At 38.3% G+C, this 72,089-nt stretch overlaps 2 protein-coding genes across 5 annotated transcripts; one reads left to right on the top strand and one right to left on the bottom strand.

Moving 5' to 3' along the window:
* Nucleotides 1–26,340: 26,340 nt before the first annotated feature.
* Nucleotides 26,341–44,904, bottom strand: RPAP3 (RNA polymerase II associated protein 3). Its single transcript, XM_050324609.1, has 17 exons — nucleotides 44,850–44,904; nucleotides 43,381–43,549; nucleotides 42,726–42,866; nucleotides 42,115–42,237; nucleotides 40,816–40,943; nucleotides 40,111–40,232; nucleotides 39,695–39,765; nucleotides 38,622–38,750; nucleotides 37,107–37,234; nucleotides 35,360–35,481; nucleotides 33,847–33,917; nucleotides 33,631–33,747; nucleotides 31,435–31,649; nucleotides 30,084–30,279; nucleotides 29,462–29,559; nucleotides 27,930–28,030; nucleotides 26,341–26,839 (listed from the first exon to the last, which is right to left on the bottom strand). The coding sequence occupies exons 2-17, from the start codon at nucleotides 43,531–43,533 to the stop codon at nucleotides 26,748–26,750; spliced, it is 2,007 nt and encodes a 668-aa protein (XP_050180566.1). The 5' UTR covers nucleotides 43,534–43,549; nucleotides 44,850–44,904; the 3' UTR covers nucleotides 26,341–26,747.
* Nucleotides 44,905–45,018: 114 nt separating this feature from the next.
* On the top strand, nucleotides 45,019–52,147 carry ATP23 (ATP23 metallopeptidase and ATP synthase assembly factor homolog). Of its 4 annotated transcripts, none has more exons than XM_050324857.1 (6): nucleotides 45,019–45,286; nucleotides 46,553–46,598; nucleotides 46,706–46,787; nucleotides 47,408–47,545; nucleotides 50,550–50,633; nucleotides 51,584–52,147. In XM_050324857.1, exons 1-6 carry the CDS (start codon nucleotides 45,106–45,108, stop codon nucleotides 51,785–51,787), a joined length of 735 nt encoding a protein of 244 aa, XP_050180814.1. In that variant the 5' UTR covers nucleotides 45,019–45,105; the 3' UTR covers nucleotides 51,788–52,147. The 4 variants fall into 4 exon arrangements, with proteins under 4 accessions (XP_050180814.1, XP_050180815.1, XP_050180816.1 ...); XM_050324858.1 differs by having other exon boundaries at nucleotides 45,032–45,251; XM_050324859.1 differs by having other exon boundaries at nucleotides 45,127–45,258.
* Nucleotides 52,148–72,089: the final 19,942 nt, after the last annotated feature.

Consider the following 72,089-nt stretch of genomic DNA (forward strand, 5'->3'; position numbering starts at 1 on the left):
ACCCTGGTTACTTGACATTTTTCCCATCCTATTACCTAGTAAAATTCCCAGTAAGATTGGTTTCTGGAAGTAGGATTTATATTACCATGAGAAGAGTTTAAGGCCAGTCCAGTAGCTTGAATCAGTAGGATTAAATCTATAAATCTGCTTTAGTAAAATAACAGCAAGGAGGAGGTTTTGTTAGACAGTGCTCCTGGCATGGTTTTGGTGTGGACATGGTGACTTACTCTGTCCCAAGACAGCATCAAATGGAGCTGGCAATGGCAGCCTTTCTGTAGCTGGGCTACTATGGAGGAAGGGAATTTAGATGTCACATGCCAGTATCACCTGGTTGCATAATAAACAACAGTCTCCAGTCTATGCTATTTAGTAACATAACCATAACTTTCACCCCTGGCATGTGCCTGGAGTTTTAAACTGACAGGGTCTGCCCAGCTCCCATTCATGCTTCTGAATCTTACCCAATGTGAACTTTTCTTGCACTTCACCATTCCTCAGACACAGAAAAGTGAATTTTATTTTATTTTCCCCTGAAGAGGTATACAGTTCTCAAAGGACAAAACAAAAAACCCACAAAGGAAAAACAAAACAAAACAAAACAAAACAATCCACTTTGGAAATGCTGTACTTGATTACCCTCCCTGGGCAAGCAGGAGAGTAGATGCAAGGTATGTTGCTTTCCCTTGAGAACTCCCTACTGGAAGCTCTATCAACAAAAGTATTATTGAGAAACCAGCTCATATAACAACTGATATTTGTTATAGTCCAGAAAGTTAAAGAGAGAGTTTAGCCTTGTCTCTTTTCTTAAAAAGAGAAAAAAAAGGAAAAAAAAAGGAAATAATGTTAGTTTTGTACTGACTTGCATCTGTCAGCAAAGGGTAATTTCTCCTTGCTAGCTAATTTATTCTTTCAAAATTAAAACAGTAATGTAGCCGTCTAAGTTTTGGGTCTGTAAAGTTCACATTTAGTATTTCCTGGCTTTCTCTTCTCAGGCATGTTTCTTACATCAAAGAAGAAATGTATCATGTATCTTGTGGCTATGTAAATGTGTACTATTTCTTAGTCATATTTAGACTAGACACATAGTCACATATTTAAAGCTTAATTCTCCCAGCACTGGTGTAAACAAATGTAGGAAATGTATCTGGGTGATATAAGGAGGTATTCTCAATAGGATTATTCTCTTAAGAAGCCAATATATGTTACATGAGATGAAGGAGGGTGTATGAAATGACTCATTTTCAGAGTTTGAAGGTTTAAAAATAAAATTACCTGGTTATCCTCAGGCTTCATGAATAAAGACAAATAACTGACAAGGTAGCAAAGTTTCAGAAAAGTGACTCTGTTAATTTAAAGATTTCAGTGAAGTGCAATGAATTAACTTTCTTCACAGTACATAGAATTTGTAAGTTGTAACCTGACAAAGGCACTTATAAAAGAGGAAGATTTAAATATCAAATAATGTATATGTTACGGTATCTTAAATTGCATGAAAGTAATAACACAACCTTTACAGTTTTTTAGGTAATGACAGCTTGTTAGGGAAAAACTGCCATTTTTCTAATCACATCTTCACTTGCTGCAATAGTGTTAAGGAACTTGTTTAATATTGACACAAAGCAGTTAAAATAAATCACAGCAGAAGAGATGACCATATCCTTAGCTGGACAGGGCTTGGATTTTGCATGAAAACAGACCTTGCCCAGCTGATACGCATAGAGGGAGTACAAGAGTTAATAATCAAAATTTAAGGCAAAAAGTCTTCCATTATATCAATCCCTCTATTAAATAGTGGCTCTCTATTTCATTCTTCAGTGAGTTTATGTCATAACATATCAAAATAGATGCAATCAAGCCCGCATGCTGATTTAACTCACTGTGAAAGCAACCAGAAAGTTGCACAAAAGTGCCATCAGGTCTTGCATGGTGCTAAGCATTTCCTACCAGATGGGAAATAACTAAGGATCTCGTTTGAAAAAAGCTATTTTTCTTCTTCTTTTCTCCTTCATTCCCTGAGTGTGGGTGTTGATTTAGACACACACAAGCAGGTTAAAGCGAGATGGTTGCTCACTGTGCCTGTTTACTCACCAGCTTCTCTTACAGTCATACCACCTCTATGGCAACAAGTGAACTGTGTGTGTAGCTCCTGACTGTTAGCCCACACAATTAAATCAAAGCTTCTTATGGACTGTATGAACACGCCATTCTGTAGGCTGAAGAGTTTCAGAGGCTGCTTTGTGTACAATGAAATGTTTCTACTGAAAGACAACTTTGTCTAATAGCTTCTGGACAGATTGAAATCTCCCATCATTATCTGAAGTCCTTTCAAAATAAGTTCTCCATCCTATCAATATTGACACTCACAAGGATAATACGAATGTTGGCTGCAATTTTTAGCAGTTTTTTAGACTGTGGTCTAACTGGAAGAAGTTGAGTATCACATATAGAGTTTTCTGGTTTCATCTCTCACAATTTAGAAAAGCGATATCCAAATACGGTTTGTGATGGTACAGAAATACATTACTTGAAAGTAAACCTGCTCCCACTGGGACTACTAAAAATTCTACGGTGCGGGGAATAACTCAGGAATGACATTTGCTCCTTCAATAGTATGCTAAAGAAATTGCAATATGAGGGATAAAAACAACCTTCAAAAAGCCAAAGAAATTACTATAGAATTGCTTAGGTGTTTTTGGCCAACGTTGCAGATTCCCTGTGTAGAAGAAAATTCTGATTTTTTTAAAAAGCTAGCAGCTAATTTGAGGAAATAAGGCTTCAATTTTCACAGCACACTATTTCAGAATTATTTCTGTAAGGCTTCCTTCCCAATTTATTTTTGCAAGAATTAATTTTGACATGGAAATAATATAAAAAGGAGATGTCTCTCTGATATGTTTTGGGAGCTGTTTATTACACTGTGCAGTGCAAAAATTGTTCATGAAGTGATCTGATATCATCACATATAACAACAGTGCAAAAACACTTCAAATGGGTAAACTACATGTTGCTTGTGAAAGGTAAAGGTACAAATCAGATTTGGTGACAAATATGAGCCTGTTCTCTTGTTTTGTCATCTGGTTTATTTTTTTATTATTTATTGCTTGATCTGTGTCTGCTGTTCCAAAGTTATGTTATTTTAATTAAGCAGAACTGCTCAGCCTTTCTCACACACCTCAGACCTAAAATAATTGAGGATAACCTGATGACAGCAGAAGGTTTTTTTGAAAATACTCTCATGAATGGTTTTCCTTGAGTGAGATTTTTTGATCGTTACTATATTATAGCACTAGGCATATGGAGATGTGTCAGTGAGAAATTTGCTCTTGAACAAATATATTCAGTGTTCACGGATGGTCAGGGTGTAGTGAATCAATGAATCATCTGACTGGAGAAAAAGTCCAGCCAGGATGGGAATTATGCAAAGATGCAAATTTGCAAATAACAAAGATTTTTTGTTTGTTTGTTTGTTTTTTGTTTTTGTGTGTTTTTGTTGTTGCTGTGGTTTGTTTGTTTTTTGTTTTGTTTTGTTTTGTTTTGTTTGTTTGGGGGGTTTTGTTGGGTTTTTTTGTTAGTCCAATTGCTCTTCAGTGAGAGCAGTCACACAACACATGAAATCTCTCTCCCTGTTTTCTCTGTGGAAATTCAGCTTCCATATCTCATCTGATCACTGAACTATTAGCTACCCTGACAAACAGGGTAGAGAAAGAGGTTCCTAGTCTCTTTTTTTTAACTGGATCCCATTTTAACAGACTGACTGAACCTTATTAAATGAAAGAAAGAGAAAACAACTAGTTAGATAACAGCTAGGACATCGACCTGGGAAGTATGAGAGAGATTATTTTCAATCCCTGCCTCAGAGGCCAAAGGACAGATTTTAACTTTCTCTTCTTTTTAAGCTGCTCCAGCCACTAAAAGACTGTGTGTTTGTCTTTGGCATGTATTGTGGGAAAACTGCTATAGGTATCTGGGTCTGAGAGAAGCTCAGGGTGATGGACCAAAACCTTCAAATGGAGGAGAAGATTTCAGAAGGGAAAACTCTTCTTTCTGTGGTTCCTGAGGTTCCCTACCAACCCTGTCTATCCCATTTGCCCTTTTCTAGGCACTGAATGATAAGCCCTGAGTAGAAAAAGACTAGGTTTTTCTGATGCTAGCAGAGATACCAGTAAACTGCTGCCTTTTTCTCTGTCACTTGATGGCATCCGTATGTTGTTTAATTGAAACAGAATGTATGTGCTTTTTCAGCACTATTTTCAAAAAGAGAGACTGAAGACAAAATTTACCGTTTGTTATATTGCTTGTTTTATGGATAGGCAAAGTTAGGGTTATTAGACATGCTCCTGCAGCATGCCATTTTTGTGCCACACATAGTTAGTTTACAAAATAACAGGGAGACTGCCAAGGAGGAACAGAGATGTGTAAACACAATTTTGGCTTTTGTGGTGGTCCCAAGGAAGACACAGAAAGAAGCCAAACAAGTCACGGATGATAATGGATTTCTTGCAGCAACTTACACGTCCACTTGTCAAGAGTACTCCAAATCGAGCTCTTGACTGATCACAGCTGCTCCTTTTTGGACCACCTCCTGAACCCAGGAGTACCTCTTCAGGAACACCTCAGCCAGCCTTAGGGCAGATCAACACATACAAATCCATATGGCACTGTACAGTCAGAAAGATGTTAGTCAGAAAACTGTGTCCATGCCAGCTGACTGTTCTTGCCAGTGAAGATGATGCTCTGGGATGCAGAGTCAGTGCTACATGTTTGTGATGTTTGCCTGGTCTTCGCTAACATAGGACTTGTCCTGCCCTGCAACTTGGTGTGGCACCTGCCAGAGGGGGGTGCTGGGTGCTAACCCCACCTGAAGAAACACAGTGATGGTTCTTGGTGTGGGAGATAAGATCAACACGCAGCACAGATTAAAGGCACAATGTCCCATGATATATGTTAGCCCAAGCACTGCACTGATGTTCATGGAGTGGACAGAGAGAAGTATTTAAAAGGTAGGCTTTACACTAATCCTGAGGCTTTTAAGACTGGATGAAATTAAATATGCTTTAAACTTTACATCTTACTTTATTTCTCATCCTATGTTCTCATAGAGTTGACTCAATTATCTTAATGATCTTTTCCAACCTAAATGATTCTGTGATTCTATGTTCCCTGATAATTAAATCTATATGTTAAATATCAAAATATTGTCGTGGAAAAGATGTTGTACTGAAAGATACTATAGAATTCTGTCAAGCTCACCAAACTTGTCAAGGCAGTTTAAACATCAGCAATGAGCACTTTTGGGAGAACAAAATCAGAGGTCCTGAAGAGCTCACTAACCTACCAGAACAAAAACTAATAATGTCTAGAAGCTAAACTGTGACCCAGTTAAAACTTGGGTACTGCCCCTTTAAGTGGTGAACTGGAATTTAGAAACCACATTTAGAGCAGGCAGTTCTCCCTCTCCTGGCATCTCCAGATCACATCCAGATGCCTTACTGTGATCTGCTCTGTCTGAATACAATTATCAGTCTTGATTCAGGGACAGGAAATATAAATCAAGTTTCTTGTATAAGGGATGTCTCATGGGGCGATAGGAAAACCACCAGCACTCCTGAACCACACAGCTGCAGCTTCAGTGGCTTTGAGTGACTGGAGTGAGGTGCAACCTTGTGAGAAGACGTGAGAACCTGGCTCCAGCCATCCAGGTGTGATGATGGGCATGGTTATGTCACGGTGCACAACACAGAGGTAGATACTCAAACCAACAGTCAGCCTTGCTGAGGGAAAGTTGGCAGCTGCCTCTGACTCCCTGGGTCAGAGTGCCGCAGTTTAACACTCTTTCAGGGGACAAGGTAGTTCTTTTGGGCTGTGCTGCACTCATGTACTTGGTGACTGGCTTCTTTAGAAAGGTCTTCAAATTCCTGATACACTTTTAAAAAAATGAGTAAAAACTCAGCTTAAATTTATAGTGTATAATGTAAATAGAGACTGGTAAACCAATTCATGCAGCAATAAGTGAAAGTCCTCTGATTATTTTTCATATCGAGTTGGCAGACTAAATTTTACCCGCAACCTCATATGCATTTTCAGAGGTATGACAAGTAATGATGGGCAAGGGGAGAAAGAAATGGATGTTTTTGCTACTAATGTAACTCAGAACCATTTCCTCTCTGTGTTACAACCAGTGGAAGCACACAGAGCATGCATTTTAATTAGAAGAGGGACGTACTCTTGGATCAGTAAATTAATATCTGATTTTTTTCAATGCAAACTGTAGTGTATGCCTAAGAGATTAATCAAAAAGATGAAGTACTTATAACATCCATTTAGGAAATGCTACATTAATCACATATTTTTATTTACATTACAAAAAGAAATTGTCAGAGAGGCCTGACTTCAGGCATTCAATTGGAATTCCATATATTTGTTGCTAACAGTCCAATAAAAATATCAAAATTGGTTCTTTTGTTTTGCTGTTCTCCCACACCAGTCTATTTCTTCAAGGCACTACCTAGTTGATATACTTGATATTTTATATTTAAGCCAATATTTTTGGTTTTATTTAGCATTTGAAATCAAATATTCAGAGACTTGACCTATTCTTCTGGGCAAAATTACTGCTTCAGACTCCTCTATTAAAATATTAATGAAAATATAACATTTTTTTATAACTGTGACTTTAGTCTGCACTTTTGATTCTAATTAAAAACAGTAAATCTTCCAGAAAAATCTAATTGTATACTTTCAGAATCATCATAAAATGGGAACATTGCATACCTCAATATTGTTTTGTGGAAATACAGCTTTAAAATAGGAAAGAAAATTGTTTCAAATTACATCGCCATTAAGAATTTATGTTAGTGTCCTGTTCATAAGAGTTAATGGTAGCTTCTCATATTAAATCACCACTGGGTTTTATTTGAAATTTTTTTCCACTGTTTGTCCATCCAAGAGTCCAATGAATTGAGGTAAAGTGGAAAAAGCCAAATGTGTCCACAGTAGACCTACTCAGTGAGGTTTTAGATAGTATTTTCCACAAAACTTTAAGCCAACCAATACTTTTAAACAGCTTTTCCTACAATGTCTACAAGAGGAAGGATGCTAAGAGGGATTAAACATGGTAGTTGCTTCTCCTGCTGCCTTGTTTTGTATTCATATTGATTGCTGTGTTATGTATTTATTAACACCTTTACTTCCCAATTTTGTGGGACTCTGTCTGGGGAGCTGTCTCACAGCTGGAGGGGTAGGTGTGGGGTGTTAATTTCCAGAAACTTGATATGAAGTCATAGAAGAATGGAATTATTAAGCTTGGAAAAGAACACCACTGCCCTGGTCCTGCTGGCTGTACTATTTCTGATACAGGCCAGGATGTCATTGGCCTTCTTGGCCACCTGGGCACACTGCTGGCTCATGTTCAGATGGTTGTTGACCAGCACCACCAGGTCCTTTTCCACTGGGCAGCTTTCCTGCTACCCTTCCCCAGGCCTGTAGTGCTGCATGGGGTTGTTGTGGCTCAAGTGCAGGACCCAGCACTTCATCATATTGAACCTCATACAACTGGCTTAGGTTCATCAATCCAGCCTGTCCAGATTCCTCTGCAGAGCCTTCCTATCCTGCAGCAGATCAACATTCCCACCCAATGTGGTGTCATCCATGAAATTACTGAGGGCGCACTTGATCCCCTCATCCAGATCATTGATAAAGATATTAAACAGGATGATCATAATACTGAGCTTTGGGGAACCCCACAAGTGACAAGCCACCAGCTGGATGTGGTACCATTCATCATTACATGATGGTGATTTGTGGTTCATAGCTTAAAAACATTGTGATATTTGCTGAAAAAAATCTCTCCAGAAAAAGAAGAGCAAGCATTTTAAGATATCCCTATATATTTGGTAAGGTGGAGATTACTGTCAGTCACCCTCATACATACTCAAACCTTTCCCTACTAACTATTTGCAGAATCAACATCCACAGTTGCGATATTTTTATGGGCAGGAGACAATCGCTCAAAGGCTGGGAACAGGACTTATCTCTGATTATGTAGTGCTGGTATTAAACTCATGAGATTAAGGCATGGACCCTTCTGCCATCAGGTGTGGAAGCAGACACCAGGGCTCACCACCTCCCAGGAACTGCCTCTCAAGGAAAGTTTTGAAGATTACATTAAGACTCCAGGTTTTCTGTTGCCTACATTTTCTCTTGGGTTCTATGAATCATAAAATCATAGGAAAAAAATCAGGTTGTGAGGGAGCTCTGAAGGTCTCAAAGCCAGGCTAACTTTTAGGCTGGGTCAGATTACTTAAGGCTGTGTCTGACTTTGGTGTTTGAGCATCTTCATTGTGAACATATTTTTCAATACATGCAATTGAAGTTTCTCTTATTATAACTTGTGTACATTGCCTCTTACTCCATTAGAGAAGAGACCTTCTTTGGGGAGCTAGCAGAAGAGTATGGCTCTACCTTTTCTACAGCTACCTTTCTGGCAGACAAAGGCAGCAGTTAGGTGTCCCTGAAGCCACCTCTCCTCCAGGTTGAACCAGCCCAAGTCCCTCAGCCTCTTCTCAAAGGTCAGGTGCTCCAACCCCAACAAGTGTGGTGTCCTTCTGTCAAACTTGCTCCATATTTTTGTTGTTTCTTGCACTTTACAGTCCACAAATAAACCCAGAAGAACAGATGCAAACCCATAACTGCTAAATAGAGATGAAGAGTCATTCCCTTGATGCCCTGGCTACATTCTTGCTAATACCTTATGAAGTTGACCTTCTTCCCTACAAGGGCACACTGTTGACTCAAGGTTCCGTTTATTACCCATCAGGACAACAATTCACAGGTCCTTTTCTACAAAGTGATTTCTAGCCAGTCAATGGAGAGTCTGTGCTGTAGCATAGGCTTATTCCATTCAGGGGCTTTACATTTGCCATTTGCTGAACTTCATGAGGTTCCTGCCAGTCCATTCTTCCAGCCTGTTGACGTCTCTTCACATAACAGTTTTGTCCTTTGGTGTATCAACTGCTATCCCCATTTCATGCCATTCATGATCTTGTTGATTGTTCATTCCACTTCATTGTCCTGGTGAAAACACTGAATAGTACTGGTCCCAGTTTCAACCACTGAGAAACACCAGCCACTTGGTAGACTTCAAGTGATTTATTGCTACTTTTGAGGCATATTCACCTATTGTAGCCTCCCCATCCAGTCTATACCTCCTGAGTCTGGCTACAAGGAATTTTGCATTCTTCCACATCAGGAAGTCTGGCTTCAAGAGAAAGAATGGAAATAGCATCTTTCCTCCTTTAATTTCTCCTGTTTCATTCTGTCTTTAGTGCAGATCTCTTACTGTGGGTGATGTAGCCTCCTGGGTTTATATAAAAGGTGACTGGTGACATAGATTTTTGCGATAATTTTTGAATGAAAGAGACTGTAATTCTGTGCTGTTGCTGTGAATCCAGGGAGGTCCAAGTATGCTCATGGTAGTAAAGACATCTGCTTGCTGTGCTATATTTGAGCTGCAATGAGGCTTTCCCACACACTGAACACAGCTTTGATGCTCAGGCATTTTCTCTCTCAGATAATTTATGTCTGTGCATGGATTCCTGCTGTGCCTAAAAACACATTGGGTAACACATACTGTTGTCCCCAGCATGTTGTCAGTTTTTCATCAACCCTCTTCCTTCCTTTTTATCAGACATAAATATGGGAATGCACCCTGAAAATGTGGAGTTTGTGCTACAATGCAAGTGGAGACCTCAGTGATTTCCCAAAGAAAATTACTTAAAAGTTTTCCAGCACAGGAGCACCACAACTGGTAGTTTGGGATTTGACCATGCAGATTGGCAGCCTGCCTGGAAGCCACTGTGTGTTCATTTCCCCTCCAAATCTGGGTTTTATTTCCAAAGGAGGAAGTGTGCGATACACACCCAAGCCAGAAAACCAACATGCACACCAAGATCAGCTGCTACAGGTACAGTTAATATTGGGCAAGGGGATGTTCTGCGTATCGCATCATGTTTTGTTTTCCTGAGTTTTAGCATGGGACTTTACATATGATATATAGTCCACATGCTGGACTTTGCCACTCTAGGAATTAATCCAGCATTTTTGCAGTTATAAACTAGTTAATAAACTTGTTCTCAGCAGCTGGAGAGAGACCAAGTTTTGTATCTTTGTTTTCTACCATATTCTTCAACATTTTTTCAAAATAGAATAATGCAATGATCTAATTAGGCCATGCAAAGTTGAATTTTCAGAGGTATTTAGGACCCACTGCCCAGGATGTTCTAGGGCACTGGCTTGAGCTATAACGATGAAGAAAGGGATCTGAACCAGGATTTTCCATTTTGATGCTCATCCACTGTGATCTCAGGGAGGTGTAGGGGCATCAAGTTTTCCCTTGAGGTATGGTTAATCTTAAGGATCAAGCCCTATTGGTAGGGAAGATATACCCCCAAACTGCTTTCAGTATTCTATCCCTCCTAGGTTTTTGGGATCTGCATGTACCACTGTGAGGAACTTAAGTTGACTGGAAATTCAGTAGTAGAAATTGACCAGCTGAAGACATTTTGTCTCATAGGGTGGAAGAGGAGGATCTGATACAGTAATTTGGGTCCCAAATCCTCTTTGGCTTGTCAAACCTCCAAAAAGCCTCTGTTCCTATCATTGTTTGACATGGGGGAGCCAACAAGGCTGAAGACTGTTTATGTTTCTTCTGCCGCTGAGAGTTCACATAAATCATACCCTGCAAATCCCCAACATGCTGCTGCGCTTGCCGAATGTAGATTGCAATCATTTCAATAATTAAACCACAGAATTATTAAATGTCTTGAGAGACTCCAGCATGAGTAATTTTAATGTCTTAAGATAAAAAGCTCTCTTAAAAAAATATGTGAAATAGCAAGACTTGTGCTCAGAACTACAAGCTGTACAAGTCAAAGAGGGCTGAGTGTAGAACAGTTTGAAAAGGAAAAAGCTGGACTTTGTTTTTATCCTAATTTACTTTCAAAGTCTGGGCTTTTTGGGCACACTATACTGTATTCAGCCTGTTTTACCTTTATTTGTTTTGTTGATGTTTTCATGATGTCAGTTTTTCTGCTGGTGCCTTTTTTTTTCTTTAATAGCTTTTATATAACTCTTGAAGAAGATTTAGAAAAAAATTACAGGCCACAAATGTAATCATGAGGCTAGCAGTCAGATTACTGAGACTAGACATTCCTCCCTGTGTGTTTATTTTTCTAAACCAGGCTTAATGTTGGCTTTTGCAGCACAGTCTACTAATCAAATAGAAAGTCACAGTATGCTTTTTGGTGTAACCACACATGCTTAACCTCATCTTCCTTTTTCGCTTTGACATAAAGACCCCTTTGGAGGAAACTATTCTATAAAGTTATTTGTTGCTTTGCTTTTCTTTTATTTATGTTCACAGATAAAAGAGCATTATGAGGAAAAATCACTGTTGCTCTAACCTTGTTTTGCTTTGTGTCATGAACAAGACTGTATCATGATGTCCAAAGAAGCACAAAAGAATCATAAAAGATTCATATTTGCCATGTTTTCACAAGGTGGATTTAACTGAGGAAAAGTGATATTTAAGCTAGAAGGAAAATATGTGTGTTGTATATGCTATTGGAAACTCAGCTGGTGAGGGGAGTGTGTGACATACAGCTTTGGTTTTCATTCAAACACACCTTTGTAAGGAAAAATTGCTGGGATTTCAATAAGTAGTGGAGGGGTACAAAAAGTCAGACAGGTCTGACAGCTGAAGAGAGGGTCCTGATCCTCTTTTGTAACCCACCATCTCTTCCCTTCCTTCTTAGCTGCTGCATTGCACAACTGATGCTCTCCATACAAAAGAGCAAGTGCAGCCTGAGAGATGCTTTCTCGATTTCTTCCAGCCTCCATTCTGTGGGCAAAGTGGAATAAGCGCAGAAATTTAGGAAAGGTATTTTTCAGCCCCATGCAGCTTCATTCTTCCAGCTTTCCTTCAACCTATTCCTATTCTACATAACATTCATTCTTGCGGTATGTCTGGGCTAAAGGAGGTGTATAATTGATACTGGCAGACGCTTCTGTGGCGCTGGAGAAAACTCCTTCATGCAATAGAACTGCATTTGTGCCATTTGCCTTGAATGATAAGCAGGGACCTTTTCTTTTCTCTTTTCTCCAAATAAGTATTTTTGGCTTTTTGGTGTTTTGCCTTGTTTAAAGAGACTGAACTGCTAGTGATTAATGACTCAAACATTCAACCGCCTGTAATGATTACTCAGGTGCTGTAGGAGACTGTGCACACCCGACACATCAGGGTACAAGCTGAGTATTAAACAAGAAAACAAAAGAGGCAAACCCTGCAAGGTGGGATAGTGTTTCTTTTTCCTTACACAGATTACCCAGTTGTGATAACTCCCAGGAACATTCATACCCAGCCTGAAGGTTTTCATCTCTTGTTGATGAGCCATAATGGACTCAGCTGCAACATCTTAGAAGGTGTCAAAGATTCCCAAAGTATCCCATGATTTCACAGTATTACATCATCCAGTGTAAAACTCCATTCCAGGAGAGATACTGGAGGTGCTCCCACCTAAACTCTTGAGTTTTGGGGGTTCTGTCACCCACTTGGGGCTCCCACCACCACCTTGATGGATCTGGACTGTGACCACCACTTCGACCAACAAACACTGAAATTGCAACAACCAAGTCTTGTCGCTGGATCCAATGGGTGTCTTGCAGGTCCTTCCAGTCACCCAGGGGGGCCTGCAGGACTGCTCCAACTGCCTGTACCAGCACCCCAGCCTCCCTCCAGTGCCACACAAGCGTCTGCCAGTATCAAATCCCAGCTATCTGCTATGTCCTGCCAGTGCTGACTCTCCAACTGTTCCTGCCAGGTTTTCTGGGTGTGGGGGAGGTGAACCACATGGAAGTGTGGCCATCTTGTCTCTGTGCTGTGGCCATGTGTGGTTTTCTGGGTGTGGAAGGCCAGCCACCATCTCAATTTGGTCCAGTGGGTGGGGCTTGGGAAATTTCTCCTCATCGGTTGTTATAACTCAGATTTATCAGTATTGTCATTAGCATCCTTCTTGTTAAAGAGGATTTTTTCACTTATATCTGGGTGTATTTGGGCTCACTCTGGAGAAACTGGGGTATTGAATATGAGGGAGGAGACTTCTGTCTGAGGTCTCTCCCTCCAGATTGTCTCAAACCGAGACAAATATACTAAAAGATTTTAATTTCTCCAAATTCTCCATTTCTATTAGAAATTCTAATAGAAATAGAATTTCTCTTAGAAATTCCAATAGAAATTCTCCATTTCTATTATCTCCTTCCCATTATTTATGTTAAGACCATAAAGACAATTTGTGGGACCTTTCATCAAAAATGCATAAAAATAGGGAAATATTGTGAATTAGATGATTTCTTCCTATTGCTATTTTTGCCTATAATGTTGCAAACTGTAAAAGTTCTGAAAAGCTATTTTTTGTATCTGCCCACCAAGGAAGGGATGGAGACATAGATGCATCTCATTTTCTGTTAGTGTGCAGGCAGTAAATCAACCTATTTTTCCCATTTTGCCTTTTCAAAAAAAGAATTAATCCTTCCTCTCCATTTATAATCCCTTTCATCTAAAGGCACTCCCGTGTACCTCCAATTACAATAACTCCACATCTTCCTGCTGAGCTGGCTCTTTACTGCAGTATTTCCCTTTCACTCTGTCCTCAAATGATTTTGTTTTTTTCTTGAATGTGGTGAATTTTTAGGAAAGGTCAAAAGATAATGTTGCACAGCTTCAGCAGGAAGCCACTCTCCTCCTGGCACAGTCTCACCTGTGTGCTTGTAGCAAGGTATCCCCCCCTCATGGCTGCCATATCTGAGCACTGACACTCTTGCTGCTTCCAGACTTTCTTTTAATTGAACAGCATCAGCAATTCTCCAAAAGCCTCTTAAATAGGGCTGCTCTCTCCCTGACTGACATGCAATTTGGTGTGTTTGGGTCAGCAGGGAGTGGGGTTTTCCATGTCTTTTGAGGTACTTTCACAAAGCTCATGGTTTGTTCATTAGGACAGCATTATGGCTCATAGGCACAGTTAATTAACACTTATGAATAAAAGAAAAGTATGAAGAAAAATTAAAGAACAACAAAAATGAACTGAAAGAAAAACAGTGGAGGTCTATAGGAGCAAAATAATCAAAAATTAATAAAAGAAGATATTGATGTTGTAGGTTTTCATTCCTACTCTGCCTAACATGAAGCGAAGTGTGTGCATGTCTGTCAGACAGGTGTCTCTCTTGTTCCAAGCAGCTGGGAAACAGAGGAGTAATTCAATAGGGAGAATAGGGTAACTGAATGTGGGTGTCATTGATGCTATCATTAAACTTTTAAAACCAGCTGAAGAAGGGCCACTAGTTTCACTTTACTTTGTTCCCTGTGGCTGCAACTCCGTTAGATTTCTTTTGTACAACTGTATTATAATAAGTTTAAATGCATGAACTGTGCTGCTGACAGGCTGCCCTCTAAATACGGGCACAAAAAAATCTTCCTGGAAAAAGGCTACAGTCTTTCAAACAATCCACTCACTTTTGGAGAATAAATATATTTCAAGTGTGGCTTCTAGAAGGTAAGAAATTAGATGTAGCATATAATGAAATATTATACCATGGTATGAAAAATACACAGATGGGCTGAATAAAGCTAAGTATCTCTTTGGGCATTACTGACATTTTGAGCCTTTTGAGTGCTTGCAATTCTATTTGTATTCTTTTAAGAAGGAGCATTGTTTCCATGACTACGTACAAGCATAATCAGTAGGCTCAGTACAGCCAATGCATCCTATTTATCCATAAATCAATACACTTCATGTTGTCTAAGAGAATGACTCAGTGATCAGAAGAAATCCACATCAACTATTGTGGCATCTCAGCGTTTCTGGGATAAGTCAAGGCAGAAAGAACAAAGAGCTGTCACAAACTTTGCTCTTCCTGTCAGAGCTCTGTCCGCTGTGGCTTTCTTCTGACCTTTTTTATTTCCTTTGAATAGTGCCAGTGAGTAATTTCAGGGAAGAAAATCTTCCCTTGAGCCAACAGTAGGCCACTACTGTCCTTTTCAATTTGTTTATGCAGGTGTTCACACCCTCCTGACATGCCTAAGCCTCCTATGCTACTCTTTAATAGTAAGAGCCTTGTCCCAAGAGACATTTGCCTGGAAGATTAGGTCCCAAGACCTATTTCCAGATTGTGCCCTAGCTGTCAGGTGTGATTCTTTTCTCCTAATACTGGGCTTTAGGGCAGTTCTGTGAAGTTCAAAATTTCCTGTCACAGTAAGTCTTGTTGGTAGTCTGTTGGGTAAGGAGGGGAATCAAGATTCTTATTTTTAACATTGGGTAGAAGAGGAAAAATGCAACCAGAATCCTGTATGACAAGTCAGATGATCCAGGACTGGATGACAGGAAACAAACATCAGTCTGGGACTGAAATAATTGAAGAGTCAAAGGTATTCTTGCTAGAAGAAATAATTCTGTGAAGATACAGGCCTTGTGCTCTCTTTTCCTGACAGCATTTCTTTGCTCCCAAGCTGAGTCAGATTCAAAGCTTGTCAAATAAATTAAACAAATCAAATATAGTTCATAGCTTTTCCTTCACAAAATTCACTTCATAAATAGTCCATGTTTTTTCCTGAATCATTATGCCAGCTGTATAATTAGGAAAGAAAAAGGATATTTCATGCAAATTTCATCAAATACAATCTTTTTAGCTATAACATGAGCCCAGAAGTTGCTCTGAGGTTTTTCCTTCTAATTCTCAGTTTTCATCTGGCTCCTGCCAGAATCCTACCCCACTGAGAGGTTCAGTGCATCTCTCTCTGCCCTGACTCTCCCACAGACCTAGAGCTGCCTTTATCATCAGATGAAAACATTTTTACCTTCTCCTGCCAAAGAAGAAAATCTCATCTTTACACTTGGGCAACAGTCTTCCTAATTATCTCAGAAAATCTCAGATGTTCCACCTCCTATGTACAAAAAAACTTCAGCTCCACCACTGCACTGCAATTTCGTGTGACAATCTGTTTCTTAGGCAGCAGTGACAGCACATGAGTACAGGTATGGTGACAGGACAAAAGCTTTGTGGTTGCTTAACACCCTCCTGCAAGTCCTCACTTTGGGAACATTTTGATAATGTTTATCTTTTTGAGTACCAGCAGTGACAGACCTAGGGTAGGAACTTCATCTGCAGAAAGACTTAAATTTGGGCTTTTGAAAAAAACAAACATTGTGTCAAATTTGGCATATTTAAGAAAGTGTGGATGGTGAAAAATAAAAAAGATACTGGTAAGATGGTGAAAAGAGGCATCTTCCATCTATCACGTAAGTGCACACATGTGCCCAGCCTGGAAAACAATCTGGAGGGACAAGCACTCCACTGGGATCATGGGGTTGTGGCACCACTGAAGGACTACAAAGGTGCTGAGACCACCTGCACTTGTGGGCAACAACTCTTCAAGTAAGATAGGAAGTGAAAAAAATGAGAAATTCCCTCTATGGAAAGAAGTAGCTCAGAGGTGGAAAGCATTTCCATGGCACAGAAGATGGGCTGGGTGCAGGCTCATAGGTCTCAGTCAAAGGAGAGAGTGGTGAGGGTGGAATCACAGTGGGACCTGATCTTTAAACAGCTTAAGCCTCCGTATCACAGACCCTTGTTCTTTGGCGCATTTTTGCCTCCTTTCATTTGCTGGAAGGACACAGGTGATGAAGATTTCTGGTAGTGTCAGGGAGAACTTCTTGATACAGGCAGTGGGTGGGCCAAGCAGGGTAATGGTCTCCAGCATCTGTTATTCATCAAAACAGGAAGAGCCAGCTAGGGATGTGATAGCCAGTGATACCCACGGTTGTAGTGACAACACAGTAAGGGGGTCCAAGATTCTGTGACAGATAAGAAAGGAGTGAGAAAGGAGTGCAGCACAGAACACACCTTGGACTCCAGGCAAGCAAACTCTCTCTTGTTAGGTGGGATCCCATGGGGTAGGTGGGAGTAACAGGACCTGGCTTGGCTAAACAGGAGAATCATGGCAGAGCTCCAGGACAGAAGAGGAGGTGGAAGGAGAGACAGGCTAAAATACAAGACAGCAATAATAGGAAAGAGAGTATTTATTAAAAATATTCTCTTTTTTCAAGGGAGGAGGGTATTTATAAGAATCTGAGGGGGAAAAAACCACAAAGAAGTCACATACCAGTCTATCTTCAGGCATATTTCCTGAGGGAAATCAAGTTCTCCCTATATCTCTCAAGACATAGATGACATATGGAAGCCCCTCTAATAATTTTTGGCCTGAGACACTGATGTGGCAAATCCAGAATGCTTTCAATAGTAATTAAAAAAACCCACCAACAATCAACATTTGCATATTAGCTCTTTTAGAAAGGTTTTATAGTTAGCAGGGTGACACAGCCAATTTCTGTTTGGAAGAGAGACCTTCTGTGATGGCGTCTTTTCAATTTTCCATGACTTTCAAACTAATCAAGCCTGCTTTGCTCCTTCATGAACCTAAGAGAGGTGCAAAATCAGCACAGCCATATATTACCAATAAAGTTGAAAACAAACAAACAAAAAAATTCCAAATCTTGAACTTACAGGACAACTAATTTCAAAGTAGAACTTGCCTGAGGCACAGGGCTATGCAAAAAAAGTGGGGAAATTCTCAACACAGGGCAAGTCACTATAATCATGGAAGGTAATGATGGAGGGGCTTGGTCTTGTCACCCACTTCATCACCTCGTTTCCCTTCTTTTCCCAAGCACTGATTAGTCTAAGTTTCTCTATGGCCTGTAATAAAACTGTAGAAGTGGATGTAGCACTGCTCCCATAGGCTCTGTCATGTGGCTCTTTTTTCCTGAGATTTAGAGGCATACAGAAATCTAATTGGCACAACTTTGGCAATCTCCCAACAGATTATCAGTTTGGAAATATCAGTTTGGAAATATCCAACTTGCTAAGTTTTAAAATTTGTCAACATTCATTTCTGTACGTGGGGGAATTCTGTTCTCAGGGAGGTTGAATACATTGAGGCGCCTGAAAATGCTGCTTTGGTCTATTATTCTGATTTAATTCCACCCATTCAAAATGTCCCTCTTGCTCTGACAAACACATAGTCTGCATTCAGCCAGGAACTGGCAGTGACAAGGAAGACAGACAGGCTGAAGGATGGTAAGTATCATCATAGAGGGAATCATCAGGGGAAGGGAATGAAGATTAAAACAAGCTCTGTTTTATGCATTAGGTAACTGAGAATGATAAACAAACTTCCTTTATCAAACCCTAAAGTTTGAGAGTCTTAAAATGAAGATCCCTATATTGCTACCCCAGGTAGCTGAAGAGGAAGAAACAAGACCCCTAGCCAGCCTCTGAGCATAGCAGCTGGTCCCTATAATGTTATTTTGCATTGGCATTACTGTTGTTAGAGGAAGAAGCCTTACAAAATGACTTGAGACTGGAGTTCTGGCTGCGTGGTAGGAGTGGCTTCCTGTCTCTACCAGCACAAACTAGGTAGGAATGTGGCCAAAGCCTGCGTGTTCTATATGCAGCACGTAACCTTACCGAGCCAAACTTCTTTATCAGAATAACTCTGCTGGTTCAGGAGCAAACTCTGATAATGGGAACACTGTCCGCAGGCATCTGACCTCAGTACAGCTGGCTTCACACAAAACCAGTATGTGACAGGCAAAAGCATGAAAGGACAAAGACAAGGACAAAATGTAAGCTAGGGGAAGATACTAAAAAAGGGCTAGTGTTCATAGCTTCTCCAAATCTCACATGAAAAATATTAATCAATTTTTATATTTCACTGTAGAGAGAAATATTGAAAACACTGAAAACATACTGATTTTTAGTCATGTGAAAGGGAAATTCACTTCTTCACCCACCAGTCACTGAGTTAATGCATTACACTGGGAACAAGATGGCAATCTATACTGGTAAAACACACTATCTTCTGCATCCCAGATGATGTGATGTGTCAGACGATGGACCTGCTTCCATGACAGCTCAGCAAGTTCATCATCTTGCCCCTTCAGCTCAGGAGCTGTCTTTTCTGCTCCACTTCAGTGAAAATCAAGTTAGTTCAGATCACCCACTGAAAGGGTTTTACTGCAAAGAGGGTATTCTCTCCTCAGTCTCTCCAGCCATTCAGTCCCACATCTCTTAACAGTGAAGAAACTGTGCTATATGTTGTCTATTTAGATTGCAAATCCCTGGGAAATGCTTTGTGCTACCATAAGCCATTGACCACAAGCCACTGGTCTTACTCTCTGTACCAGATCCATAAAGACTCTGCATTTCAAATGACACAACACAGTTACAGTTTGAACAAGGCAGTTATTTAAGTTGAAAAGACTGTTTCATCCAGATGTCACATTTGAAATTTAGGACAGAAAGGAAGCAGAGGTTGCTCCTCAAAAAGGTTCCAGCCAAGTAAGACCCTCCTTGCTCTGGTCTGTACCTAATTTCAGGCAGCATCAAGCCACTCACAGCAGTGTTTCAAGTGCAACTTGAAGTGGGACACGGGCCCTCACAAGATCAGAAGATCAAACCCAAGCTTGACAGTTGCAAACCAGTGAAGCTGGTTTCTTCTCTTTTTAAAGTCTAAGAATGATAAAAATTTAAACAAAGATGATGTTCTCCTTAAACTCAAGTAATGCTTGTAGATTTTTGGTGAGAGATGCCAGCTTTACTAATGAATCAGACAAGCTCATCCACAGAAGAACAAAACATGAAGCAGAAAAAAATCTCAGAGATCTGGCAAATTCTTAAATATTTATTTCATGTCCTTTGTTATGGATTGTACAGAAAATAGTTCCTAAAATGTTTTTACCCATCTGTTGAAAAAAACACACGCGTTTTCACTTAATACTGCATTTAATAAAAGGTAACGCTGTAATAGCCTGAATCCACAACCACCAGAACCACCAGAATCCAAACACAAAATGCAAAGAAGTCTTAACACCAAGGACAGAATTGGAGTCTTCAAGGCTCGTGTGCTACACGGTGTTAAACACAGGCTCCCGCTACAGCAATATCTCACTATTTCTTAGTTCAAACATCTGAACTTAAGGCTACTTTAGAAAGAGGTGGCAGCTTTTCCACTTTCAAATGAAGACTCTGAAGTGCACTTTTCTGAGATCAGCAAAGTGTTCCTGATTTTCCTAAAAGTGAACAACAATTCATTATAAACCAAGCTCAAGCATCACTTGTCAAGCTCAGTACTCAGCCTGGTGTAGCCAGGAAGATACCAGGTTTCAACTTAAGAAGTCAAATACTATTGTGCCATCATAGCCGGGGAAGTCAACCATTTACTCCTTCTCTGCTTTTGGTGATGTTTGTACAGACTGCTGCCTGTTTTGGGAAGAAGTTGCTGCTGAGTACATGCCCCTGCAATCTGAAGTAAAAGCATTCCTGTAATACACATAAAAGCAAAAAAATCTATAGTGGTTTTTTTGCTTGTTTCTGTTTATTGGGGGTTGTTACGACTCACCCCTGAAGGCAAGGGATAACTGAGGTTCTTGTTAATATATTGCCCCTGGGGCAGATTAGAGTGAAATGACACTGAATGACTGGTGTTTATATATATATATATATGTATGGTTTATTTTAGAACAATTTGCAATGGAATTGCAAATTAGAACCAAGTGCAAGGAAAGTATGGATGTAACTGTTTTGGTTATTATCTGTAGAAATGCAAAAGCCTAAAGATATCACATAAGAAAATAAAGAAGGAAAGAGAAAGAAAGGGAACAGTAGATAGCAGAGAGGGAAGTTACCACCACCCATGGATCCAGTGATGAGACTTGACTGCTTCTTAGTCACACTCTTGAGCTGTGGGGGGTTCTCCCAGGGAGCAAAGTTCAGTGGGATAATATACATTCAGATTTAGGTAGGAACTACCAGGTACCTCCCCCAGAGGGGGAGTTTTACACTGTCTGTTGCAACACTGTGGATCATGCCCAGTTCTCTGATGGAAGGCCCCAGAAATGAACATGGGGGCACTCTGTGGTCTTTGATAGTTTATGACACCTTCTAAGACATGACAGCTGCCTCTCCTGTCAGTGCAGTTAAGCCAGTTATGCCCCATCAGAAGGGATAAATACCTTCAGGCCTGCATGTGAATGTTCCAATACTTCCCAGGGTGGGAAGATTTTATACCTGAGCCAGTTGTGTAAGGGAGGTCATTGGCATGATAAAAAGCAGTATCCTACCACCACAGGATTTGTTTCTTATTGGACTTTTTGCCTTATTTGGCTCAAAACCTAGCTTGTTGCTGAACAAAGGTTGGTTTGTCATGGTCATTCTCTGGTGATGAGTGCATACCCTCTGTCTTATGTGGATCACACCTTTTGCCCATACAAAAATTCTCCTCTTCCCCCCGTAGTTGGGGTGGCTGGTGTAAACCTGGCCTCAGCAAAGCACTTGCTGTTTTTGCAAATGTCCTTAACCATTAACATTTCAGTCTCTCACAGGGGTTTTTGTGCGTCTCCTCACTTAGACTCTGACCTGCTGCTCAGCACATTATGGAAGACCTGTTCAAGTAAGGGGCCAAAAACCAGGACTTCAATAGTTCCTATAGAACACTGATCTGTCTTATCAGGCATAAGGACAAGGACGACTTTTGTATATTCAGTTGTTGGCTAATCTAATGGTATTTATGCCCAATGGTACATTTCTTGCTTTAAAACCCAGTTAGACATACTTGGTATGAAAGGACAAGGAATCACGTTTATGTTTTATTTTGTCACCTTATGCAGCACCCGTCAGAAGAGAGATTGGAAAGCCTGAAGTTTGAAGATGAAGACTGGAAAACAAATATTACTTTCTGCTACTATTAAGAAAGCAAAAGATTTCAGAGCATCCAACCCCAACTGAAGTCAGCAATCATTTGTATAGAATATACAAAAATGGAGCCAGAAGAAGCAAGGTTATTAGAAGGAGCTTTTAGAAAGAAAAAGCTTTCGACAGAAATTTTTAAACATTAAGAGGCCTTCAGATGCCATTTTTAGAGACTGAATTGCTTGCAACTAATGACAAGAGAAGGAAGGCAGTAGAGAATACAACGTTTTGAACCTGATGGAAAACAGAAAGGGTACAGTGAAAATGAAGATTTAAATTCAGAAAGAGGGAATCAGCACATAGTGACAGATATAACAAGAAAGATCTGATGCAAATGGTTTATGTGAAATACTACCAAAAAAAAAAAAAAGAAGAGACCGCTGCAGAAAACCCACACAGCTTTATTGCTTCAATCAGTCTGAACTGCATGTTTAAGAGATGTGACCACAGTGAAAACTACAATTTCACCTTTTATTCTAAAACTTGTACCTTCCCTAAGCCTAACCAGCAAAGAAAATAAGGTCAGATAAATCACTACTGCAATTCCAGGTCATCTGGCAGACTTGCACCTGCCATGAAGACTAGATTCAAGCTTAGAACATGTTCCTGAGAACATGTTCCGCTCATTTCCTGCTTTCTCAAGGATAATCAGTAACATGGGATTTTGCAGGGTCATGCTGTCTTCTGAATAACACAACCCTTAGAAATAAACCTTAGGGAAGTTACAAAAGCATCATGAAAAAGCAGTAGTGATACAATGCAATTCAAAACACTATTTGCTCTCTTATGATCTGCGAAAGAAGAGTCTGATTGACAACTGCTACAAAAGAAACTTGCGGGGTTAATCTTATCTGGGGAGAAGTGGAAGTCAGTAAGTGTGCAGCCCTATGCTTTCTTAAAACCCTTACCGCTATTCCTAGAAAAGCACCAATTTACTGAAAACAAACAAATGAAAAAACCTACCAGCAGAAGAGACTGGCAGAGCCTCATGCCTTACAATTGCAACCAGCTGGGACATAGGTGAAGGAAAAGAGGATGTATATTTAATGCTTCACACTCTTAAGATTCTAATACTGACAGTAGAGCAACCTCAAGCTGCTTAGCCATCACAGCATCTAAATACAACTTTGAAAGCTTCATGCACTTTGTCTATTCTCTACTTCCTCTGTTGTAGTACTGCTCATTAAGGTTTCATGGTAAGAAAATATAAAGGCTGGAGAAGGTACAATAGAGTTGACAGTTACTAAATAAATGATAACAAGCTAACAAGCTCAAATTGTGGCAATAGAGAGAGGACAGCAAGGGTAAAAATGGACTAACCTGACCAAAGAGCTCTTCAGTGATCTCAAAAGAGAAAAGCGTGTAAGTAATGGAAATGAGGACAGATTGTTTAAGAATTATGAAGTAAGAGTGACAAGAAAACATAGAACCAAAGGAAGAAAACAAAATGAGCATCAGTTGACAGGAGTAAGAAGAAACTGCTCTGTCAGTGCACCAGCATTAAAAGAAAAAAAACAGGGGAAGTGTTAGTTATGCAAGATAAAAGAAAAACAACTGACAGCTGATGACATAAGTAATGAACTGTTCAATATCTGTTTCCACTTCAGTATTCCCTAGTGATGGCAACTACAAGCAACTGTATCCACATAACTGACAAAGAAAGATCTCTGCCTAGTAAGTTAGAACATAAGTTTCCTGAATTTTGATGTTCACAGGACCCCAAACACTTATAATCTATGTTAAAAATGGGTATGCTAACCTCATATTAATATTAAAATTATAAAATATATAAATATAAATTTATATTAATAAAATTATTTTAAAAGTAGCCTCAAAATCAGTTGTAGTAGTTGATGTGAGCATTGGCAAGCTGAATTGTCTATTTTCAAACAGAAGAACAGGGAAGAAGAGAATCAGCAAAAACGTCTTGAGCAGAGTCACAACCATTAATTTTTAATCCTGAAAGTTTTTTAACAAGTACTCAAACTATATTCATCTATGCTTTCCACAATAACTGACAAGTCTGCCAAGAACAAGTTACATTAAAATCCTTTCTTCATGGTAGTGTAAAAAAAAGCAGTAAATCAAGTATCTTATCTTGACATGTGACTGTCACAGGACGTTCTGATAAGCAAGACAAACACAGCTCAGATTAAACTATTACTTTATGAATGCAGAGCTAGAGTTATTGGAAAAGAAAAAAAGTCACAGTCTACTGTCAAAAGGGAACATCAAAAGGATGTTCTGTAGAAGTATGCCCTAGGATATGTTCCATCAATATTCTAACAACCTGGATTATGAAATCAATAGGACAATATGAGTCTGAGTGTCTCCTGGATCTACTGGAGGACAATATTCAAATTTAAAAAGTGCTCTTGACAAGTTAAAAGGTTGTCTAGAAAAACATAGCATTTAATACTGATAAGGAATCATTCAAAACTCAAGCCTGAATCCATCACTGCAGCAAACGACCTCAGATTTTTGATACCTTGAATGGTGCAAGATAGCAAAGGGTTATAAGTATTCTACTCTGTTTTAACTGCCTCACACTATTTGCATTACTTTTTTTTTCCTGACACAATAGCAATACAACCAGTGTAGAGCATGTTGGATTAAAAAAAAAAAAAAAAAAGAGAGGAAAAAAAAATCCACTTCTCTCCTTAAAAGGGATTCCTGACTTACTTCAAATCTATCAATCTTCTCCATGTTTCATTAAACTTTCCAATTCAGAGATCTGGCAATCTTTAACAATTTAGAAGGGAAAAACACTGCCATCTCCTGGAGCAGGTGAAGCTGGGAGTTCTCCAAATGCCTGCATTCTGCTCTCTGTCTTGCATTGCTTTTTATGTACTGAAAAGTAACTTTGGGGACTTAACAAGTCACCATCAGATGTCGCATTTAGAAATAAAAAGGAAAAGGCTACAGTAGCATATGACTTGCAAGATAAATCTTCTGGCCTAGGTTCAGTAGCAGGCCTATTCATCCACTCCACCAAATTCTACATGCTTGAACAGCTTCCTTTTCATCAGCCCTCCTCAACATGCACAAATCCTGAACAGAAATCTCTGTAAAAGTAGCAGTGGGACCAGAAACCAACCATGACAGCTTATTCTCATTAAAAGCATAGCGCATTGCATGAAGTGGAGTTCTAGGTGACTCATGGCCTACAGTTTTCAAATCTTTCTGCTTTTGTCTTGCTTTTACTTTTGAAGGTCCCTGTTCCAATCACTTGTTTTCATCCATCAGCCTTCAAAAAGCAGCTTTTGAGAATGTACCAAATGCTCTATTAGTATAACCTAGTCAGCTCTACACTGAACAACCTGTAACAGTGCATAGGAAGGTACACTCTATCTACAAAATCTATACTATAAAATTATCCTAAGTACTCCACTACCCCTCTTATTCCCTGGCATGGTGTCTGTTAGTTACAGTACTATCCCCGATACCTTCTTTAATGTGCTTTACAATAAGGGGAATAAATAGCCCGTTATCAGTAACTTGGGACACACCCAGAAATAACAATTCATATTGTAGGTAATCTGCAAGCAGTGTTATGTAAAGGCTCTTCCATTTCCCCAATAACACTGCCTATTCTCGTTCTCAGTTCCAGGACTAACTGGAAACTATCTTAAGGGCTGAGTGTCAGTACTGCTCCTGTCAATTGCTACCAAGCCCAAGGATTTAGCTCAGTTACATTTTTAAGTGGATTATATCTGAACTAGGACATAACACAGCTCTTATGTTTTAAAATTGAAATCTTTTTGAACTCAACTGTAGCTGTTTAATCATTTTTCTGAAAAACAGCACAACTACCAAAAAAGCATTAATATCAAAAAGCTTCCACAGTCAGAGAAGCATCAGTACAGCAAAAGGGCTGAATCAGGATGAAAGTAAACTGGCAGATATCTGCGGGACAGAAGAGCCTGCAGTTAAACCTAGAGACACAGGCAAATTTTTAGATACCACCACTTGGATACTAAAGTTAAATCTTACAGAATACTTGAAAAGTGCTATTATTTCCTCCTTCTGGTCATGTGAACAGTACAAACAGTTTATTACTGCTCTCTCTTATTTAGGAATTTCAGGTAATTTCATGCTTTTGCATTCTTCATAGTGGAGAGGTATTTTGCTTAGCCTTCTGAGTCATCTTAAGGGATTTACCTGGTTAGGAACAACTGACCCAAAAGGTAAACTTTAACAGATTATTTTAAAAGTACTCTTGAAAGAAGACAAGTGTTTTTCATTAAACTTTTAGTTTAATTCTACAATATTTGTCTTCCTTCTATTCTGCAATCACAGTTCAAGTTTCGAGGTTCTCAGCTGCCAATGCTAAAGCTCTACTTTTAGGTAAAATCAAGTAAAAATTTTGAAATTTTTTTGCCATCATAACTCAGGTTCATTTTCTGCAGTACAAGTTCTGATGTGATCTTTAGAGAAGAGTGATTTAGGCACCTTAATAAAAAAACTTCTTAGAAATGCAGTATCTTCAGTTCAACATTTTTTATTTTCTAAAATAAAAAAACATGCACATTTCTAATATACAACATTTGATTCTTACCAAAGACATGTTTATAATTTTTTTTCTTTTTAATAAAGATCTCTATCTACAGTCCAAATCCTGAATGCCAATTTGCTCAACTGTTTCTCAGGTAAAGAGATGCTGCTGAAGAAAACGTATATCTGTACTGTTTCAATTGTATTGTTTCAACTGTATTGTTGCAACTGTACCTGCAGAACTAAATAATTCTCTCTTCAGGCACTTACCATTTGGTTAAACCAAGTTTAAGAGTTTCATTTATAAAAAGCAACAAAATTCCAGTCTTTTTACATTTCTTAACTGATTTCCACATGAAAAAAGTGAAGAAATGGAAATTTACACGTCAGTCATCTTACTAAGAGAAAATGCCATATTTCTTCTTCAATTCTTCAACAGAAGCATCTTTTAATCCCATGTGGTTCACATGATTGAATAATACCTGTGTAACTGTAAAAGAAAATCCCAACATGAATGGTTATTTTTTTGATTCATGCTCTTAAAGTAAATTAGTCCAATTATTTCCCCAGTGAGAGAAAGTGGTCTATGGATTATACAGCTGAAGTATGAATACATTTTTAGAACTACTAAGGACGGAAAAAAGCAGTAAAAGGAAATTCTCACTTTGTTTTGACACCCAGGAGCTGCCTAACAACATTTCCTTAAACAGTGTATAATCCTGACAACAGAGAGCTTTTATTTTGTTTACTATCTTGACACTATGCCATTAAATGCAGAAGATAAAAGTTAATGCCAGATGGCAGATAAAGCTTACATAAGGTTAAAGGCGTGAAAGCAATTTGTAAGAGGAATTTACTTGCACTTAAATACGTTATTTTAACAAAATTCACAAATTAATATTTTGAAAGTATAATGGTTATTAGTGAAACTCAGCTATAGATAGTAAATTTAACATTACTTGGTCCCAGATAAATGTTTTGCTTTTAAGTATCTCACTATTACATAGTCTGTCTGGTGTGCTAAATAAATAAAAAGTGTGATATAAACCCCACTTTTATAAACCATAAATTCAAGCCAATGTCAACTTGAATTGCAAACTAAAATAACTGATGCCTCAAGAACAGGACCAAAAACCAGGTTGAGTGGTTTAGAGACATCTACATTCTTTTGCCAATAGAAAAGTCAGGATTTGTCAAGAAATAGTTGTAAATTGCGGAAACTGTGTAATCGGGATACCTGTTATCTCAGACACAAGATTTCATACAAATTCATAAATATTTTACATTACCAGCTAGAAACTGACATGCTAGTGAAGCTTATCAGAATAAAATGCAGTGGTATTACTGATTAAAATAACAGGATTTAGCTATAGTTTCCAAATCTAAATAATAAATATGGAATCAAAGGATTAAGAAAAGCTACATGACATTCATATTAACTTCTAGAATAATCAAAAAGCTAGACAACTAAACTGATTATTATATGGAATAAACAAGAATAGTATTAAATTTTACATATTTTTTGTTAGACTCTAGAGTATCACAAAATGAGTTTTAAAAAGCACTACCAGATTACTTACTTTTTTTCTCTGAGCCTGACATAAACATTACTGCCATGTCAAATCTTTTTAATTCAGAGAGCCTTTGGAGGATTTCAAGGATGAGTGATGGCTCCTCTTTCCTGAAGAAGATTATTAAAAATATAAAAATAGCTACTGTTGATCTGTTGATGAGAAAGATTAGTAACTGCAAGCAATATTAAAGAACTCAGGAAGAAGAAATTAGAGGACCAATAAAATAGAATTCCCTTCTCTGTTTCTCCTATTCTGTACCTTTCTTGTCTTTCCTATTCATTCTTCCATTCACAGTACAAAAAGTCAATATCCAGAAACCGTTATGTAAGTATGATTCTTCTACAGAGCGAAAGGGAAGCAATATAAAAACCTAGAGTGATGCAAACTGACTGCTGGTCCTGTACAAATTGCCTATTACATGATTTAGTGCTTACACCTGGCCATAACATCATCATTTCTGTACATACTGGGGTAGCGTGAAAGGAAGAAGCACCTGTGGCCACAAGAAACTCAGCAAAAAGCTGAGCCAACTACAGTTGCCTATATTTTTATCCATACAGAAAATTTCTAGATTGTGTTCATTTTACATTCTTCTGGTCAATAGTAAACAGACACTGTCTTTGTTACAGACACGAACAAACAGTATTTTTCTTCCATAACTTCACACTTCTTCAGAAGGGAGACAGAACTTTTACCTCACAGCAAACAATTTCAACTTCCTACCCTTTATATGTCATACCACCAAATGCAGGACAGTATGTCTGAAGACAGCATTTTTCATCCATATGACAGATATTTGACTTTTAAGGAAACCAAAGGAAAGGCAAACATTGATTTATGTTTGCTCTTCTACATAAAACAATGCCCTAAAAACATTTCTAGTGTGTGCTCTCAGAAAAACTAATTCAGAGAAGCAGCACACTGCCTCTGACAGGCAAAATGAACTTTAGCACTCAAATGGTAGTGTGGATAGAAATTTCAAAAATAATTTGTCAGGTCCTGTCTTATCAGAACTTCAGTCTCCAACACAGATTTACCACAGGCTACTGTAAAATGCTAGCACATAATTAGAAGTCTCAGTGCATCACAATAAGCATGGCATAAAACCAAACCTCTCTGAATTTCTCAGTTTTAGAAAGTTAAAATAGAAGACAATGTGCAATTATATGTGATAACAGAATACACACAGCAATAAAAGTTATTTCATGCAGTCTAATGCTACTTTCTCCTCCTCCTTAGAAGAATTTAACAGCCCACAGTAAAAAAATGTTTCTTCACTTCTTTTCTATCTGATTTTTCAAGATAAGTTTCATTTCTTATGAAGGAACAATTGAGTCATTCCAATTACTATATTATGTTCATGTAATGTTATGTCCTGGAAGTAATTTTGTATGCCTGAGGTTGGGACTAGAGAGAAAAAGACCACAAACAAGCACACAATAAAAAACCAACCTCCCTCCTGTCAAATAAAAAAATAAACCCCCAAACCCCTCAGAATAGCAATAAGGAATGTAAAACAAAGGAGGAGTTAAACTTACTCAATGTAGAAATCATGTAGAATTTTCAGTATCTGGTTAAACAAATCTGGATCTAAGGATTTCTGAAACAGCTTTGCATAAAGCGAGGGTTCTATTTGCTTAGGAAAAATTGAAAAAGTGTTATTTTTGGACAAAACAAATACAACTAAGTCATGAGAATCAGATGTCCATTTTAAGAATGTCTTGGACAATGCTGAAGTGCATGAAAACAAATGAACCCCACATGACACTATGTGACATTAAATATCAATTTTGGGGTTGTTTTTGGCTGTGTTTCAAGCATTTGTTCAGTTTAAAATTGTTGCTATGTCTAATTACCCTAGAAGCATTCACTTGAAAAATTACAATTTAAAATGGTTACTAATGTATTTAAGTCTTTAAAGAACAAGGGTGTATGATTGAAAAATAAAGATTATACACTCAAAGTGAGTGAAAAGTCAGGCACAAGTGAAGAAATACTCAGATGTAGACCAAACTGTTTGTGAAGGCAATTAAAAAAAAGGTGCTATTGTACACTGTTAACACATTCTAAACACAGCTCTCTCTTCCACCTAAGTGTGCTGTTTCTTCAGCATCAGTTGAAGAACTATTGATAGTTCTGTTGATACTCTACATTTCATACCTTCAGGTACAAGTACATGTTTTCTGGGCAGTCTTTCAACTTCCTGAAGTCAGACTCAAGCTGGAAAGAGTTTGCAGGAACAGCAGGAACTGGAGAAGCAGACATAAATGACCTTCTGATATCTTTTTCTCTCTGTTTGCTTGCAGGGGAAGCTGAATGCAATGTTGATGAAATTCCTTTCACGCTAACAGGAAGCCTGCAAAGGTATTTTGAAATACATAATCAAGAAAACTTTTAAGGAAATCCTACACTGAGACCTTACTGGAGATCTATTTATTAAAAGTTAAAATACTAACAATTATTTTAAAAATAATGTGTTTTAGCTTAAGCAGATATTTAAAAATCTCTTTAATCTATAAAAGTTTTATATTTGATTCACCTTTTCTAAAAAGAAATACTGCAAACACATCTGCAAATACTTAAATTTACTCAGCCTCTCCTTGTTTCTGGAAATACCTGCATTTTATGGTATGTTTCTCCAATACATAACTAAAAAAATAACATTTTGTGCAATTTCATAATGCAAAACAATAACCATGTCAAATGAACAAACTGGTTTCAACACTGATAGCAGTGGATCTATTTTTTGTCTTATAAGTTGTCACTTAAGTCCATTTATTTTTCAGACATTATAAAATAGCTAAGAATATACTTTTTTCTTCAACACTTCACAGTAAATCCATCTAACTGAGCTGGAAAAGGTGGGTGAAGAGGAAGTGTTTCTCATATAAATTCTTCAATCAGGGTTCCATAAAAAGTATTTACTATTAACAAAATGAGACAGTATCAATGCAGTGGACAACAAGTAGAGTTCCAACCCTCAGCAAAGAGAAACCTTCTATTCTTTAGTGTAGTTTCAGCAAGCCAGATTTGAGTTTGCCTAACTAACACAATGTAACTTAGAAGCTCTGAGTAAATCTGAAGTTATTAGCTGAATGCTCAGCAGAGGAAAGTGTGTTGACACTTATCTGCTCCTCTTCTCTCACACAACTGGTGTGCAAAGAATACTTGAACTTTGCCAAAAATCTATTCTAAACCACTACAAATAAAAATCACAGCTAGGGAAGATGGAGTGCACAAGCAAGAGAGAGTATGGTATGCAGGAAAACATTATGACTATTTTTATTTTCAGTGTGAGTTTTCCATCTGACACTAAATAGATCACACTTGACTCAACCACTGCACGATCAAAGAGGTAGATGTGCCAGAACTGCAGTTTCTTTCAACATTTTCTTTTTAATTCAGATTCTCCAAAATGTATTTGATACCTCACCACATGTAGACATCTGGAAATGAAGATTACCTTTCAACTACATTTTGCTTTTTAAAAGAGGATCATTATTATACTTACTTTAATGGTGATGTATCACTGATTTCTTCTATTTTCAGGTGCTTTGCTTTTGGAATATCTGTTGTAGCCAAGAGATCATCCTGATCTAGAGTCTCTGTTCTTTCAACACTCACTGAATTCCTCCAGTCATTGACTACAGAAGTAGTGCTGGGCAAGTCCCCATCTGGTGTATCATCATCATCAACTTCTTCAATTTCTATTCTTCGCAATGGCTTCTAAACAGAACGCATAGCACATATCATATGCAGACTCAACACAAGTGTTTATACAGGCCCCTGACACAGGTTAAATTTAATCATAATTTAAAATAATCTTATGATAATCAGTTACATCTGTAGTGGTGCACATAGAAGACACTTTCAATAAAGGTAAATGGCAAAAAAGGAAACTTGATTAAATTCTACATGAAGCCTGATATGATAATTTTATTGCTTTTCCCTCATAAACCAGTATATACTTACTCTAGAGGATCTCAGAATCTGCATTGTGTTTTCACAGTAATAATTAAAATAATAATAATTAAAAATCGACACCTTTTTTCCTGCTAAGGTTGAACAGGCAAGATCTATCATATGCTTTGACCAATGATGCAGTCACTTTGTATGTAATCTAGCAAGACAAGAAAATATCCAGCAATACAATCATTGACCCACAATTTAAAATGTTGACATAATAAATCTCTATAACTCAACTCTGTTGACTAACCAAGTTACATATATTGAAAGGTAATTAATTCCACCACTAGAGAACACAGTAACTAAAAGGTTTCAGCCTCTTCAATCTCTACATGATTATCATTATTTTTGGCCATCACCTAGCACCACCTTCACAGGTCTTGCATTAAAAAAAAACAAAACAAAACAAAACAAAAAAAACATCACTTTTTGCTTTGGAATTTCATTTTCTGAACATGCAAATAGCATGTATTGCTCTAGAAATACTGATGCAAATGCACATGATTAAACATACTCAACAACTGAGACTTTTAAGAAATGGCAGATTTCTGTGTCCAATGCTAACACGATCCCATTGTTAAGTCTTCACTGCAGTCTGCAGACTGCTTTAAATCATGTAAAAAAAGCCCCTTGTCATCTTGCTGTATTGACAGCCAATACCATCTCATCACTGTGGCTGACTAGCAGATACGAAATAAAATTTCAGTTCTCTCTGCAATCGTTGGGCAGTACTAAAAGCACAGATTTTCATCTATACTTCTACTTTAACAGAATAACAAGAGAAATACAACCAGTTTAGTATCTCCTGAACACTTAATATATATAATTGTCAGTAATACTTCAGGTACATCAGACCTTAAATAAATTAATTATGATTTATAGAAATATTGTATCTAATTATAGAGAGCACATAATAATCCCCCCTCCCAAAGGATCAAAATAACCACTTTCTACTAAAACTATCCATCTAAATTATATATTTCATGAAGGTAAGCAAATATTTTCAAATTATCAAAAGCAGAACATTACACAGAATAAGTACATACAAACAAAAGCATGAGTAAGTTTTGCACTTACATAACTCATTTCTTAATGTATAAAGATTAAATGCACTAAAAGAGGAAGCCTAATACATAAAGAATGCTGGTATTACTCTCTGTATTATCATATTTTTTCATATATAACTCATTAATCTATAACCACTGACAATTCATAGTCAAAAAATATTGCTTATTGAAAACCACTACCCTGCTGTTCTACAGTTTATGTGGATAAAAATGCAGGCTCAAAGCTCTTGCAGTAGCTCTGCGTGACAGCAGCATAGGCAAAATGTCTTATTACCACTATGGTGCTGCTGTAGAAACTGTAAACAGCAGAAGAAAAGAAGGAAAGTTTACCCAGGGCTTTGTCAAGCCTGCAATCAAACACAGAGACTCAATTGCCTCCCTTTTCCTCTGAACTGCAATGTTAGCTATAGACACGGGACAGGGCTGTGGGGTTGCCTCCCTATTTCACATTATAAAAGTATGCATACATCATGTTTTCTGAAGGTGGTACTGTAGGCTTGAATGCTTACACCACTGCTGCTGTTAACTTCAGCATTTCCATGTACATGTATGTTCTTGAAACATATCAAGAGCAATTTCTGGCTTTCCACAAGCCAAGAGTTAATCTACAAGAAGTAGATTTTTAAGCTCTACTTTACCCATCATTATAGAAAGCAACTCACAAAACAACTTACTGTTGTTTTAATCTGTAATGGGTCATCAATCAGTTTCACTATATTTTTTATTTCTGTTTCTTTTATCAATACCGCAGGATATTCTTGATGAGTTCGCTGTTCTTTCTCAGTTAATTCCTGAAAAAAAATTGGCACGTTATCCAAAAGATCAGAAGTTTGATGAACAATTACTCCCAAAGAAACAAAAAACCACCAAACTTGCATAAGCATACATACATTCCTTATTTTAGCAAGTTCGTTCATTGCTTGTTTATTTCCAGGTTCCAGCTTCAGAACAGCTTCAAAATCTGGGTGAAAAACAACATATAAGCTGTAGATTTTACAAGTTACAGTGTACTCATGGCAGATTCTTAAACCTTCTATTTTCCTTTCACAGCTCTAAAATTAATTAAAGGCACGTAAGTCACGGAATCACAGAATGGGCAAGGTTGGAAGGGACCACAGTGGGTCCTCTGGTTCAACTTCCCTGCTCAAGCAGGTTCATCCTAGAGCACAAGGCTCAGGATTGTGTCCAGATGGTTCCTGAAGTGAGGGAGACTCCACAACCTCCCTGGGGAATCTGTTCTAGTCACTCACACAGTAAAGAAGTTCTTCCTCATATTAAGGCGGAACTTCCTGTGCCTCAGTTTCTGTCCATTGCCTCTTGTCCTAATATTCAGCACCACCAAGAAGACTCTGGATCCATTCTCTTGACATCCTCCCTTCAGATACACTCACTGATGAGGTCCCCTCTCAGACATCTCTTTTCAAGGCTGAACAAGCCCAACTCCCTCAGCCTCTCCTCATAAGAGATGCTCCAGTCCCTTAATCATATTTGTCACCCTCCACTGCGCCTACTCCAGGAGCTCCATGTCTCTCTTATATTGAGGGGCCCAGAACTGTTCACAGTACTCCAGATGTGGCATCACTAGGGCTGAGAAGGATAGGATCAACTTCGTCAGCCTACTGGCAATGCTCTTACTAATGCACCCTGGGATACCACTGGTCTTTCTGGCCACAAGGGCACACTGCTGGTTCATGGACAGTTTGTTGTCCACCAAGACCCCCAGGTCTTTCTCTGCAGAGCTGCTTTCCAGCAGGTCAGACCCCAGACTACCCTGGTGCATGGGGTTATTCTTCCCCAGGTGCAGTACCCTGTATTTGACTTTGTTGAATTTCAGACAGTTCTTCTCCGCCCATCTCTCCAACCTGCTGAGGTCCTTCTGAAGGACAGCACTCTGGGATATCAGCCACTCCTCCCAGCTTTATGTCACCAGGGAATTTGCTGAGGAGGTGTCTGCCCCTTCATCCAAGTCACTGATGAATAAGTTAAACAATACTGGGCCCAGTACTGAACTCTGGGGGATACCACTAGTGACAGGCTTCCAATTAGAGCCTCTGACACTGATATAACCCTCTGGGATCTGCTTTTCATCCAGTTCTCAATTTGCCTCAGAGTCCAGTCATAGGTCATCCTAATGCTTATACCATGACCCCCTTTTTAAACAAATTTTTCAAAACTATTTTACTATTTATCATAAACAATAACAATTGTAATTTCACACAAAACTGTCTTGCCGACACATGGATATCAACACAAGAGTTTTTATACATGTTCAGTGAAACCCAACAAAATCCCTCAGTTTTTCCTTTTTGCACTGATAATACTGATTAGTCCGAGTAAAAAAAATCAGCATGTCCTTATACTGATCTCATTACCTGTCACATTTAGTCTAATTTAAAGTCATACCTTGCATAGCTTCTTTTAGCTTTCCAAGAGCAACTCTGGCAGCTCCTCTTCTGGCAAAAGCTTTAGAATACGAGGCGTCTAAGAGCAGAGCTTGTGTACAGTCATTTTCTGCCTCTTCATATCTCATCAAAAGAGTAGTACAAAATTAATAATCAGTTTCAACAGGAAGTTTCAACTGAAAACACAGATCTACCCAAACCAATTAAAATATAAAGGTAGATCCTAATTTCCTACATACATATACATATCACTGAGCTACAATGTAAACAAAAAAACCCCAAAAAAACCAAACAAACAAAAAAAAAGCATAAAATATGATTTTTCAGCACCTTGAAATTTGAGTCAAATCTTATGGCATCTCGTAACAGAAAAATTCACTTCCTCTGTGAAAATAAATGTTTAAAGCTTGTCAGAGCAGAGTTCACTTTAAACATTCAATAGTCTTAAAATCAAAGTCACTACCATGGCTTTGTACTTCTGAAAATCAGAAATACCATTACAAAGTACAAGGAAGGAGAAGCAAGCCAACATGAGAATAAATTTTTCTACATCTGAACTTCTGTGACTTGTCCTTAACTATTTCAGAATGGGAAGTTCAGTAAATCCTTGCATTAGTGTTATTTGTTTATTTTAAGATCAAATTTTTCCATCCCATTTGTATTTAGTTATATTAGATCATGATTCCACTATGTGCTCATTAAAATATTTTCATTCATTCCTCTTCTTCTTCAAAATACCATTAAATTTACAGAAATTAATTTTTATTTGCAGTTCTTATCAATACTAGCAGTTTGTATGAATACCAATGAGCTTCTGTTTTATGTTTGATTCTCTTTCAAATGTAAAGACTCATGATACACAGACTTATCAAACAGAATCGATTTTCTTGCTTGGCAATTCAATTAAAGTATCACTTTCTCTGAATCTCAGAGAATATTACTTGCATTCTGATATACTTTAAATAATAATTGTTGTGTCAAAAATACCAGCCATGCAACCTATTTTATAATATCCTAATTTGAGATCAATGTACTGTCTTTACAGACACCCAGCCTTGTCACAGAACACATGACCAACACAACACTGAACTCTCTGCTTCTCATGCTACCATCTTGAAAGTTTTAAACTATCACACCACCAGCAACTCAAAAAAATTTCAGATTTCAAAAATGGTCATATGAAACTTATCTAATTTGCTAAAAAGCATGCATTTCCTACTGTTTCTGGGTTAGCTGGATAAAGCTTAATTAAAAAATAAACAAACTACACATACATGTCTCCATTAGTGAATTTAAAAAAAAATTTTAAAATATCACAATTTCCAGAAAAAGCTTGTATTCATTCTCTTTGAAGTCAAAAGCTATAATCCACTTCTTTTTACAGTGCAACATTAGTAGCTGAGCATGTTTTATAGTCAAAAAAGACAAAGGTTCAGGCAGTTCCTTTCAGAAAGGTGAATATCTGAACTTTATACATATAAAAGAACAAACAACCAACTTTAGAAGCTGTAATTTCATACTGGTGCTATTTCATTTTCTCAGAACTTTTTTCTACAAAATGCATTGCAAGATCACACATACAGATTTGTTCCCTTTCCTTTACTGCTTTCAACATGATTTATTCTAGACTGAATTGTAACAAGAATTAGAAGGAGTGACAATATCTGAACTTGAATGAAAATCTACTGGATCATTGTTCTGTCTAGTTCACATCAAACAAACAATACAGCATTTGCAATTCCACTTACTTCTCAATCTTTAGGTAGGCCATGGCTCTGTTAGCTGGCAGCAGCGCATTAGTGCCATCTGCTGCGATACCACGGGTGTAACATTCTATTGCAGCCTCATACCTTCCTTCTTTGAAATAACCATTACCCTGGAATATTTAGGTCAGAAAAAAAAAGAGCATTAAGAAAGATCCAGTGCAATGAATCCTTTTAGCAAACAGGGTCACAACATCACAAGTACAGATCACAAAAAACACCCATATCAAGCCAGATATTTATGGCATATTTCCTCATATCTAGATAGAACACAAAAGGTATCTTAATTATTTCTAATACTTCAAGGATAAAAAAATCTGCTGCATGAAGAGTTTAAGTGCACACTTAAATCTACAACCTTGTATTTATCTTTATGCTTGATGTGCAGGATAAGCCATCCTGCAACTCCTGAATTTAAACATGAGCTGAACCTTTACAATTCCCCTTTCAACATGACTTTTGCACTGCACGAATTCATCTTTACCCTGCTACATCCACAAATCTTATTCCCAAATATTACCTGGGGATATATAATACAAACGTTGTTGGTTTGTAATTAATGCTCTATACAAGAAAATTACTTTTTTGTTTGTTTTTGGGGGACTAAAACTATCTTTTGCTTCTCAGTACTAATATGAAGCCACATATCTCCTCTGCTTCTACTCTACTCACTGGTAAAAAATGAAAGGCCATAGTTCAGACTTGACAAGATCCATGTTGCCAGGAATAGGCCTGCAGTGAGTCAACTTTGCTACCAATGAAGTATTGCATTAGACTGAAATTTCTGTTATGTGATCTATTAAAACTCTTGTTCCTTCTACCTACTTCATGTAGGGTTTCATTCTTTTCCTACTAATTACTTCTCACAGCCAGTGTAACAGTTTTGAATATTGGTAACTAGTCAGAAGTTACATAGCTGGGTAAGTGAACAGATATAAAATTGGTGATTTAGTTGGTAATGTTATTTCTTAATTGAAAGAGTGGTGAGATGGAGAAATCAATAAGCCAACTTTGAGTTAAGACTATGTATCCAGAAATATGCTTTTTTGTCATTGTTGCCTGCACCCCCAAAGTCCGTCTTATAACTCCTTTTCATCATGCAATCAAAGGTTTAAAACCACAAGAAATAATCCACAACTGTACTTAGACAAGCAGGGGTCAGGATCAAAATGCATATAATAATGGAGAAATGGGATCTTTGTTAAGTGCAGTTCAGGTTCTACTTGTCTTACCACATATTTGAAATTCAGCATATGCAATTTGGGCCATAAAAGCTACCTTGCATACTTCTTCCTCCAGAAGAATCCAAACAGAACTCACTGTCCCACTCACCTCCCTACAGAGCCCAGAATGGGACACAATTAAGGTTATGCCAAGGACACTGCATTTATGAAGTTTAAGACAGCATCAGGTTTAATTTATACATTTGCATAGCTATAAGCACAACACAACACTTGTCTTTACTAGGTCTCTCCTGTTCCACCAGAACCTGTGATTTACCAGATCTTTTTCTGCAATAGCCTTCTGCTTGAGCTGCTGCTCTTCAATGCACTGCTTCTCTCCGTCTGTTAATCCTGTTCTGACATCTTCAAACTCTTTCTGTTCTGAACTTGCTTTTGATGACAGAGCCTGCAAAGATGAATTTTTTCCCTCAGTAATAATGTCTCCACTTACACATTTTCAGAACACAAATTACAATAAACTCTAAACTTTTAAGATGCAAACATCTGCCAAACTTTTTAACACAAGTGCCTGTGTTGTAAATTGAATACAAATTAAACAGACCATTTTAAATTGTTTCTTGAAAATGTATCTCTATGAGGGACTGCGAGTCAGAATAATATTTGGTAAATAAAAAGCATGTAATTTCTGAAGCACAATGCAAAATGACTCATGAAACCTGTTTGTATATACTCCAATTCACAAATCATTTATTTCCTCAATTCCTGGAAACTTTGTGTCTTCATTCCTAAAACAAACTTTTCAAGCACTTTCAAAAATACAGTTGAAGAGGTATAAGCATATTCATACAGCACTGACAAGTAAGCTTATATTTGGTAAGTCGTCATTATCAACATTCTCTCTCTGTCATGAAAGGGATCAGAATGGCAGTAGACTACTATGCTCTGCTCAAAACAACTTCCTAGTTTGGCTGACCACAGCAATCAGTGGGACTACAAGCAGGCTAGCTGTCCAGTTTTAAAGGCCAAGAGAACACAGAGGTTCTCTCGTGTTGTGCTACCTTGTAGCAAGTTTGACTGAAAGAAGCATTAACACTGGAAGTAGAAAATGAGGGAAAATTAAAAACCCCCAAGTGACCAAAAAAACCAAAACCAAACAAAAAACCCCAGATGGTGTACACACAGTCTTAGTCTGCTGATTCACTATTACACTGATGTTTGCGTATATGCTAGTTTATCCAGAAGTAAATCAATTACAGATGTTGACTTCAATGAACTTCAAATGCCATAGAAAGCATGACAATTTGTTGAATCAGTTCCTGTTATAAATACAGATTGATATAGACTGAACAGTGTGTATTAATTTATGCTAGAGTCTATTAAACTTATTACCTGATCAATTTTCTTCAGTTCATTTTTAGCTTCAAAATTATTTGCATCCAGCTCCAAAACTTTTTCATAATCTATCAGAAGACCAGAAAAATATGTTTCAGGTAGCAAGGACAGATCAGTAAGAGCATTCTTTTGAGATAATCTTTTTTCTGTAGTTACTCAAGAAACCTGAGATATTGCAAGGAATACATCATTCTAAGACATTTAAAGCTGAATTATTCTAGAACTACTAATATCTGCAGCAATCATTGGGACTTGCTACTTGAACTTTACCTTGCCAGAAGGATATGCAACATGGTATTTCATTTCTTTGTTTATAGGAAACAAAAATTAAATTCCTACCTCAAATAAGCAGATCACACAAGCCCTAATCAAGCTTATATGTATTCTAAGGAAAGAATTTTAAAAAGACCCACCTTCTTTAGCACCTTGAAGATTTTTCAAAGCAAAGCGAGCGGCCCCTCTTCTCACATAAGCCTTAACGTAATTTTTATCTAAAGCAAGTGCTAAATTGCAATCAGATTCCGCAACAGAAAACCTATCAAAGAGAAAGGACTGAATAGTTTGGACACATCTAGGTAACAAAAACACAAAACTTTAGCAATTTATCTTATTTTGAACCTTCCCAAGTTCTTGATAAAATGGAAATCTTACATACTTCAGAAGGGGCACAGAACAAATATTTAAACATCTCTTGATTCGGAATACATCAAAACAAGGAAAACAGAGGTCAACAGCCTCTACTACCACAGAAAGAATAAGTCAACTCCTCTGTAACCTTTCTACCCCCAAAAAAATCAAAGCCTTAGAAAAAGAGCTCACTGAATCTGAAAGGCAATTTAGATGATGAACTTCCTCTTTTTTCTTCAAGTGTTACATTCTAACATAGAAGACAGTGAACTTTAGCATGAAAGCAGAGGAAAAATAGATGAGGGAGACTACTAGATTCCTTATCCTAGTGATTCTTATTTTACTTGGAAATTGAAAGGCAGGTTGAAACAGCAGTTTTACATAGACTATATCACAGCATGATATATAATCAAGACTTAAAACCAGACAAAAAATCCAAAGGTAGCATTTCACGTAAGAAAACATTACAGATTTCACAATGCAAGTCTTACTTTCTCATTCTATAAAAAGCCGATGCTCTGTTTGTGGGCAATACTGGATTGTATGGATCAGAATGCATCCCTCTAGTATAGCATTTTATAGCTTCATCAAAGTTTCCTTGTTTAAAGTAGTTATTACCCTGCAAATAGAAAAAAGCCTTTTCAGCAAGTTACTTTACATTCACAGACATGTTGCTAATTTTTGGTGGGGAAAAAAAACATTTCTCAAGAAGTACTGTTTTACTGTGAAAAGTGTTTTTAAACTAATATATTCTAAAGCATCCCACACATTAAATAGTTCCCATGATATATGCAATGACAGGGTTTTACAAAATATTGATTTTCAGTATCTGTAGGTCATTTCCAGAAACTGATTACAAGCACATACACAGCTGCTTAAATTACTGAATTTTTGTTTATTTGGGTTTTTTTAAGTTTTTAGTAACTAGATTAGGCACCTTTGCTTTCCAAGGTAATTATTATCATTTCTCCCTCCTTTGGGACACAACTTTTATCTCATGTACCCTCAAGTACTTCATTGCAGTCAAGATGATAATGGTAAAAGGCACCTCAATTGCTCAGTGCAGACTGCAGGTTACACGTTTAGGAATTTCCACAGAAGAACACCAAAAAAATCCCCAAAAAATAACACAAAAAAACTTACAGAAATACCAAATCAAAACTAAAACTCTTCTGAAGTAAAGCATGCACTGAGAGATGGGCTAGGTGATTGTTTACAAACAAGGAACTTTCCCAAAACCACACAAGTTGCTACATAACTTAGCCTATTTCTCATGGCAATGAATCATGAGATAGATCTCTCTCTGTATCCCACCTTATTAGGTAAAATGGAACTGGTACAAACTTGAAATTACTAAAGCAAAGGAGACATACAAGTTCATCCATCATTCCCAGATGTAGAGGCCTCACAAAGGGACCGTCTCTAAATTTTTGAGGATTTATTTTGGGACACTCAGGTGTTTTGTTCAGGTAAAAAACAGTTTGACCTATATGGCAATTCTATACAGCAATTCAACTTCTCAAAGCAAAATGTCATCAATATATTTATCATCGTAAGCATCCATTAATCAGAATCTGACAGGTTTGCTGCTATTTGTGATGAGAAGAAAGAGAACTGCAGTGAGAATTTTCTATTTTGGAATAGGCAGGAAAAGAGACGTAAAAACTTCCAGACAGGCAATTCTTCCACCAGATGTGTGGTCTCAGTGGATGATCTTTTAAAACAAACTACGAATGCTCCTACATCTAAATTGCTACTCTGACAATAACACACATCTATAATGCTATAACCTTTTCCTTCTCTGCAAGAGCCTTTTCTGCATCTATACGAATTCCATCTTCTTCAGAGTCTGATTCCGGAGATACAGAATCATGAGTACTATCTTCTTTATCGAGTTCTTCAAGTATTTTATCCTGAAATCAGAAAAAACCCCAAACCACTTATTACCTTCGTTATAATTCAACAGTGCAAAATAATACAAGTAAGGTTTTAGGAAAAGTATATACATGTTTTCAAAAATTTTTACCTCTCTCTACTAAGGAGTACTCCACATTTCAAAAGAGAGAGAACTATCCCAATACTAACAGTTGTGTTTAATCTTAAATTCTACTAGAATTATGACCTTTTCATAGATCTACTGTTAACACAGATTTTTTTCCTTAAACTCAAATTCAATCTGCTGGAAAAAAGCACAGTCAATAGAAAACCAACTATTTATCAATATTCCAAATACTAAACACATAACCTTTTTGGGAGATAGCTACTTTATATGTTCATATGGTACCCACCACAGTTAGATAACAACTTGTGGACTGAACTCTCAGGACTATAACAAAATTTTATTTAACACAGCATCAGCTGGGGACAAGACTCAGGTAATAAATCAAATATTCTGACTCACCACATCAAGTTTTCCCCATGCTTCATAATCATAAGACTTGATCTTGTTTTTCTTGTTTTCTTCAGAGGTTATCTTTGAAGGGACTTTACTTTTGCTTTTCTTCTTTTTCTTAAAAGCCTTGTTTCGAATTGGTGGTAAATTCTAAATTAAGTAATTTAATATAAAACAGATGCGTGAAAGTCACTCGCACTGAAGTATCTACAGTACCTATGTTTAAATACAGTATGTATCCACTGACTAGTTTTATTTCAGAAATCCATCCAGCAAGCTGTTCTCCTGAACTCCACAAAACCACTACAGACAAGTATAAATCTTTCAATATACAGCAAATATGCAGAGTATAACTGAAGAATAATTTCAATATATTAAAACTCAGCAGTAAATAAGTGATACTGATGCTGCCACAGATATATTCTCATAAATATACCCCAAAATGACTAAAAATTTACTGGCCTCATCACCTCCAGAGGCTACTACCCCACAGTTCTGTTGGTGGAGCAGTTTACAGAGGAATCTTTGGTCTACTTCAGCTAGGTTAGTTCACACCTTCTATTCCGATACTTTAAGTCAACAAATGTAATTATTATAAATGTAATTATTACAAACATTATCACATTATGAACAGCTAAGTTGATACTGGTCTTGTGATCTTTACCTCTTCTGGGACCCCACTCTGCTTCCTTAGTTCAGAATCCACTTCTTTAATATCTTTTTCCCAGCTCTCCAATTCTCTCACAAAATCCTGCAGCTCTTCAGCATTTTGCTTCATTTGCAGCTGTACTTCTATCGTTTTATTCGGTGCATTCATTGTGGAAAAAGGCTTTCTAAAAAGGAATTTGATAAGTATGTAGAGAAAGAAGCTGACTATTTCAAAATTAAAAAGTCTGACTTATATGCAAGTCAGGTTTCCCAACAGCATAGTAGGAACGTTAAATACTAAGAGATCAAAAAGAAACACAATTTAAATGTCATTGAAAATATGAAGGGAAGCCATTATTCAGATATAACAAAGTATATCATAAGAAACAAGTCATGCTTTCCTGACTAAATGTAAGGTAAAGTGCCCAACAAGTCAATGGTAAAAGTGCCAGTTGAAAGTGCCAGCAAGTCTCGAAAACTTAATAATTAATAAATAATTAAAAATTAATTATAATATTAAAACTTAATAATTAATAATAAATTTTGCTCTTAATTTTACTGTCTTAAGTGAGGAAGTTTTATTATCAAAAATTATCAAGCAACAATTAAAAAGTAATCTTACAAATAAAAATCTTGGTTACAATTCAAACCCCCCCCATATTTGTACAGTTCATAGCACAAAAAACTGAAAGGATGAAACAAACATGCTTTGAAAACAACCATGACTAAGTAATTCATGATGAGCTAAATACAAACTTAGAGAAGAATTATGAATGATTGCTAACTGTAATCTCTTGACTGAAAGCTTCAGGATCAATGTTACAAGCCTCATGTAAGTATAAATAAACTACAGAGATAGTACACATATCCTGGCCAACGGCAGCTAGAATAAGATACTCCAAAAGATGAGAGAAAATGCGTTGTGATTTGCTGAACTTTTCCTTTTGCCATCACTGACTGAAACAGTTTCCACTAAACACATAGAAATCTAGCATGAAATCTGGCTGTTTCTTCTCTGGCTGTTTCGTTCTAGTGTATAATGTAAGTTTGCTCCGCTACCCACTAGCCGTACACAACTTAGCAACAACCTTCATCCGCACCGTGACGGTGGCCTCTTCCCAGCACAGCTCTTACACCCTCTCAAGGCGCTTTTATTGGATTCTCAGAGCTGGGCCCTTCCCAGCACCCGAGAGCCGCCCGGTTCCCGCGGCTGTGCGGGGCAGCAGCCGCACGTCCTGGCCGGCAGCACCAGGGGCAGGGCGGGCCCGCCGGGAGCGGCTCCCCAGGCCGTGCCGCAGGAGGCCCCGGGGCGGAGCAGCCCCCCGGATCCCCAACGCGCGCCGCTGCACCGCCCCCAAGTTACAGCGAGGCCCTGACTCCATCAGGGTGGGCTCCCCCTCGCTCCGCCGGGCCGCCAATGGACCACGGAGTAGCGACACCGCGGGGCTCGGGCACCGCTGCTCATCCTGCCCTCCCCGGCCTCACCTGCTCCGGGTGCCCCGCTCCGGCTGCCGCCTCGGCTGCCGCCTCTCCCCGCCGCCCCCGCCCGCCCCGCGCGGCCGAGGCCCCTCCCCGGATGCAGCGCAGCCGAGCGAGCCCGGGCCCGCCCCCGCCCACGTGCCGGGAGCGCGGGCGGCGATTGGCGCTGGCCGGAGCTCCGTGCCCCGTGCCCCGTGCCCCGTGCCCCGTGCCCTGTCCCGCTGGGACGGGGCCGGCAGGGAGCGGGACGGCACGGTGGGCCATGGAGCACGGGGAGGGTGACTCGCCGCCGGCGGCCGAGAAGAAAGGGACGGTGGAGGAGGATGACTTCGGCTATCGGCTCTTCCCAGACCGGAACAAGAAGCCGCAGAGCTTCCTGGTCCGCAGCCTCTTCACCTTCCACAACAGGTGCCAGGTGATGCTGAGGATGACCCTGGAAACGAGTAAGCGCTTCCCCGTGCTCCGGCGGGCCCGGCCCTGGCGCAGCGGGGCCATGGCGTGGGACTCGGGCCGCCCGTGTCCCTCCGCTGCGACCTTGTGCGGGTCTCGGGGCCGGAGCTGCGCCCCCTCCGCTGCCCCCGACCCCGGGGCGGCCGGACGGACCCCGGCAGGTGGCAGGATGGGGCTGCTGCTCTATGAACACGCTGGTTTTGTTTAACACCATTTCGAAAGTGGCCAAGAGGGCATTTTCTTTCCCTATCAGAAGGTCCTTCTCTACCTTTTTTTTCCTGAGAAATTTAGACGATTTGTCAATTTCTGTGCATTTGTACCCTTTTCACTGTGTGACATTGACTATGAGTGTTAACGGCAAACGATGGTCACTGTAAGTCACTCTGTTTATACTAGTAATAAAGTAACATCAAGAGTAACTTGATTCCTGAACAACTTTGACTCTCTATGCTGGGCTGCATCAAAAGCAGTGGGGCTAGCGAGTCGATGGAGGTAATTCTCCCCCTCTCTTCTGCTCTTATGAGACCCCATTTGGATTACAGTGTCCAGCTCTGGGACCCCCAGTGTAAGAAGGACATGGAAATGGTGGAGGGAGTCGAGAGAAAGGCCCTTCTCTCGAAGTTGGTAATGTGACTGGAGCACCTCTGCTACGAAGAAAGGCTGAGAGAGTTGGGGCTGTTCAGCCTGGAGAAGAGAAGGTTGTGTGGAGATGTCATAGCAACCTTCTAGTATCTGAAGGAGGCCTACAGGGAAGCTGGATAGGGAGTCTTTGTCACAAACTGTAGTGATAGGACAAGAAGTGATGGGTTCAAACTGAAAGAAGGGAAATTTAGGTTATATATACAGAAAAAATTGCTTACTCTGGGGATGGTAAGGCACTGGAACAGCTGTCCAGGGAAGTTGCAGGTGCCTCATCCTTTGGAATGCTCAAAACCAGGTTGGATGGGGCTCTGAGGAACCTGGTCTAGTGGAAGATATCCTTGCCCATGGCAGGAGTGTGGGACTAGGTTGTCTTGAAGGTCCCTTCCAACCCAAACCATTCTATGATTCTGTATCTCTTTACATAGTCAGAACTGTAACAGATGCCAATTGCATTGTATTGGGGTTAAATACTGCAAAGTATGAATTTGCATGTACAGTGCTTTTCTTGTTTGTTTTTTTTCTTTAACTGTGTTTATGTTTTGATTATAGATGACTTTCAGAACTTTTGTTTTGAATGTAGAGATTTAGAGAAATTGATTGCAGCAATGTTTTTCTAGATCCATATGCTCAACTACTCCTTGAGGCTATGAAGCAGTCTGGTTGGTATGTAAACTAATTTATCTTGATCTGTGTAGTAACATCACTACTGTAAGTAGTGACTGATGTTTTTCAGATTCTTTTCTCTAACTTTGTTTGTTTGTACCTTTCAGCACTGTCTTCAACGACCGGCACTTTTCTTGTGAAAACTGCGATGGCTGTGTCAGTGGAGGTTTTGATGCTGCCACATCTCAGGTAGGTGTTGGAGATATCCCCCTTTGGAAGGACTACAATTTTTTTAGTGTTTAAATTTACCAACACTGATATTTGAGTTAGTCATGAAAACAAGATAAATGAAAGATGTTCCATGGTAGTGAGGGGAGACCTCATTGCAATCTACAACTTCCTTGTGAGGAGAAGAGAAAGGGTAGGCACTGATCTCTTCTCTGTGGTGACCAGTGACAGAACCCAAGGGATTGTCCTGAGTTTGTATCATGGGAGGTTTAGGTTGGATATTAGAAAAGGTTTCTTCACCGAGAGGGTGGTTGGGCACTGGAACAGGCTCCCCAGAGACGAGGTCAGAGCACCAAGCCTGACAGAGTTCAAGAAGCATTTGGACAATACTCTCAGGCACATGGTGTGACTCTTGGGGATGGTCCTGTGCAGGGCCAGGAGTTGGACTTGATGATCCTTATGGGTCCCTTCCACCTCAGCATATTCTGTGTGATTTTATATTGGAACTAATATACTACATAAATGATAAGGCTATTAATGTTGAGAAACACTGATCTAAAGACCCTAAATGCTGTAGGTGGTGTGTTCTCTGAGAAGTATTGAAACGTGCTAAAACACTTCTTTTACCTCTTCTTCTGCAGATTGTTCTGTGTCAGAACAACATTCGTCAACAATCCCATATGAACCGTGTGGTCACACATGAATTGATTCATGCATTTGATCACTGCCGTGCACATGTTGACTGGTTTAAAAACGTCAAGCACTTGGCATGTTCAGAGGTAAGTTAAAATGCTTCTAATGTCATTTTATTAATTACTGCTGGTTATTAGGGATGCTTCATGTTATATAGTCTGTTACACACACTTCATGTGTTTTAATCCTGTTAATACATTTAGTTCTTTCTGTCAGGTCAACCTAAATAGCTTCATTCAGAAAACAAATACTTAGTTTTCACAAATATTAGTAAGTTAATGTCATATAAGTAGAATGATCACTGTGAGTGTAGCCATAGCAAGAAGTGGTTATTGACAAATGAGAGTAATTAGAAGTGAAAACATATTCACACATTATTCAAATGCTTATAGCATTCTTTTTCTCCCATGCAAATCTTGGTGTGTTGAATAGTTTTCACAATAGTACAGTAACCTTATTTTTGTTTAGATCTTTTTGGTTAACAACAAACTTGTCTTTTCCTGTAACATTCATTTTTTGAATAATTATGATATTGCTAATAGTACACTGTAGTTATGACTCCATGTCAATTGGATGGGGCTCTGAGCAACCTGGTCTAGTGGAAGGTGTCCCTGCCCATGGCAGGGGAATTGGAACTAGATGATCTTTAAGGTCCCTTCCAACCCAAATGATTCTATGATTCTATGATTTCAGAGCATATTTTCTACTTAAAAGGCCTTAATAATTGATGCTTTAGGAGGTGGAATTAAATGGAGCACAGGTTGTGAAGGATGCCTCTTATGTATGTGATGCACGTTCACATGCTTTTCTTTCATTTCTGATATAATCCATATTTTTTGGCCACAGAAGAACTCTTATGATTTGTCTTATGAAAGTTTATACTCATGACTTTGTGAATTAGGTATTTTTTAACTGTTTTTTTAAAAAATACATAAAAATATTATGATGGCTTTGTTTCCAGTTTGTTTGGGGTTTTTTTTGGTTGTAGTTTGGTTGGTTTGTTTATGTTTAATGAGAACTTATTTGATCTAGACTTTAAATGTGCACAAGTTTCACCTATTAACAGTATGTGAGATAACCAAAATTATCAGTTTGGAACTGAACAAATCAGATTTCATAAAAATTAATTTTAATTCATTAATTGAATTCATATTTGCTGTAGAAATGAGCTACTGTCATTATTATCTTTTTATAGATAAGACTTAATGAAGTAAGCTTATGTGGTATCAATAAAGCCATTCTGTATAGCTACCAGGAACCCACTGAGCCATTCTCTGACTTCCTCTCCTCAATGGTACAGGGGACAAAAGTAAGATTAAAAAGCTCATGGATCAGGATAAGGACATGGAGGTCATTCACCAGTTGCTGTCATGGCAAAAATACAGTTGACTTGGAGAAGATAAATTTAATTTATTACCAGTTAATGACAGAGTAGGATTGTGAAAAATAGAACTGAAAATACCTTCCCCCTCCCCTCAACTTCTTCCCAGGCTCAACTTCACTCCTTCATTCCTGGCTCTTCTATCTCCTAACCTGCCAAGAGGCTCATGGACACAGGGAATGTGAGCTGTGGTCAGTTCATAACACTTTGTCTCTACTGCTCCTTCAACTTCACACTGTTCCCCTGATTCAATATGCAATCCCTCCCACAGGTTACAGTCCTTCGTGAACTTCTCTATCGTGAGTCTTCCCCCTGGGCTGCTATTCTTCAAGACCTACTTCCACTTGAGTACTTTCCACAGCATACAATCTTTTGGGGATGGACTCCTCCAGCATTGCTCCCCCATGGCCCACAGCGCCTGACAAAATCTACTCCCACATGGGCCGCAGCTTTTTTCAGGGCACATCTGTCTGCTCTGTCATGGGGTTTTTCTGGGACTGTAGATATCTGCTCTAGTATGTTCTTTCACAAACTGCAGGGGCTTCTCTGATGCCTGGAGCACCTCCTTCTCCTCCTTCTTCACTGGTCTTGGTGTCTATGGGGCTGCTTTCCTCATTTTTCTAACTCCTCTGTCTCTGTCTACAGCTGCCCGGTAGTGCTTTTTATCCTTTCTTAAACGAGTCATCACAGAGATACAACCAGCCACTAATGGTCTCAACCTTGACTAGTGGTAGGTCTGTTTCAGAACCAGTTAAAGCTGGTTCTGTCTGACATGGAGGCAGCCACTTGTCCTGTCTCACAGAAGGTACCCTGGCAGGCACCTCACTGCCAACATTCTGCCATGTAAACCCAATACAGTAATTCAGAATTATTAACTATTGTCTATTATTTTTTTGTCTAGGCATTTACACAGTGCAGAATAAAGCATGCAAGCCTCAAACACAAGTTTAGAGACTATATATATAAAACAAGATTGTGCATGTTCTTGCTCTTGTTGAGATTATGTGTTTACCTAAAGTCTTTTGATACTTACTTTATTATATGGTGTTTACATATTTTGTTGATAGCTTTTTAATTCTTACCTTTAATATTTTCCATTCATTTATTCTCACTCTGGTACTTAATTGTAGGAAATCACGGTTTATTTACGTTTCCTGACAGACTGGGTAGGGTATGGAACAGTTGGCAGACAAAAGAAATTACAGTGTACAGAACAAAACAGTTAACAAGCTAAACCGTACATACTCATTTAAATTTGGCTTTTTGCAAAACAGATGGGTTACTGCTCTTCTGGGTATTGCAGCTGTAGTCTTTAAAAGGTATCTGCCTTTCTTCCTGACTCTTGTAACAGCTTCTGATATAGATTGGGGAGAATATTACTTTCCATGTTCTTCATGTTCATATACATATACACACACATACACACATACATATGATCTCTACTGCTCATTCATTTAAGCTTTAGGAATATGTGAGATGTACTTCCTGGAAAAACTTAAAGGTTGCTGTAGTAATATTTTGCAGTTCACTGAGACTGAGAGGGTGCATATAAAGGGTAACAGGTACTTAAGGAATTAAAGTGGCCTTGGGAATAATCTTCTCTACCAGCAGTCACCAGAAAAATACTGAAGAAAAAAGTGTTACAACTTTGTTGACATTGTATTTTTACATGTTTCTCTGATCTTCTGGCTTTGTATTTTTCTCAATAGATTCGAGCTGCTAATCTCAGTGGTGACTGTACATTGATCAATGAAATAGCCAGATTTAAATTTGGATTGAAAAGGCATCACCAGGTAAAGTTAAACTGTAAATGTTAAACTCTAATCATTTTTATGAGCCATCTCTACCTACTTGATCTCAGCCTTCTGCGCTTTCATACCTGAAAACATCAGACAAAGAAGTAGGGGGCTTGCTGTTTTCTTTTAACTAACCTTTAATAACCGATGTTACTTTTTTTTCCCCAGGATGTTATTTTTATTGGAGTGAAATTTCTGAATACTTAGTAATATTTTAAGGCAATATCACCAACAATGGATGGCTAATATAACTAGACAAAACCCAGGGTTTGCAGGAAATGTAGTAGAAATCCTTTATCCACTATAAGTGGATAACACTCTTTTATTTACAAGTCTTTGAAAACTGGAGGAAGCAGAAAGACAAGATTTCTGAATAACCATGTGTATTCAGTCTTACATGAATGAATTTTTGTACATAGTAATGAAGCCTACAGATACAGTCACAATTAGTTGCTCATGTTAGAGTGGCAGTAACTTGCAGCTGATGTTTACATCTTTTTTTATGTTTTTGTAGACAAACTCTAAGAAAAAGTTACCATAAAGAGAGGTATTGAATGCCAATAGAGAAGTTATTCCTTTATGTTTTATAGCATTTGAATTTGAAAATAACTACCTGGTATTTAAGTCTGTTTCTTCTGACATAGTTTTCTTGTGTCCAGGATAAGTTTTACAAATACTTGATACCTACAAAAAATGCCAAATTGCATTTTAATTCCTGTTCTAAGGAATGTCTTTTAATTATCACGTGGCCTAGGTGTACATGGAAAACTAAAACATGTAATTAACACAGGATGAAACTAAAATACTTTAATGCTTATTACAGGCACTGTTTGACTCTTCCATGATACAAATTTATCGCCTATATAGTAGGAGTTACTACTTGACAAAATCTGGAAAAAATTTATACTAGTAATGTCAGATTTTTTTTTATCTATTTCCCACTTTAGACTTGTGTACGAGACAGAGCAGTTCGTTCCATTCTGGCTGTTAGAAAAGTTAGCAAAGAAACAGCGGAAAAAGCTGTGGATGAAGTTTTTGATGCCTGCTTCAATGATCTAGAACCTTTTGGAAGAATCCCACACAGCAAAGCAGATGCAAGACGTGCTTATAGAGACTTTCAGAACAGAGATCGCTATAATGCTAATTTGTAGGAGCGGGGAAAGAAAACACATGAGAAGGTGTTAATATCGGACTGTTCTGTAACATCTGGAGTTACAGTCTATGCACACAGTGCTGGTGGAAAGGACAGTTCTGTCAAATGTATCAAATAATTTTGTAAACTTTTTTCAGGAGCCAACTTTCGTGGAAGTAAACAGGGTAAATGAACAAGACTAAAAATTATGTTTCCTCACCTGTTATTCCAGGAAGATAATTTAGTATGCCAAATGACTTGTCAAATAATGATCTGCTCATTTCAATGCACATTTAATTCTTCTTAGTCTGACTGACTAGGACTTGGTTTCTTAAAGTTTTGTTGTTACTAAATAAATCTTTTTATTTCCACCATCGTTGATATGCAGTCATGAAATTGGTGATCTTAATCACTCTATTTTAAAAGATGGGCACCTGAACTACAGCTTGAGGTAGATTTAATAACCATGGCTAAACCTAAAATTTAATAAACTGCCGCATTTGTTTTTGAGCACCTTCTGAAATTCTTGGGAGGTCTAACATTTGTTAGTGGTGGGAAAGCTTTTGTGACTGGAGTCCTTTATGCCCTGAATTGCTGCTCCTTTTCTGATTGTCTCTGGTGGTGGAGGACTGGGTATGATGATGAGTGTTGCCTTCTCCTGTTCTGTGTCCCAGTATATTTTGTGATAACAGGACTGTCAGTGTATGAAGCTTTTCCAGGCAACACATAACTGTGAGATTTGGCTGCAGTGGGGCAGCAGACTCCCTGGTGAGACTGGAGCAGGAGTTGAGATACTGAACTGCTCAGGTAAGGAAAAGTCAGCACATGCGTAGATTTCAAGTGCCTGACGGATGGTACAGCTGAAAGGGGAAGGTCCTCCCATGTGCCTCCAGAATCTGTCAGCCTCTGAGAGGGCTCTTGTTTGACTGTAGCTTTGGGCTTGTGCAATCCGCCTATTTATTTCACATGCCTACAGTGTTTTGGATCTGACCGTCATTCTGTAATTTCCTCCTGAGAAGTATTCACTCGTGGTTAGCCTCCAGCCCAATGTCCTGCTTCTAAGGTGTTACTCGGGAACAAGATGCATGAAGACAATAGAGCCAGCAGTGTGTTTTCCTGATCAGCAGCAAACAATTTGAGAGCATTCAGACCTAAGCACTGTCCTCACAAAGGATAAAAGAACACATACTAGGAGTGCCTGACTTGTCTGAGTTGTTCTATTAGTGTTGGACTATGTGTGTAGGTGTAGCATAATTCATACCTAAAGGAACCATCCCTTCTGGCACTAAGCATTAATGCAGATCCCTCAGAAAGTCATCCCACTTGTACTGGAGGAAGTTATGTCTTGACAAAGATTCCCCAAACCTGTGCTTTCAATAATGTTAAAGAATTTCAAATGGAGATTTCATAATCTTATTTTCTTGGGATAATTCCATCCGTGACTGACATAATCACATGGCTGAATATCTGAACAGAAAAAAATGGGTATATAATACTCTAAATACCTATAGAGAAAATTACACATTGAATCCTAAGCTTTCCATGTTTGGTGCATTCTGTATAGACCTGGGGTTTCCAGAATACCCCGTGGATCAGAGATGCCTTGAAAACAGCATAATCTTACATGTTGATATTCCCTTAACTTTTACTGCTCTTCAAATCACCATTTTAGTCAGTACAGTGTGTGATGCTGAGTTTTTTATGCTTCTGACACATAATTCTGACAATTCCTTCCCTTCATTATACCTTACTTACAGAAGTTCTGCCTTAATGAATGTGTGTGTGTTTGCATTTATATTGTGTTTTCACCAATACATAGTTTGAATATCCACATTTGTCTGCTATCTGGGATAAGCTTTATAAAGTCTACTTAGAGATGGAAAATACAACAATAAAAACTAGAAAATGCAAGCATACAAGCTACTTTTTTTCTTCAGCATTATTGATAGATGAACATGATCAAAATCTTGGACAGAAAGTATTCCAGAGATATCTGTAAGAAATCTTGGTAATAAAGGGTACATTGAGCTATATGAAGACATTTTTATATATATATAAAAAATATAAAATCAGTATGAAATGTGATCTTAGGCACAGTGATCACAAAATGTTTGAGTTTGCAATTCTCAGAGAAGGAAAGGAGGGACTCAGCAGAACTACTGCCTTGGACTTCCAGAACTCAGGAAAAAAAGGAGAGTTGGTGACCTTTTGAAGAAGGGACAGGAAGTGCAGGAGGACTACAAGGATGTTGTGAGGTTATGCAGTGAGAAAATTAGAAGGGCCAAAGCCCAGCTAGAACTTAATCTGGCTACTGATGTAAAAGACAATAAAAATGTTTCAATAAATACATTTGTGACAAAAGGAGGGCTAAGGAAAATCTCCATCATTTATTGGATATGGAGGGAAATGATAGCAAAGGATGAGGAAAAGGCAGAGGTATTTAATGCATTCTTTGCCCCAGTCTTTAGCAGCAACGCCAGTTGTTCCCTGAGGAGTACCCAGCCTTCTGGGTGGGGAGACAGGGGTGCAGAGCAGAATGAAGCCCCCATAATCCAAGAGAAAATGGTTAGTGACCTGGTGCACCTTTTAGACACACACAAGTCTATGCACCTGGGTGGGATTCACTGAGGGCTACCAAAGGAGCTGGTGGAAGTGCTCACTGAACCACTTGCCATCATTTACCAGCAGTCCTGGTCAAAGAGGAAGGTCACAGTTGACTGGAAGTTAGCAAATGTGATGCCCGGTTAACAAGAAAGGTCAGAAAGAGGATCCAGAGAACTACAGGCCTGTCAGTCTGACCATGGTATTGGGAAAGGTCATGGAGCAGATAATCTTGAGTGCCATCATCTGGCACATACAAGACAACCGCAGAATCAGCATGATTTATGAAGGGTTTATGAAAGGCAGGTCCTTCCTGACCAATCTAATCTGCTTCTATGACAAGGTGACCTGCTTAGTGAATGAGGGAAAGGCTGTGGATGTTGTTTACCTGGACTTCAGTAATGCCTTTGACACTGTCTCCCATAGCATTGTCCTGGAGAAACTGCTCATGGCTTGGAGAGGGGCGCTGTTCACTGGGCTAAGAACTGGCTGGCTGGATGGACCCAGAGAGTGGTGGCAAAGGATGTGCCACATCCAGCTGGCAGTGGGTCATTAGTGGTGTTCCCCTGACTGGGCCAGTCCTGGATCTGGACAAGGGGATTGAGTCAAGGGTCAATGATCTAGACAAGGGGATCAAGTTCACCCTCAGCAAATTTACAGATGACACCAAGCTGGATGGGAGTGTTGGTCTGCTGGAAAGTAGTAAGTCTCTGTGGAGGGATCTGGACAGGCTGGATTGATGGGTTGAAGTCAATGGTATGAGGTTCAATAAGGTGAAGTACCAGGTCCTACCCTTAAGTCACAAAAACCCCATGCAGTGCTACAGTCTGAGTGTCTGGAAAGGTGCCCACTTGGGGGTATTTGTTGACAGTTGTCTGAACGTGAGCCACTGGTGTGCTGAGGTGGCAAAGAAGGTCAATGGCATCCTGGCCTATATCAGAAATAGCTGGCCAGCAGGACTAGGGCAGTGATTGTCCCTCTGTACTTGGCACTGGTGAGGCCACACCTTGAATCCTGTGTTCAGTTTTGGGCTCCTCACTTCAAGAAGGGCATTGAGGTTTTGGAGCATGTTCAGGGAAGCAGCTGGTGAAGGGTCTGGAGCACAAGTCATATGAGAAGCAGCTGAGGAAATTGGTATTTGTTAGCCTGAAGAAAAGGGGGCTCAGAGGAAACCCTATCGCTCTCTACAACTACCTGAAAGGAGGTTGCAGCTGGTAAGGGTTGGCCTCTTCTCCCAAATAATAAGAGATAGCACAAGAGGAAACAACCTGAAGTGGTGCCAGGGGACTTTTAGATTGGACACTAGGAAAAATTTCTTCATGGAAAGGGTGGTCAAGCATAGGAACAGGCTGCCCAGAACAATGGTTGAGTCACCATCTCTGAAAGTATTTAGAAGGCATGTAGGGATGTGATTTGGTGGTGGACTTGGTATTGTTAGTTTAATGGTTGGACTCAGTGATCTTTCCAACCTAAATGATTCTTTGATTCTATGAAATAATTCTTATGAAATAAAATTGCATAACCAGAAAATGTCAGCTTAAGCAACAGATACATTTCTGTTAAACCAAGTCAAATAGTAGTGGCAGAAAATAAGCACTGCAAGTCACCAGTAAGCAAGCAGGACAGTCTGATATCTTCCTGTCATTCCTTGAGAAAATGAAGGACAATAATTATGTGGAACTTTACATACACTGTTTATCAATTCAAGGAATCATTTAATTGCTGTAGATGCAATTTTAATATACATAATTTTTTCTCATCAAAACAGAAGTAAAAAAGGACTTAAAGCTCCATACAAATACAAAAAATATGGCAATCAATTAAGCAGCAGAGGGTGCTGGAGGACTGTGCAAGAGCATACTGCTGTGGAAAGCCACTTGCAGATTATACACAGCTATTCTTCAGTGTGCAGTTCAGTCTTGGTTTAAATCTCTGTTTTAATCAAATTTGCATGACTTTCATATTAAAAGAGGTTAAAAATTGAGATATATTTCCATTGCGGTTTTTTCTGCATCTGCGAAATATTTGCTTCCCTTGGAAGACCACCTCAAGACGTATATGGAAATACTTTTGGCGTCTGTGCTGTTTTGGAATGTGATTGCATTTGCAGGGAGAGTTAGATAAATGCTGGGATACATGTGGCAGAGAAAAATGTCAAGTAGTAAAGACCCATCATCAGTAAATAGAATCATAAAAATTGCATTAGCTCAGTTCCTCATGCCTGAATTTTCACAAGATTATAATTTTGTCTCCTATCTGAAAGATTTTCAAGTTTTGACAAAACCAAAGAGCAGGGAAAAAAACCCACATTGTCTGAATAGCAAAGATATATAATTTTACACAGGAGAGTAATTTAATAAAGACTCTTCAGGTGTTTTGTTTCTGCTAGAGAGGAAGTGTTAGCTGTTATATACCTCACTGTAATAGCTCCTTGTCAGAATTGGTTTTGAAGTTTGTAGTAACTAGCTCTCACATGCATGGATGTATGTCAGTTCCACAGGAGTCTTCATGTGTTGATTGTAGTTTTTTAAAACTCTTTTAGAGACAATAGCAATTGTAAGTGAAAACAACAAAAATCATCAGTAAGCAAAAAATGCAACTCTGAAATAATGAAAAGTTCATAAGTTTTCAAGGAATTGGTCAGGGAGTCTTATGTCTTGCTAGGTTTGAAGAATTCAGCACCAGGAGGTTTTTATCCACTGGAGATTCACCCAGATTAACTAACTAGCATTCATCCCTCAGCCCGCCTATGAGCCTTATTAAAAAGAAAACTCAAAACCAAATACTTACATATTTTTATTCAATAAGGCTTAGGTTTTGTTGTTTTTGTTGTTGTTGTAGCTCTTTAATGGGACATGAGAAATTAATGCCGAGTTTGAGAGTGAAACCATTACTCTCACTTTCTTTGGAAAGAAGATGAAAAGAAAAAGGAGAAGAAGGGCATGCACAAAAGACTCTTTGTTGGTGGATAAGGAACAAATATATAAGACAGTTCTTGGTTCAACCTGTTCTACTAAACACTAAGCAAAAAGTTTAGAAGTGCTTGCTGGTTTTACACCCATGTTCCCCACATACAGACATCAGCTGGGGAAGAGGCTGTAAACAAGGAAGGACTGTGTAACAGCTGGGCAGCATGATGGCTGCAAGGGGAGCAGGAAGCCTCTGGTCTCCAGTCACTTTGGCTATTTCCCCTTGCTCCTTTCAAGTGCAAAGTGAAGCCCTGAGGGACATCTTTCGTGCTCTCCAAAGTGTTTTGCAGTTGAATGATTTTCCTTCATCTCCGTTTTTTGTCCTACTGTTTTCTCCTTGTTTGAGGGAGTTATTTCTCAATGAGTACATTTTACTTGTCCCCTTTTCCTACTCAACTTCCTCCTACGCATGTGTGTGTGCAAGTAAAGGATACCTTTTCTTCTATTCCTTTCATTGCTACTTACATCCTTCTTATCCAGCTATGTGTCTCCAACACACATCAGGGTGGCTAATGAAATTCTGGCTGGGGAATCAATCTGCTATATTACATATGTGAGACTGATGGGTATTTCTTCCCAGTGTCCTCTTTCAATTTCCATGTCCTAATCACACAGCAGTGGATTTTACTCTGATAGCTTCAATCTAGTCTAGTGGGACCAAGCTGGGAGTTCCCAAGAGCAGACTGTGAATAAGGATTTGAATCCCCTTCCCCCGGTGCTGTTTCTGCGGGGCTTCCTTTTCAGCTCTGATCATATGCCCATGAATAAACCTAGATATGTGTACGCATCTTGACTGCATCTTCCCCACTCCTCCTGTGCCCCAGCTCCTGCTAGTGTCTTCCCCTGTTCCTCAGCTGCCCTCACACTCCCTGCATCCATGCTGAACTGTTGTTGGTGCCAGCAGGTGGCTGACCAGGCTTTAGTGTCTTGATTTTACACTTTACTGGAATACATTTGGGAAATCATTGGGCAATATGTTTCCTTACCATAGGAACCGTGGCAGGGGATGGGCACTACCTGTCAGACCTCATGACGACACTGAGTTGAATTTCTGGCAGGGCTAAATATTCATTCATGGGAACTGAAGCATTCCTGGGTATCACAGAATATGTACTACACTCAGGTTTCATGTCTTCTGCTTTAGATCTGGTATGAGGAGTGGAAGACTAATTGCCTGTAGTACAGGGAATACAAGAAAAGAAGGTCACAAGTACACATTTCCACCTTAATGCATTTTTCTGACTGCTGGGTAAGAGTAGACTTAAAAGGACAGCTTTAATATAATAATCCTTTCCTACTCTTTGGCTGCCTCCAATAGAGTGAATTTGTCTGCCAGCCACTGACTGAAGAGGACTGGATATAATGTTAACTCTTTGTGGTTTCTGTACACTTCTATTTACTCCCTGCAAAGGAAAGATACCAAGGGGGTCCCCTTCCTTCTCTTTACAATACCAATACTCTGACCTAACATTCCCCAAGAAGTGGGAAGCCTAGGTTCAAACCTCCTCAGATCTTTGCTCAGAAAGGAAGAGATGATCTGTATTTCAGACACACGGGCTCAGGAAGCCTTCCTGGGTTCAGTCAATGAACCCTGGATAGATGAGTCCTTGATGCAGTTAAGTTTTTAGAAATCATACTGTTCACAGTCATTTTTGAGTGCCTATCTCAAGTAGAAAATGCACTTATCTGAAGATATTTTCTAGAAATCCACTAACTCCATCCAGCAAGGCCAGGCATGTAACTTGTACACTACGTATTCATCATGAAGTAAAGCATCTACTCCATGTACAGTGTTACAGTCTTAAAGAGTGTGTCTTAACCTGGGAAAAAAAAAAGTAAATGTTAACACTTTCTTTAACTTTTCTTTTAGATTTCACTTTAGAGAGTTTTATGAGTTTAGGTTGCTTTTCTCTTGCCATGTTGGCCTTTGTAGATGCTTTTTGAGACACATAACTTTCACCGTTCATGATGTTTAATGTAAGCAATCTAACTCCATTCAAAATGATGGCATAAAAGGAAAGAAATCTGGTCCCAGAGGTTGGGTGTCTGAGAACAGAATGTTGTCCCATGATGACTGATGCACCTGTGGATGAACTTTAGGGAAACACCAGGATTTTTATATTCAAGATCACCCCTCCCTGTGGTGATTCTCCTTCATGCTTTTTCAAAACTCTTGGACATGCTCCTTGCCTCCTGAGAGTCTCAGCAGACTGCTGTCTGCTCTCTCCAACACCATGCACTTTCAGCAGCAGTGGTTATGTCAGGTATCAGTCTTCAGGCACATTTGCCTCTGAGAAATTCTTAAACTAGTGCTTAGAGTAAATCTCCCTCTTGTACAATCCTTGCTACAGCACTGGAAATGTCTAAAGAAATCAGCATCTCTACAGTTAGGTTAACAACTGTGCAGAAGTTTTTAGAGATCTAGGTTTTGTCTAAATTTTTTTCTGATACTTTTTGCGTTTTTTGTTGTTGTTGTTGTTGTTGTTGTTGTTTGTTGGTTGGTTTGGTTTGGTTTTTTTGTTTGTTTGGTTGGTTTGTTTTTTTGTTTGTTTGGGTTTTGTGTTTTTTGGGTTTTTTTTACAGAACCCTTGTCCTCTTCCACTGTGGCCTCATAAAGCAAATTCTAAAGGAATGGGTGAGAGAAAGGATTTTAAGAGAAATTATTTCTGGCCTTGTAAGTGGTACCAGTGAAAAATACCAAACCTTTTCACTGCTTCTATTTCTCTCCTTCAGGAGTCCTACTTTCAAGATGTGAATGTCAGGCTCTCTGATACATAGGCTCTTTTATACAGCTCTGGAAGTTCTGATCAGTAAAGCACTTAAGAACTTACTTACATTTAATTGTGTCATTTTTACAGACTTACCATTTGTTACCTTGTGAACCACAGTACTCAGCACCTTGGAGAACAGTGCTTTAAGTGTATGAAGTGCACTTGAACTTTACTCAGAGAGTTATTGGATGTATGGTCCTCTCAAAACACAAAAGGAAGGTCCTTTAATCAACGTGGCACACATCCTAAGTAGTATGTTAACTTCAGTGGTCTCTTTGCATTTCCTTTTGAAGTGTTACTGTCTGCCTGCTGAGACTCTTCCTGCTTTATAGTAGTCATATCTTGTCCTAGAGTGAACTAGACTTTACTGTGTGTTGTTAAAAACCTTTCACAACAGAGGCTGCTGAAATTCAGCAGTGAATGGTAAGATTCATGTATGTAATTTGTCAAGTTTTAAAGCATTTGGACATTCTTCGGCATGAAAACCACTCTATAAATGTAAGATCACTGTGACTGCGACTCATCTCCTCAGACAGAGAAAAACGTGACTGGTCTAACAAATCTTGCCAGCATCCTCATCTTATTAAAGCCTTCAGTTTTGTTCATTCAAGTCACAGATTTCTGAGCAGAAGTGGAAATAAGAGGATATTGATAGCAAATTGTTTTTTCCCACATCATGACTATAAATAAGTTACGTGAGCTAACTTTTCTCACCCAATTTCAGTATAAAAGTTTACGCCTAAGTTTGATGGAAAGAATGAGGCAGAGTAAGAGTGACTATTGTTTCTTAATACTGTTCTTTGATTAATGCTTAGATCCCATATCTAAAAATAATGAACATTCCACACAGATTCAGAGTTAAAAAGAAGGCAGATACATAACTTTAAATTGTAAAAGCTACATCAAGGGCAGAAGGGGGAAATCATTAGTAGGGCAAGAACCATGCTTATAGTAAGGCAATGTATTTGTAAGAATTCTTTCGTCTTCTAAAGAAGGTTTTGCGTCTGATAGATTCATACTCCATCTTGTATTCTCCTTTCTTGTTTAGTTTTTTTTTCCATAAATTTAATATTTATAATGCTGTATTTCTGAAGATAGAATTTTATGAAGCAAGAGAGATTTTAAGTGAGCAGTTGCATAAAATTAGGTCAACTGCTCAAAGAGCTGAAGTAATAAAATGTGATTTTGATGACCAAACCACATTGCATCCTAGAAGCCAAGCTTTGTTTGCAAATATGAGGAATTGGACTTTATTAATTGCCTTAAAACATTGCTACTATAGCGAACTGTGCTAAGAAGCCAGGAGAGTGAAGGTAAAGGCTGAGGGGAGGAGGCCATAGCCCACAAACTGTTAACTTTATGGAGGCCCCTGGGGGGTCTTGAGGTGTATGATGCTTCTCTGGGTGTGTGATACTTATCTAAGAGACTGGTGACAACTCTCTGTGTTGTGATGCTTATCTCTCATAAGCCAGGCTATGTTAAAATAGGCTCTCTCTGCACACACCCACCATTACCCGAGAGAGCCTCACTCTTAATAAGAGTGCCTCCAAAGCACCTCACACCCCCAGCCTAAATGACTGTGCCAAACCCACTGCCTCCAGCCTCTGCAAAACCAGCATAACTGTGCAAACCAGCACCCCTCCACACACATGGAGTAGACATCAGGAGGGTTTCTGAGGGTATATAAACTCATTGCACTTTATGTTTGTGGGTTTCTTTCCCCCACCACTACGCAACAGACAAGACACCGGCGAAAACAGCAACATCAACCAAGTTCATCAGAGACTTCTGGGTGGTGACTATACATTTTTATTCTTTCTCTCTTTTAACTCTTATCCTTTTCTTTCTTTCTTTCTCTCTCTCTTTTCCCTTACACATTTTCTACCTTTATGCTTTTTTATTGCTATATTACTACAGATAATAACAAAAGGGCTACATACCTGTTTTCCTTTGCAATCTAATTGTTGTAAAAATAAACCATTGATATATATCTGTAAACACTGATCATCTAATATTGATTTACTTTAATTCACCCCAAGGGATTTATTAGCAAAAAATCTAAAAGTTACTTCTGCCTTGTGGTGTGGGCCATAACAGCACAAAGCATTTCTTGAAGAATTTCAAACAGAAAACTGCTTTCTGCTTACCAAAGCACATATTTCATCACTTGTGAATGTAGAACACTTCTTACTTGCATGAAAGTATTGGTGGGGTGCTGTGGTCTCTAGTCTTGCAATGAAATGTTCCTGCTGTGACTCTGCTTATTGCCATGGACCAAGGATATGGTGAACTTCAGGAGGTACTCACCACATTTGTTGTCAGTGTTGTCCTCTCCCTGTTATTTCACATTTCTTCCTAAAGGAAGGAATGGGTGACACAGATTTGATTCTTCACCTGAATATTTTCCTATTTGTAACTGCTTTGTGAGATAGAGATGAATAGGTTTGCTGGGGATTTGGCCTAGAATATGATAGAACATGTGTAGCTACTGTCAGAATTTCCTTTGGGAAAGCATATTATATATTTGTTGTTATGTAGTAGAGTTTATAACACAGATAAACATTGCCTAGAAATCTATTTTCCTTCTCTTTAAGACAATTACATATTTGAAAAGAGTATTTTTCCTTTTTCTTTATGAATTCTGCATCGGAATGGTTAAAAACTCATAACTTAAATTTCTCCCAGTTCCTGCACGTTAGTAAGATCAAAGCATTTAGCATGATGAAAGACAAATTAAGAATAAAAAAAAATCATATACTAATGAAAAATATATCTTATGTTTGTGTATTTTCTAAAATCAAAATTAAACATCAGTGATGTATCTAATTGAATGTCACAATATCAGTAGTTGTGCTGTCTATGGAAAAAATTGGTTCCAAAGTGTCACCTTGCTGTCAAATAATCCTATAGATTAGCATAAACAGAGCTAGTGAAATTGTACTGTGACCGAAAAGATATGTGATGTGAATCCCAGTCATTAGCAAAGACATGACTTCCATTGTAATTATCTGCCTATCACAATCATTTCTTTCTTCAAGCTCTTGCTTACCTGCTGCCACACAAACTCATTAACATTTCTGTTGCTGCAGTAGCATTTGTACAGCTAACCTTTGTGCAAAGTGGCAGCATTTCTTCATTATGATGGATTCAACAACTTGCATTGAGGATTATACTTCTCTTTTCTTAATTTATGGTTAAATTAGAAATTAGTCTAACACCTGGGTTCCATTATACTGAGTTGCCTTGTCAGCTGTGGAAAATGCAGTTTGGTGTACAGGTAGCTTCAGTGTTCTCCATCTAAGAAGGGATTACTGCTGTTGCTCAAAGCGACTTTTAAAGGCAGATAAATCCTTGCACATTTCAGCTGGTTTTTGATGAAAAATAAAACTATTTTTAAAGTAAATTGAAGAATTATTGTTTCACTTTCAGATATCAGGTTTGAGAAACTGCAAAACTCTTCTATATCTAGGCTTTATAACAAAAATGTTACAATCTCTTTTTTAGATGATGTGAGGCTAAAGATTGATTTATATCAGTATTTCAAATTCAAAGTAACAACCTTCAGTTTTTACCTTCTTTTTTATGGTCTGAAAGCATAGCCTCTTGTTGCATTTGTTGGACCATTGTAAACTGTGAATGGCTTTCACAACACCTATAGAACATTTTCCCTAAGCAGTTACTTAATTCTTGTAAATTTAGATTAGGATTAGTACTCCTTGACTGGTTTAAAATTGAAAGTAAATACAGTTTTTAAATTCACCAGTGCTGAGAAATATAACGAGACCTTTAGTGCTAGACAGAAGAAATTATTATATTTCAGGTCTTGGGTGGATCTGTAGAGCTTGTTGCAGGTTTTTTAGATGATAAATCTTACATTTCATGCAGAAATTTCATGAAGATTATTAGGCATCTGGTATTTGAATTAACTCTATACTTCTCACACTGATGTGGTTTGTGAAGCTGAAGGTGAACGTGCAGCTAATTCTACATTTTTGAGTTCTCTTCCTCACATGTAACAGGCACTGAGCCACTTTCTTACTGATCATACCGCTTCCTCTCCTGAGAGCTCAGACCTCCTGTTCTTCCCACTATCCCATTCCTAAAACCTACTTAATCCCTTTTTCTGTCTGTCCTATTTCTGTCTCACTTCAGTTCCTTTTTAATTCTTTCTTAAGGTTGCCTGGAGTATCCCTCTTCGCTTTAGTGTGCAAATTTCTAGTCCCAGTTGATGCAGCAGCAGGGAGGCAGGTCTCGCACAGGCTGTGTATTGGAGACAGAAGAGGACTCTGGGCAGCAACGGGCTGTGGTAGGTCAGGATGTGTTCTGCACACTGAACAGAAGAGCTCTGTTAAAATCCAGACCATGAAAGCTTGCCAGATGATAATTCAGGAAGGAAATTTGATACAATGAAAAGTGATCCATGAAACAAAATGAAAATAAGTTCTGGTGGGTTTTCATGAGATATGGGTATAGTTACAAAACATATGTTTAATTCTGTGACCTTGTAGACCTGCAATACAGGATTAGTATTGCTTGTATCTGGCCACAGGCTTTAAACTGAATTTGTAGGGGCCAGAAGAGAGATGAGTCAGGCTTGCCCTCTCTTAACTGTTTTTGTTTAACTTGGGTTACCTTTAACTTCTTTTTAGTTTCTCTATCAGCTAGATGGTTGTCACTAAATCATTCTACTTTATCTTTTTAGAATATTCTGATAGCTTTAGTGAGATACCAATAGTAAGCAGTTGTTCTATGTAGAATGAGGCATTTAGGGCTACCATAAATACATAGTATAGAGAAATACCAGCCTGGTAGGATAGCAGTGGCATCAACAAAGGGAAACACAGATTGTGAAACAGACAAGGGCAGATATGCAATGATAAGAAATGAGCACAGGCTGACACAGGGGCTGTTTATGGCCCCAGGGCTATAAATAACTCACTGGTGGCCAACTAAAGGAAGGAACATATGGAACTGGACAAATGTACTTTTAGGGATAACGAAGAGAACAAATAAATAGTATCTTACGTAGGTAAAAGGCACCGTATATAGTAAATTTGGTTGTAACATGGAGCTCCAGATCACTGGAGAAAGAATAATAGGTAAAATCATATTAGGAAACATATAGAAATGTTCTCAGGTATATCATAGAGTGAGGAAGAGGACACCACCAACATGAACCGCAGATTCCTACCACTGAAATATTCTAGATACTGGAACTCATCATAATACTCATCACTGTTGCCAGGCTGAAACCACTGACCTCAGAATTTGCAGAAGCAGGGAGAGGGTGTGCATAACACTAGGAAAAGGGGTAGAAACTACATATATGAAAAGATGATGGTGATTATTATTAATTATTGTTGTTATTATTATTACAACAGTGACTTTTCCCAATGGAAAAGTAGTCTTTCTCTTTCTGCAGTAATTAGATCTAAATCCAAAAATGTTTCTTGGGTTACACTGTTAATAGTTTTGAGCAAATTCTTGACTCTACATATAGCATATAAGATTTGTTGACAAAATTTGAAACGTAGCAACACTGATTGCCTGAAATGGAAAAAGGTCATGGGCGGAATTCAAGGAACTGAAGAGGTTTTGTCCCCTTATTCCTGTTGCTTGCTAAACTTTTGGAAGCATAAGCACCTGAAACCTGAAGAAATTGTCTGAATCTAGGTCAGACCCATTGTCTTAACTCAGGTTATTCATACTCCTAGTATAGGAGCATTTTGCCTTTTGTGTAATAGGGTGAATGTCTTGAGTACGTGGTTGGTCACAGCCAGAAAATGACTACAGACCAACACAACTGCAGGTAATTCTTCAATATGGGCCTTAGTGTATCTTTGAAACTCTGTATAATGGATGCATTCACTTTAGCATTTTAAAATAAATGAGATAGAAACAGAGGAAGAAATATTTTATATGCCATGTTTATAAACAATAAATGTATCCTATTCCTTGTATAATAAGGTTCCTAATATGAAAGGCTTTCAAGATCTTCCTGAGCATTTACCCCTAGAGAGTGAGTTAGACATTCAGTGCCTTAAAAATTCACCCTTAGGAGTACAGTAGCAACATTTCACAGTGAAAAGAAATGAAAGAGACCCATAGGTGAAAAGAAATCTTAATTGTTTCTGATTAAGGAAAAAAGTAAAGTAGATTAATCAAGAGAAAGACATAAAAACACTTTATTGCATGCACAGTTTGAAACACTTTATGATTATGGGTGCAAGGGTTAAACCAGATGGCATACATTTTAAATAGGTGCTATGGCAATGTGTCAAATATGTCCATATTTGCATATACTTTATGTTAAAAACATGCCAGCACTGTCTTATATATTCAGAGCCTGGCAAGTGGAAGTCAAAGAGGTCACCTGTACAGCTGGTACAGGTAGTGGAATTCCCATCAGACAGATTTAGAAACTCTGAAGAAATGTGCTGAACACAACGCTCCATCTGTTTGTAACCTATTGAGACAAACATGTAATTTGTATGCTTTAAAAAATAGATATTATAATTTTAGTATTTTACTTTATGTGTGCTCTAATGCATTTCAATATTTGTCATTTGTTTGGAGAACATATTAATGTACACATAAATACCTAAACCAAGTGTGTTTTGGGGTCTGCCATCCCAGTTCTGCTTCTGATAAAAAAATAGGAAGCATCATAATGATCTTAACAGTAAACCTAACAAAGCAAATGCTGAAAAATATGTTATGACCATATTGTGCCAGGTGGTTGCTACTAAGACCTGTCTAAGAGGGAACACTAAATAAAATGATAAAATCAATCTGAAAAAGGGAGACAATAAGCACGGAGATCTTAAGACAAATACCTGTGAGAAACACAATGGGCCAGATTCTTCTCTTAGACGGGCATGAAGACCTTTAGCTAGATGCTATGTGTTAATTTTCATAGAATCATAGAATCATAGAATAGATTGGGTTGGAAAAGACCTCCAAGATCATCAAGTCCAACCCCTGATCCAACTCTAATTACTATATCATGGCACTAAGGGCCATGTCCAATCTCTTTTTAAAAACTTCCAGGAATGGTGAATTGAACAGAATTGAAGGCAATATTTCTAATATCTACTTTAACTTTTAAATAACTTTTTTTCTACAGTGAGAGCCATGTTAGCTTGAGACAATGACTGAATACAAGATTTTGTACTGTACAGTAATTACTGCATTGTAATTTCATAGTGTCCTGCCTGTAACTTTACAATGATCCTATCCAGGTTGCCTCAGAGACAGATGAGGGAATACACACCTGCTAATGTTACTGCTTTTGGCACTTGCTTATTGCTTTTATGTCTCACCTCCTACTCTCCTATAAGCTTTAGCCATTTTCTTTGGGTTTTCTGAGTGCCCAGGAGACCCCTCAAAACAGAAACAGGACAAATGACAGCTGTCTATGTCCAAGTCATCTATATTTTGCATGCTTGATTAGTCCAATCAACTGCCCTTGGGTAAGCACTTGCTTTGTGAACATCTTGACCACTGTTTCGGTGTTGCAGAGACTGTCTGCTCAAGAATCGGATAAAACTGTCCTTAACTAGACTTGTTAAGACATATGCTGATTAGCTGCACAGAGCGTCCACATAGGTCTCAGTACACCCCAGTATATTCAAGCCCTAACTTCTGTAACAAACTGGCAAGGAAGTGGACATATTCATGTCATAACCATATAGTGAAATTTTGTCCCTTTTTCTACTTCCATTTTTTCCTTGGCTAATGTGTTGAACAACAGGGTATTTCAGTTAACGACAACATTTATTGTGATATGCTTCTTTGAAAGACATTTATGAGTCTGTATGGATATGAAAATGGTTGCACAGTCAGGTCTGCATGATGCACACACCAAACTTTGAACCCTGAGTTTTCAGGAGTGGCTGAACTGAGGGCCTGGGCATCTTAGGGATGCTGGTGGAGGAACTCGATATGTGAGTGGACTCTGTGGTACAGCTGTCAAACTCTGTTCTGTGGCAGTGGATGCCCCTAAAATGTGGAGTGGACAGCCGCTTTCAACCTGGTTCACTAAGGAAATACGGCTTATGGGTCCACGATTCTAATGTGACTGTCCATGGATCCATCCTATCCACTTCCCATGCTCCCCAATAGTGCAGGGGGAGAGAACTGAGAACACCAGAAGTGGCTGAGAATAAGTTTGGATGGGTGACAGGTATTGCACTGAGGGTCTGATGGTGCCATAGTGGTGCTGATGGTAAAAGATGAAGCAGCTGAGTGTTGTGATGGAGAAGAGAGAAAAAACTTCACGGAAAATGTGGAGAGATCTGTTGTTGTTGTTTATTGTAAATGACAAGACAAATTCTTTGGAAACAAGTCTTCATGACTGTGTGCTTTTCATTAATTATTTTCTTGCTTTGCAGACTTTTAAGCTTGTTGTTTATGCATATAGTGTCTTAATTAAATAAAAGCTTAATAATCTGACAAGGACTTCAGTCCCTGTCAGTAGTATCTTCTGATCGTGCTTTGTTCATTTAATAATTGGATGAGTAAATTTCTTGTTCCCAGTACTTATATACTCACACCAATTTTTATTTCTTCAAGGCATGAAATTATGGATAAAAGAAATACTCTTAAGGCCAAATATATATTTTTTCAGGCATGTTAAAATCTCTTTTAATAATATCTTTTTAAGTCTATCTGAAAGATTTGCCAGTAATTTACTATTAAGATAAATAGCATAAATGAAAATTGTTAATATTGTAACATTACCTGCCTTGTTCAGGGGTTTAAACACTTTAAGGTGGAGTATGAATAATACAGACTGAACCATGATACTTGATCCCAAACCCCTTAGCTCAGCACATATAGAAACACAGCTTATGTTGTATTTAGCCTGTGCTTGGCCTACCTCTGACACAGTATTTACATCTGGTTTTCTACGCTTAATAAAAGTATATTATAAGTTTTACTTCATTGAGTTTATTAAATAAATTTGTGTTTCTGAGATCTTCCTTACCTTGGGGTGCCTCTTAAAGACATTCCACTGGGCCATCACTGATTATAATAGTTTCTTCTTTTTTTTCTTAAAGTAAGATTATGTCTTAAAAAAATCAATAAAAGATTCTTCTTGTATATTGATAGGCACAGTATATATTTCACCCTCTAAAAGTTGATTCTTGGGAGGCAGAATGCTTTATTGGTGAAGGGGTCAGGATGTGAGCTCGAGTTGCACTGCAAACATGGCCCTACACTGTGGATGGGGGAAGGTGGTGGCACCCTCTCTGTGCTCCTATTCCCCAGCAAAGGAAGCACATAATGATGCTAAATTGCCTTTCAAACTGTAGATGAAAAGGGCTGTGAAAGTGTTCGTTATTAGTAAAAGAAAGTCATACCTCTAAAAGTGGTTCTTGTTTTCCAAACCTGAAGATTAATTAGAGAAAAAAATAAACATGATTTTTTACCTTTGTCAATGGTTTCTTGGAGAGTGGCTACTGAAATATTACTATATTTGGAAAATTCTTAAAGAAGTCAGATTTTATATAATTGGTGTTTATATAATTGGTGTAATATGACATAATACTGTCAATATTTGGTTAAAGAATCTGTAAATTGCAGTTTTTATAACCTAGCTATGAGGAAAAGGTACTACTTGTAATAGCTCTGTAGATCAGATGTATCTTGATTAGAAAAGTCAAAGGTGAAGAAATTACTTTATTCAAGTTAGAAATAAAAATTCTCAAGGACTTAAGCAAAGTCCAATAAGTAACTTCAAATAAGAATAATAGTATAACAATTTCACATTAGAAAATTTTCATAGTTGTCATATTTTAGAGTAATACATAAGATAGCAAAAAAAAATCCAATATCATTCACTGTGAAAAACTTTTATAAAACATAATTTTCAGATTGTGTTCCTCCTACTACTTTCAAATATTTTCCTTCAGAAAAAAAAAAAATCAAAAAAATAGATAATTCTCCTCAAGGAGAGAGGGAATATAATTCATATTTAAATGTCTTTCTACTGGTATTGCCTTGTGTATATTTTTGATCCAGAATAAAATATTAGCACTCCTCTGGTATCAAAGAGATATTTATATGCCGGACTTTATTTCAGAGTTTCAAATAAATAGCACAATCTCACCAGTTTTTAAACTATCCTTCACTGTATTATAGATACATGTTATTTTGTATGCAGGCATATGTGCTTACATGTACACATACTATTATCTTCCCACACACAGGTACATATACATATCCACATAAGATCTTTAAAATATTGAATTTGGAGTTGGACTGAAGCTTTAAGTTCTAGCCCTAGTGCTGCAAAATTTTGAGCAAGTGCTTTTCAATTTTTAAATTTTGTAGTGAAACAAGTTTTTGATAATAGTTTTAATGGAGGGAAAAGGATACTGTCTCCTTGTCTGCTACATATGACTCTGGACTAGTAAAGTGTTAATATATTATAAGCATCTGACTAAATATACATTGATATTGAAACTACCTCCTTGAAATTTGAATATATCCAGGCAATATGCCTAGAACATTTGCCTTGACTTCATCCAGTTGTTGTCATACACTACATCTAACTTCTTGATTTTAATTTTGCTTTTAGAGGGGAGTAATACAGGGAAATCAGCCAAATGCTCCTCAAAACTCTGCTACTCTTTTTGGATTTGTCATCCTACTGTGTGGAGAGGAAAAAAAAAATCATCAACCATCAACAGCTATCATCATCCATGGTAGTAAAATGAATTATTGGTTACAAAATATTTACATAAATTTATTTTATTCATCCCTTTATTACCAGAGCACTTAACACTGTTGGTGTAATACTTAGTCACCTAATGTATTCACACTGGAATAAATAGCTAAATAGTTTTGTTGGTTTTTGTAGGGTTTTTGTTGTTTATTTTTGGGGAACAAAGAGGTTTTGTGATACATATTAGCCGGATCTACCACTGATACAAGAAAGCAAATGCAAAGTCTACATTCCAGGTAATAGTGACTTTTGCTCTTGTATCTTAAAACCTCTGTTACGTGCAGAGGTGAAATATAACTTGCACACCTAATTTATAATCCTTTAATCCTCTAATATTTTTCTCTTCCTAGGAAATTGAATGTTAGATTAATCTCTAGTCTATATTTGCTCAAATATTGTTTAGTTGACCTTTATTTCACACATTACTTATCTGAACATTATGCTGAATGTATGTTCTTGACAAGGAGTAGCAACAGATCTACTTATAATGGCCAGATATCCTAGACATCTCGTCATTTTCCACATAAAATGCAAAACTCAACAAGCATTGAGGCAGAACTACTCTTTTGTCTTCAGTATGATATTTCAAGGTTGAAAAAAGTCATGGTAATGGAGCAATTTAGCATATAATAAATAGTGCTTTGCCATTGCATGTGTTACATTTCTTCTACTATCTGGATTCTTGTTTGCTGTATTTTCAATCCTACCTTTATAAGAAGAACAATATTCAGGTTTTTAAAATGTAGATGACTGTATACCTGGGTTTTCACTTTGATACTGACAATCATGTAAAGTATAGTGTTATACTTCTCATATTGTTTTCTCATTTTTTGTCCCAACATGTGAAAACAGAATATATCAAGGCATTTGACAATATTTACAGATGTGCAAATTTTGCAAGGCAGCTTTCTATCTGCGTGGCCCCCATTATATACTGGTGCGTGGAGCTGTTCTTCCCCCAGTGCAGGACTCTACTCTTCACCATGTTGAACTTCAGGTCAGTCAGTCAGTCCTCTTCTCCAGCTTGCTGAGGTCCCTCTGAATGTCAGGATGATCTGGCATATCAGCCTCTCCTCTCAGTTTGATGCTGGCTGCAGATGTGCTGAGGGTACACTCTGTCCCATCATGTTAAACAGAAGTGGACCAAGTCTTGAGTATAGAACTAGTGACCAGCTTCTAACTAGACTTTGTGCTGCTGATAACCACCCTCTGGACCCAGCCGTTCAGCCAGTTTTCACTCCACCTCAC

The sequence above is a fragment of the Myiozetetes cayanensis genome, unplaced genomic scaffold (assembly GCF_022539395.1).
Source record: "Myiozetetes cayanensis isolate MyiCay16 unplaced genomic scaffold, myiCay2020 scf3, whole genome shotgun sequence".
NCBI lineage: Eukaryota > Metazoa > Chordata > Aves > Passeriformes > Tyrannidae > Myiozetetes > Myiozetetes cayanensis.

Coding starts and splice junctions, on each gene's coding strand:
- RPAP3 (XM_050324609.1), bottom strand. CDS start 43,533: ATGAATGCACCGAATAAAACGATAGAAGTACAGCTGCAAATGAAGCAA. Junction 35,482..37,106: donor GCCTACCTAAAGATTGAGAA/GTAAGTGGAATT, acceptor TCTTTTGATGAG/ATATGAAGAGGCAGAAAATG. Junction 33,918..35,359: donor GCTAAAAGAAGCTATGCAAG/GTATGACTTTAA, acceptor TTTTTCACCCAG/ATTTTGAAGCTGTTCTGAAG.
- ATP23 (XM_050324857.1), top strand. CDS start 45,106: ATGGAGCACGGGGAGGGTGACTCGCCGCCGGCGGCCGAGAAGAAAGGG. Junction 45,287..46,552: donor GAGGATGACCCTGGAAACGA/GTAAGCGCTTCC, acceptor ATGTTTTTCTAG/ATCCATATGCTCAACTACTC. Junction 46,599..46,705: donor GCTATGAAGCAGTCTGGTTG/GTATGTAAACTA, acceptor TGTACCTTTCAG/CACTGTCTTCAACGACCGGC.